This window comes from Rhinoderma darwinii, chromosome 5, assembly GCF_050947455.1.
Source record: "Rhinoderma darwinii isolate aRhiDar2 chromosome 5, aRhiDar2.hap1, whole genome shotgun sequence".
Taxonomy (NCBI): domain Eukaryota; kingdom Metazoa; phylum Chordata; class Amphibia; order Anura; family Rhinodermatidae; genus Rhinoderma; species Rhinoderma darwinii.
Genome location: NC_134691.1, coordinates 129,416,431 through 129,488,519, shown reverse-complemented (window position 1 = coordinate 129,488,519; position 72,089 = coordinate 129,416,431). Strand labels below are relative to the sequence as shown.

At 41.0% G+C, this 72,089-nt stretch overlaps 1 pseudogene; it reads left to right on the top strand.

The window, feature by feature from the left end:
- The first annotated feature begins 58,418 nt into the window (after positions 1 to 58,418).
- Positions 58,419 to 67,866, top strand: LOC142652501 (uncharacterized; annotated as a pseudogene).
- The last annotated feature ends 4,223 nt before the right edge of the window (positions 67,867 to 72,089 follow it).

Below are 72,089 nucleotides of genomic sequence, written 5' to 3'. Positions count from 1 at the left end.
TGGAATACTTAAACGGGTGGATATTAGTAATGAATGCCAGACATCACTAGAGTGTACCATGACACTTTCCTATTGCACCAATAAAAACAGCTAGGAAGCATTTACATGCCAATGCATCTCTCTAAATGTGTATCGAAAATGTATTTATACAGAGATTTGTGCCTTCTTTGGGAAATAGATATTTAGAGTTAAAGGGTTATTCCCATCTTATAAAGTGGTGGTCATCACTTTATAATTAAGAGGGGTCTGACCTCTGGGGCCCTCACTGATCCTGAGAATGAAGAGGCCGCAGCACATTCTATGTTTTCCCTGCAGAGCGTTGTTCCCAGCTACATGGCTGTGAACAGAACTGCAGTTGGCCCAAATTAGTTGAATAGGGCCGTGCTGCAGTTTCCTTAATCAGCCCTGTGGCCCCTTCATACTCAAGATCAGTGGGGGTCCCAGATGTCGGACCCCACCAATCATAAAGTAATGGTTGATCTTAGCCATATTCCATCATTTTATAAAATGGGAATACAATTTTAAGGTATGGATAAGGTATAGAAAAGGATTATATTTGTGGAAAATGTGGACTCTTCTTTGTAACTTTTGCTCTCAGTTTAAACAATGCACATCCATTCTACAGTAATATTGTTTTTTTTTTTGTTTTTTTTATAATTAAGGTTAGGCTATTCTAATGGTAATATTCCTTTTAGACTGGAATCACACATATAGTTTTGGTGACAGTTTTTGTGGCAGTTTGTTGAGCCAATGCCAGGAGTGGTTTTAAAAAGAAGAAAAAGTATAAAGGAAAGACTGATATGTCTATTCTCTTTCGTATCAACTCCGGGTGTGATTCCAGCCTTGAAGCGGTTGTCTACTTTAGACAGCCCATTGTCCCAAAAGATTGTGGCTCGTGGTTCTAAAAACCCTCAAACCTCTACTGATTTCAATGGACAGACTTTTATTTGGCAAAACAACCAAATCCAAATAATCCCCAGACACAAAACACGTCAAACAGATTTTTACATAATTTCCAAATGTCTTAACCTAGACTTGCAGCTGCAACAAGAGGTACCCTCCAATAGTTTAATAATACATATACAACAGACAACATTGGAGTGTAGAAGCCCAAGTCAGTTTTATTAACACATTTACTAAACAATATTGAAAATGGATTTTAAAAAATCTGCAAGAGAGCACCAATTATAAAAACTCCGGATTCCAGTTTTGGCTTTCAAAATCCATAGACAGTTTTTTGTATTTGCCTCCCCACATTCTGACAGTCATAGCTTTTATTTCCAGGACATTCTCACAACAGCACAGTCATATACAGAAATATTCCCCTGCTAGGTGCTTGAACCAGGGACAGAGGGTTAACTAAATTAAAACCAGACTTTATATATATATATATATATATATATATATATAGGCCATCAGTTCCTCCCCCTTGTGTTCTCCTAATTGTCCTACCTGCAGTATGTGTTTGGACAGGTGCTATGCTCTTTCACTCGTCTCTTTTAGATTGGTGCTACTGTGAGAGGGGGGTGGCCCTGCTACTTTTTGGAGCAGCATGTTTTTGTTCTGTGGGGGTCCAAACAGGATCTCCAAATTAGTTGGATACTGCTCCACACCTTTCATCCACAACTTCAATATTGGTTGGTGTAAATCTCTATGGAATGTCTTATTGTTGACTACTCCTATTGGGGGATCTATAGAATTTGAAACACCCTTATTGTAGTATGTGATTTTTCGAGATGTAGTAGGGACAGGTTCCTGCATGGGACCGCCACTTTTGGGTCTCAAATAGAGATGAGCGAACCGGGACAACCGAATCCGGTTTCGGTCCGAACTTCCGGAAAAGTTCGGTTCGCAGCGAATCCGAACTTCACCGGGTTCGGCCGAACCCGTTTTGACCGAACCCGATCAAAAACATTATACAAATCGGCAGCCACTTGTCTCTATCAATCACTGATAGAGAAAAGAGGCTGCTGATTAAAAATAAAATAAAAAGCATTTCATACGTACCCGGTCGTTGTCTTGGTGACGAGTCCCTCTTCTTCCTCCAGTCCGACCTTTTCTGACGCGGCAGCCTGTGATTGGCTGCAGAGGCCTCTGCAGCCTGTGATTGGCTGCAGAGGCCGCGGCAGCCTGTGATTGGCTGCAGCTCTCACATGGGCTGCATCGTCATCAAGGAATGTCGGTCCGGATGTCGAGAGGGACGCGTCACCAAGGCAACGGCCAGGAGACCGGACTGGAGGAAGCAGGGAGTTCCCGGTAAGTATGAACGTCTTTTTTTTTTTACAGGTACTGTGATCGGTAGTCACTGTCCAGGGTACTGAAACAGTTACTGCCGATCAGTTAACTCTTTCAGCACCCTGGACAGTGACTATTTAGGGTATGTGCACACACACTAATTACGTCCGTAATTGACGGACGTATTTCGGCCGCAAGTACCGGACCGAACACAGTGCAGGGAGCCGGGCTCCTAGCATCATAGTTATGTACGATGCTAGGAGTCCCTGCCTCTCTGCAGGACAACTGTCCCGTACTGTAATCATGTTTTCAGTACGGGACAGTAGTTCCACGGAGAGGCAGGGACTCCTAGCATCGTACATAAATATGATGCTAGGAGCCCGGCTCCCTGCAGTGTGTTCGGTCCGGTACTTGCGGCCGAAATACGTCCGTCAATTACGGACGTAATTAGTGTGTGTGCACATACCCTTACTGACGTCGCCTAGCAACGCTGCCGTAATGACGGGTGCACACATGTAGCCACCCGTCATTACGGGGCCTCATGCACACGACCATAAAAACACCCGTTATCACGGGTCGTAATTACGACCCGAAATAGCGGGCCCATAGACTTCTGTTAGCCACGGGTACCTTCCCGTTTTCTCACGGGAAGGTGCCCGTGCCGTTAAAAAGATAGAACATGTTCTATTTTTTTATTTTACGGGCCGTGCTCGCAATTACGACTCGTAACTACGAGCACGGCCGGCCGGCCACGGGCAGCCGGCCGCTTTTGCGAACCGTGCTGTCATTATAATTATAGCAGCACGGCCCGTAAAATAGAAAAATAGAACATGTTCTATTTTTTTAACGGCACAGGCACCTTCCCGTGAGAAAACGGAAAGGTACGCGTGGGTAACAGAAGTCTATGAGCCCGTTATTGCGGGTCGTAATTACGACCCGCAATAACGGGTGTTTTTACGGTCGTGTGCATAATGGGAGCACGGCTCGGAAAAACGAACGGCTGCCCGTGCTCATCTCCTGAAATACTCTGTGCTGCCTTAAACTCTGTGGACAGGTCAGGATCCTGTTTCTTTTAAATGCTGCTAGGGAACCCGCTCGATCCACTATATAAGGCTACGCTACAGTGCAGCATTTAAAAGAAACAGGATCCTGACCTGTCCACAGAGTGTAAGGCAGCACAGAGTATTTCAGGAGATGAGCGTGCAGATTCAGTGCTGCTGTGAACTCTGCTCTTACCATTACGTAGCTCTCAGTCTGTTACCTCTCCTCCACTCCTGTCCTCAAGAACACCTTCACATGATTGGCAAGTCACCACGTAATGGTAAGAGCAGAGTTCACAGCAGCACAGAGTATTTCAGGAGATGAGCGTGCGGATCTTGTGCGTGGTGGTGAGTTGCCAATCATGTGAACGTGTTATAGAGGACAGGAGTGGAGGAGATGTAACAGACTGAGCTACGTAATGGTAAGAACAGAGTTCACAGCAGCACAGAGTATTTCAGGAGAGGAGCGTGCAGATTCAGTGCTGCTGTGAACTCTGCTCTTACCATTACGTAGCTCAGTCTGTTACCTCTCCTCCACTCCTGTCCTCAATAACACCTTCACATGATTGGCAAGTCACCACCCCGCACAAGATCTGCACGCTCATCTCCTGAAATACTCTGTGCTGCTGTGAACTCTGCTCTTACCATTACGTGGTGACTTGCCAATCATGTGAAGGTGTTCTGGAGGACAGGAGTGGAGGAGAGGTAACAGACTGAGAGCTACGTAATGGTAAGAGCAGAGTTCACAGCAGCACTGAATCTGCACGCTCATCTCCTGAAATACTCTGTGCTGCCTTAAACTCTATGGACAGGTCAGGATCCTGTTTCTTTTAAATGCTGCACTGTAGCGCAGCCTTATATAGTGGATCGAGCGGGTTCCCCAGCAGCATTTAAAAGAAACCGTGTTTGTGTATGTGTGTGTTTGTGTATGTATGTGTGTTTGGGTATGTGACTTTGTCTGTTTTTGTTTTTATATGTGTGTTTGTGTATATGTGTGTGTGTGTGTGTGTGTGTATATGGGTGTGTTTGTGTATATGTGTTTGTGTATATATGGGTGTATTTGTGTAGATGTTTGTGTGTGTTTTTGTATATGTGTGTGTGTGTTTGTGTATATGGGTGTGTGTTTGTGTGTATATATGGGTGTGTTTGTGTATATGTGTTTGTGTATATGTGTGTTTGGGTATGTGTGTTTTTGTTTGTATATGTGTTCATGTATGTGTGTGTATAACTGTGTGTGTGTGTTTGGATATGTGTGTTTTTGTTTGTATATGTGTGAGTTCGTGTATATGTGTTTGTCTGTTTATGTGTGTGTGTGTGTGTGTGTATATCTTGTTGTGTTTGTGTATATATGTGTGTGTCTGTGTATGGTTGTTTGTTTGTGTGTGTGTGTATATATGTGTGTAGGTGAGTAGAAGTATTGGTATTGTTCACATTGATAACTGTTTTTTTATGTTGTTGCAGATTTTGATGTACCGATTGGACTACATCTTCGATTCGTTGGACTACTGCGTAGATCTACGTTTTTTCAAATTTTAATAAAATGGTTAACGAGGGTTTTGTTGGGGATTTCTTATTTCAATAAAAAAGAATTGTCTTTGTGGTTTTTTTTAAACTTTATTAGTGCCTAGATAATGGCAGTTGGCTGATTGACAGCGTCCATTATTAAGGCGGTACTTAGTGTTAGCCGGTGCAGAGGCTAGCACTAACCACCCATTATTACCCCGGTACCCACCACCACCAGGGGTGCCGGGAAGAGCTTGGTACGATCCAGTACCCGACCATCTGTTGTGATGGTCGGGTACTGGGGCGGCCGTAGGCTGGTATTATGAGGCTGGGAAGGGCCAAAATCAGTGGACCTTCCCACCCTTGTAATGCTAGGCTGCTGCTGCTGTGTTGTATCGGGCTGGTTATAAAAATGGGGGGACCCCCACGTCGTTTTTTTTTTTTAATTTAACAAATTTAGCAATAGACGGGTCCCCCACATTTTTAATAACCAGCCATATACAAGGCCGCAGCAGTCTGGCATTACATTGGTGGGAAGGGCCACTGGTTTTGTCCATTCCCAGGCTAATAACACTGTGTTGTATGTGGCTGGTTATGATAAATTGGGTGGAACCCCATGTCTTTTTAAAAAAAAAAATATAAATAAATAATTTAAAAAAATGACGTGGGGTCCCCCCCACTTTTATAACCAGCCAGATACAACACAGCAGCAGCAGCCTAGCATTACAAGGGTGGTAAGGTCCACTGTTTTTGGCCCTTCCCAGCCTCATAATACCAGCCTGCGGCCACCCCAGAGCCCGACCATCACAACAGATGGTCGGGTACTGGATCGTACCTGGCTCTTCCCGGCACCCCTGGTGGTGGTGGGTACCGGGGTAATAATGGTGGTTAGTGTTAGCCTCTGCACCGGCTAACACTAAGCCTCGCCTTAGTAATGGATGTTGTCACTCAGACAGCGGCCATTACTAAAGTGGTAGTAATAAAATTTGAAAATAAAAAGACAAAGATATAGATAAAATATTTTATTGAAATAAAGCACCCCCAACACAACCCTCATTAACCATTTTATTGTAGAAAAAAAAACGTCATCTAAGTAGTCCTCGAAACCGATGTAGTCCAAACACCAAACCTGTAAAAAAAAAAAAAATGAAATAAAACATGTCGTAGGCTTAGATTCAGTTTAATGTGTGATACTGACTGTTATACCATGTATAGAAGCCTGCCGTGAAGTTGACTTAGATACAGGGTGCCAGCAGACAGTATCATACATGGCCATACATACATATATACAAACAAACATACATACAAGCATGCACATATATACATACATGCAAACATACACACATATATACATGCAAACTATCATACATACATGCATACACACACACACACATGAAAACATACATACATACAAACAAACATGCAAAGATACATACATACATATATACAAGCATGCACAAATATACATGCAAACATAAATACATGTAAACATAATTACATACATGCACATATATATAAACATACATGCAAACATACATGCAAAAATAAAAACATGCAAACATACATACATGCACATATATACATACATACATGACAACATACATACAAACATACATGACAACATACATACATGCAAACATACATACATACATGCAAACATACATACACACATGCAAACATATATACATGCAAATATACATACAAACATGCACATGTATACATACATGCCAACATACATGCAATCATACATGCACATATATACATACATACATACATGACAACATACATACATGCAAATATATACATGCAAATATACATACATACACACATGCACATATATACATACATGCCAACATACATGCACATATATACATACATGACAACATACATACATACATACATGACAACATACATACATACATACATATATATATATATATATATATATATATATATATATATATACACACATGCAAATATACATACAAACATGCATACATACATACATGCAAACATACATTCATGCAAACACACATACATGCAAACATACATACATTCATGCAAACATACATACATACATACATACATACATACACACATGCACATATATACATACATACATACATGACAACATACATACATACATACATACATACATGACAACATACATGCAAAAATACATACATGCAAACATACACACATGCAAACATACATACATACATGCAAATATATACATGCAAATATACATACAAACATGCACATATATACATACATGCCAACATACATGCACAGATATACATATACATACATGACAACATACATACATGCCAACATACATACATACATACATACATACATACATACATACCAACATACATACATGCCAAAAAAAAATAATAATACGTTCATACTTACTTTCCTCCTGTCCGGCCTCCAGCGATGACGTTTCATCCATGTCGCCGCTGCAGACTGTGATTGGCTGCAGAGGCGGTCACGTGGGATGAAGCGTCATCCTGACGTGCGTGACCGCCACTACAGCCTGTGATTGGCTGCAGCGGCGAAAGGGATGAAACGTCATCGCTGGAGGCCGGACAGGAGGAAAGTAAGTACGAACGTATAATTTTTATTTTTTATTACATTTAAATTGTATTTTCCGCGCGCCGAGCATGTACTGTGAAGGTTGCTGAAAGAGTTAGTGCAGCCCATTAACTCTATCAGCACCCCGGACAGTAGCATGCTCGGCGCACGGACGTGACAGGTTCGGTCAGAACTAGTTCGGTCCGAACCGAACTTTTTTGTGAAATTCGGCGAACTAGCCGAACCGAACTTTTGATAAGTTCGCTCATCTCTAGTCTCAAATATACCGTTACGGTACGGGATAATGATTTAAGAGTGTTCTAGATATAAGAAAACTTTCACTGTGTCTCCCTTATATATCACCAGTCTGACATAGGTAGTTGCTATTAACAACTCCATTTGTGTTTATTCGTTGTGACATTAGATTCTGTGTTGTTTTTGGACTATTTGTAGGTCATCTATTAACCCCTTAGTGACCAGCCCATTTTAGGCCCTAATGACCAAGCTATTTTATTCGTTTTTCTATAGTCGCATTCAAAGAGCTATAACGTTTTTATTTTTTCGTCTACATAGCTGTATGAGGACTTGTTTTTTGCGGGATTAGTTGTGCTTTTTAATAGCACCATTTTTGGGTACATATAATTTTTATATTAACTTTTATTAACCTTTTTGGGGGGGATTATAAAAAAAAACTGAAATTCCGCCATTGTTCTATGCGTTTTTAAATTGACGCCGTTCACTGTGCGGCGTAAATAACATGTTACCTTTATTCTATGGGTCGGTACGATTACGGCGATACCACATATGTAGAGGTTTTTTTATGTTTTACGACTTTTGCACAATAAAAACACTTTTGAACTAAAATTATTTGCTTTTGCATCGTCGCTTTCCAAGAGCCGTAATTTTTTTATTTTTCCATCAATGTAGTGATTTTTTGGGCTTGTTTTCTGCGGGACAAGACGTAGTTTTGGATGGTACTGTTTTGGGGTGCATGGGACTTATTGATTCATTTTTATTATGACTTTTTTGGGGGGCAATGGAAAAAAATTGCAATTTCGCCATGCTTTTTTGCGTTTTTTTTTACGGTGTTCACTTTGCGGTTTAAATTACATATTAACTTTATTAATGGAGTCATTACGGTCGCTGCGATACCCCATATGTGTACTTTTTTTTTTTTTGACACTTACTAAATAAAACCACTTTTTATGGAAAAATATGGTTTTATTTATTTTTTTACTGTACTTTTTATTAATAATATTTATTTCACTTTGATGACTTATTTTATTAGTCCCACTAGGGGACTTTACTGTGCGATATTCCGATCGCTGCTATAATGCTCTGGTATACTTCGTATACCAGAGCATTATTGCCTGACAGTGTAAATCTGACAGGCAATCTGTTAGGACGTGCCTCCGGCGCGTCCTAACAGGAATATGTCCAGGGCAGACCTGGGGGCTTTTATCAAGCCCCCGGCTGCCATGACACCCCATCGGAGACCCGCGATTTCATTCGCGGGCCGCCGATGGGTGACAGAGGGAGCGCACTCCCTCTGTAAACAAAGTTAAATGCCGCGGTCGCTATTGACGGCGGCATTTAACGGGTTAAACGGCCGCGATCGAAGTAAACTTCGATCGCGGGCGTTGGAGCAGGAGCTCAGCTGTCATCAGACAGCAGAGCCCCGGCTCCTGCCTGCACGGGAGACCCGTGCAGGACTTAGACTAGGCTGACGTGAAAAGGCGTCAGCCTAGCCTAAAGCCCATTAGTGACTGACGTAAAAAGGCGTATTAGTGGTCACTAAGGGGTGAGTGTAGAAGAATTAGAATACTTTCCCAGCGCTGTCTCTTTGCATAGAAGGTACATGCAGAGTGTATATAGCAATCAGCCCATAGGAGTCAGGAGATAAATTGCTAGATGTTTTATTCAGAATAAGCTACGTGTTACGAGGTCGGACCGACTTCTTCATCAGGCTAAAAAAACATACTGAGAAACAGCAGTCATACACGATTTATCATATGAAAGTAGAAAAATATCAACTTTATTGTAGTAATTTAAACAATGAGGTGATATAAAATAACTGTATAGGGGCCACATTGGTCAAGGGATTAATACCACAGCAGTTACAAAGTATTTAATGCACACATACAGAGTGAAAAATGCATGATATTAACCCCTTCCCGACATTTGACGTATCCATACGCCAAAGTCGGGTAGAGGAATTATGGAACGGGCTCACAGAGTGGACCCGCCCCATACGATGTTGGTGTCGGCTGTATGTTACAGCCGACACTTCAGAGTAATGAGCGGAATCACGCTCGAGCGCGATCCCACTCATTTAACTGGTTAAATGCCACGGTCAATAGCGACTGCAGCATTTAAATCATTAGAAAGAGGGGGGCGACCCCCTCTAACAGCTCATCGCGTCCCCCACAATACAATCGCGGGGTGGCGATGGTTGCTATGGCTGCCGAAGGCCCCCAGGTCCGCCATCTTATACTGCAATACATTAATATTGCAATATATAGTGCAAGCAATCTAATGATCGCTGGTTGAAGTCCCCTATGTGGACTAATAAAAAAAAGTAAAAATGTGTAAAATAAAGGGTTTTTTTTTAATGTAAAAAAATAAATAAAAATTACAAGTTAAAAAAAAACAACCTTTTTCCCATTTTCCCAATAGACCATAGTAAAAAAATAAAAATAAACATAATTGGTATCGCCGCGTCCGTAAAAGTCTGAACTATTACAATATATCATTATTTAACCTGCATGGTGAACGCCGTAAAAAAAAATTGTACACGCCAGAATCTCTATTTTTTGGTCACCTCATCTCCCACAAAAAATGAAATAAAAAGTGATTAAAACGTTGCATGTACCCCAAAATGGTATCATTAAAAACTGCAGCTTATCCCGCAAAACTTAAGCCCTCATACCACTTAATCGACAGAAAAATAAAAAAGTTATGGCTCTTGGAATTTGGCAACACAAAATAAATTTTATTTTTTACACTTAGGTTTTTAGTTGTAAAAGTAGTAAAATATAGAAAACACTATATATATTTGGTATCACCGTAAGCGTATTGACCCAGAGAATAAAGTTAACATGTTGTTTTAATTGCACCGTGAATTTCGTAAAAACGACGCGCAAAAAACAATGGAGGTATCACAGTTTTTTTCATTTTCTACCCCACAAATAATTTTTGTACCATTTCCTAGCACATTATATGGCACAATAAATGGTGCTACAAAAAACTACAACTTGTCCTGCAAAAATCATAGGACTATATCGACGGAAAAACAAAAAAGTTATGGCTGTTGGAAGGTGGGGAGGAAAAAACTAAAATTAAAATCTGAAAAAGGGCTGTGGCGGGAAGGGGTTAATAATAAGCATTGTTATGCAGCATGCAATGTTTTTCCGTGTGCACACATAGACAGGGCATTTCCTTTCAGGATATTATTAATATCGTGCATTAAATACTTTGTAACTGCTGCGGTATTAATCCCTTGACCAATGTGGCCCCTATACAGTTAAATCCTGTTTTGGATCCTCTGTATATTTTATATCCCCTCTTTGTTTGAATTATTACAATAAAGTTGATATTTTTCTACGTTCATATGATAAATAGTGTCTGACTCCTGTTTCTCTGTTTCAATATATGATGTTGGTGTTTCTATTTTGTTACTCTTTTTTTCAAAATTTGGAGGTGTCTAACCCAATGTAGGAATCACCTAGCCAATAACTTGTCCCTGCCTACTTGCACGGCCCGTCCTAGGCGACGGCGTACAACTGGGCGATGGTCCCTACGCTCAATGAGTGCACGACAGACCAACAGACAAGGGTACACAGAAGCTAAGGGAAATGGGGCAGTTGCCCACGGCAACACCGTGAGCAAAAATAGTAGTGAACGAGCCGAGTCAAACCAGGAGTGTACGAGGTACCAAACGCAGAGCAGGAGAGTAGTCAGTAAGGCCTGGGTCAATTTGAAGAGTGGCGCCACTTCCTGGAGGGGGCTAGGCACCAGGTAACGGTCCTTACCGACCACAAGAATCTGGTTTTCATAGAATCTGCCCGGAGGCTAAACCCGAGACAAGCTCGATGGGCGTTGTTTTTTTACCAGATTAAACTTTGTGGTCACCTATAGGGCTGGGTCTAAAAATATTAAAGCTGATGCACTGTCGCGTAGCTTCATGGCCAGCCCTCCTCCTGAGGAGGATCCTGCTTGTGTTTTGCCCCCAGGTATAATCATATCCTCTGTTGATTCTGACTTAGCCTCCGAAATTGCGGCTGATCAAGGTTCTGCTCCCGAGAACCTTCCTGAGAACAAGCTGTTTGTTCCCCTGCAATTCCGGCTAAGGGTACTCAGGGAGAATCATGACTCTGCACTATCTGGCCATCCAGGCATCCTGGGTACAAAACACCTCATTTCTAGAATCTATTGGTGGCCTGGGTTGCTTATAGACGTTAAGGCCTACATTGCCGATTGTGAAACTTGTGCTAGGTCCAAGACTCCAAGGTCCCGACCAGCGGGCTTACTATGTTCGCTGCCCATTCCCCAGAGACTTTGGACCCATATCTCCATGGATTTTATCACCGATCTGCCTCCATCCCAAGGCAAGTCGGTGGTGTGGGTTGTAGTAGACCGCTTCAGCAAGATGTCCCACTTTGTACCCCTCAAGAAACTACCCAATGCCAAGACGTTAGCTACCTTGTTTGTCAAACACATCCTGCGTCTCCATGGGGTTCCTGTCAATATTGTTTCTGACAGAGGGGTACAATTTGTTTCATTGTCTTGGGGAGCCTTCTGTAAGAAGTTGGAGATTGATCTGTCCTTCTCCTCGGCCTTCCATCCTGAAACTAATGGCCAAAATGAGAGGACTAATCAGTCTCTTGAACAATATTTAAGGTGTTTTATCTCTGACTGTCAAGATGATTGGGTCTCCTTCATTCCCCTCGCCGAATTTTCCCTTAATAACCGGGTCAGTAACTCGTCCGGGGTCTCCCCCTTTTTCTGTAATTTTGGGTTTAATCCACAGTTCTCCTCCGTTTCACCTGGTGGTTTCAACAATCCCGAGGTAGATGTCGTTCATCGGGAACTGTGCACAGTCTGGACCCAGGTTCAGAAGAACCTTGAGGCGTCCCAAAGCATCCAAAAGACTCAGGCAGATAAGAGACGTTCTACTAACCCCTTGTTTGTGGTCGGGATCTGGTGTGGCTGTCCTCAAAAAAATTGTGCCTTAAAGTCACGTCCCAAAAATTTGCTTCCCGGTATATAGGGCCGTACAAGATCATTGAGGTCCTTAACCCTGTCTCCTTCCAGCTGGATCACGCTATAGGGAAAAAGGAAACAAAGCGCACATAGTGCATGAGCCTGTATTAGGTGAGAACAAAAGGAAAAAAGTGGTCAATTGTGCTGACCTGATGTTGTTATGCTCGGAGCATAACATCCCAAGGTGCGTGTCCAAGTTAGACTTAGGTAGAGACAGTTGCAGCCCAAATTCCGGTTTGAAGATTGGTAAAAATCCACTATGTAGATCCAGGAGATAGGGAGATAAAAAATGGAGTTACCCCCGTCCTTTCAGATACACAACATGTTCCATGCCTTCCTCCTGAAAAGATGCTCCTCGTCCTTGGCTACCTTGAGGAAACCTCCGGTCCCTGTTCTCACTCCTGAAGGGGTAGAATTCGAGGTGGCCAAGATTGTGGACAGCAGGATGGTCCAGGACTCCCTCCAGTACCTGGTTCATTGGAGAGGTTACGGGCCTGAGGAGAGGACTTGGGTACCCGCCCGGGATGTTCATGCCGGGTTATTGCTCAGGAATTTCCATCTTTGGTTCCCCAACAAGCCAGGTCCACCTAGGAAGGGTCCAGTGGCCCCTCATAAAAGGGGGGGTACTGTAATGGATTTGCCTGACATAGCTTCTTTGTCGATGCCCGTGATTAATCAGCCTGCTTCTGTGCCTAGGTCTGTTAGAGTGACTCGATCTGCTACCACTCAGGCTGTGAGGCTGAGGAGTGGGAGAACCTATCACAGCCTGGCCAGATGAAGCTAGCTCCCGCCCTTTGTATATTTATACCTTCATTTCCTGCTCCTCCTTTGCCTGTAAATCTGTCCTGTTTCCTGGCTCTGCTGCTCCTGCTTGTTCTATTGTCCTCTGCTTCAAATTGACCCTGGCTTTACTGACTACTGTCCTGCTCTGTGTTTGGTACCTCGTACACTCCTGGTTTGACTCGGCTCGTTCACTATTCTTGTTGCTCACGGTGTTGCCGTGGGCAACTGCTCCATTTCCCTTAGCTTCTGTGTACCCTTGTCTGTTGGTCTGTCGTGCACTCATTGAGCGTAGGGACCGTCGCCCAGTTGTACGCCGTCGCCTAGGACGGGCCGTGCAAGTAGGCAGGGACTGAGTGGCGGGGTAGATTAGGGCACACCTGTCTGTCTCCCTACCCCGTCATTACACAAACGTATACATTTTGTCTGCTTCTCAGGAGATGATGTCATGTGTAAAGGATTTTGTTCACTCTTCCATGATGGAGGATCTTCAGGAACGATGCTCATCCAGAAGCCGTAGATAGGGAGGAGGCATATCTTATTGGACCTCAGAGATTTGTGGATCCTTGATAAGAACGGTTCATCTTTAGAGGAAGACAAGGACACTTCCAAGTTTATTTTCCTGTGGATAAGGTCTCCAGGCTGATTTGTGCAGTTCGTTCCGAGTACTGTGAAGTGGTTACGATCATTCTAGGAAACCAAAGACTTTTTGCATAGGAGAGACCATTAGAAAGGATATGGTCACAAAGTAGAAAATGCCAGAGAAGCAGCCTATGATCACTCATAAATTTAAATCTCTAAATCTGATAGAGGAATACCAATTGGAGGAATGATAAACATGACCATCGCAAAGATGTGTAAGTGGACTGTAAATAGGGATGTCACGATACCAGAATTTGGACTTCGATTTCGATACTTCGTGTAGTATTGCGATTTCGATACCAAAACGTTACTTTGCCAACATTAATAAGAAAAAAGTACTTCCATTTTGTGATGTGAGGCGCGAGGTGTGATAATGAATTGTGCCTCACATTAATAGTAATTAACCCCATTATGTTTCTCAGTCATAATGGGTTAATGTGTAAGGTACATGATGGGGTTAATTACTATTAATGTGAGGCACATGGAGGTTTAATTCATCACACCTCATGCCTTACATTAATAAGTGAAAGAAGTTTTTATTTTCTTTTTTTACAGCGTACACATCATAAATGACGCAAAAAAAATTGTTGTGCAGGTTATTACGGCCGCCCCAATACCGAATATGCGTATGTTTTTTGCATTGAGACTTATGTTAATGTTTATTGTAAAAAAAGGTGTTTGTGTAATTTTTTTAAATTTAATATTACTTTGTTTTTACTTTATTTTTAAACTTTAATGTACTGGCATATATCAGATATATGCCAGTACATTAGCCTGTGTACGTATAGTACACAGGCAGTTGTTAGGACATACCCAGTGCCGTAACTAACACGGTAGCAGCCATAGCGGCTGCTACGGGGCCCGGGGCTTGAGGGGGCCTGTGCCGCCAGCCGAGACGCCCCTCCTCCATATACCCGGTGGCGCCGCTAGCAGCCGTTAGGGCTGCTACAGCGGTAGCGCCGGTACTATGGGGCCCGTGCCGCCGAGCCTCCAAAAAGTATGGGCCAGGCGACACAGGCCCTCTCATGCCTGTAGGTGTCGCTAGCACCGGAGGGGGCCCCGGTGCTAGCGACAGCCAAATACATGCATTAGCACTGAATGGCCGGGCATTTTCCGTGCCTGACCATCCAGTGGCTTACAAAGACGCTGATTGGCTAGTGGCACGATGACATCATCGCGCCGCTTCCATGCTTGAAAGGCGCTAATTGACGGGGCATTCTGCCCCGCCAATCAGCATCATTGGACGACGCTCGTTCAGCTCCAGCAGACATGCTCAGAAGAGAGCATGTCTGCATCGTCAGTGAACAGCGTGGGAACGGGATCGTGTGAGTATGTCAAGCTTATTTATTTTTTCTCATAAAACTGTGAGTGGCATTATCTATAGTGGGGGCTCTATCTACAGGGAGGGTCGTCTTTATGTGGGCCACTATATACAGGGGGGTCTATATGTGGGCCACTATATACAGGGGGGGTCTATATGTGGGCACTAGCTACAGGGGCGGTCTGTATGTGGGGATGTGGGGCACAATCTACAGGGGGGTCTATATGTAGTGATGTGGGCCACTATATACAGGGGGCTCTATATGTGGGCCACTATATACAGGGGGCTCTATATGTGGGCTACTATATACAGGGGGCTCTATATGTGGGCCACTATCTACAGGGGGTCTATATGTGGGGCACTATCTACAGGGGGTCTATATGTGGGGCACTATATGTGAGACACTATACAGGGGTGGGCTATATGTAGAGCACTATCTATAGGGGAGATATTTTTTAGGGTACTTTTTATAGGGGTGGGCTATATGTGGGACACTATATACAGGGGTGGGTTACCTGTGGGGCACTAGCAACAGGGTGGCTATATGTAGTGCACAGTCTACAGGGGTGGGCTATATGTGGGACACTATATACAGAAGGAGCTATATGTGAGACACTATCTACAGAAGTGGGCTATACGTGGAGCACTATCTATAGGGGAAGCTATATGTAGGGCAGCACGGTGGCTCAGTGGTTAACACTATTGCCTTGCAGCTCTGGAGTCCATATGTGGGAACTATCTACAGGAGCTTCTATGTAGGTCACTATCTACAGAGGCTCTATGGGGGTCACTATCTACAGGGGGCTATGGGGGGCACTATCTACAGTTGGCACTATCTACAGTTGGCACGGTGTGTGTGTGTGTGTGTGTGTGTGTGTGTGTGACAGTGTATGGTGCTATTATAATCCGGGACACAGTGTATGGCGCTGTTATAGTTAGAGGTGCAGTGTATGGTGCTTTATTATATTTAGAGGTGTTGAGAATTTTAACTTTGTTTATAGGTGCAGAAATGTTTTAAAAGTGAGAAGCTGAAGAGATCTGAGCGGAAAACTGCAGAAATGGGTCATGGCCGGTTGAAATCCATCATAGATGTCTGGACCGGAGGGAGAAGAAAAGAACTAGAATCTGAGACGTCACCGGTGAGTCACTTAATGTAAATGTTTATTCTGCCTCTAATCATTATTGTAGTCACTGTGTGATCTGCAGCGAGATGATGGTGGTATGATTTTTTTTTTTTGTGAAACAGCATCTCCCAGCATATCCTTACCATTGTTAGGGCCATGCTGGGAGCTGTAGTTTTACGCCGTACAAACCTATACGGCAGGGGTTGCACTAAATTGAGCTGTATTTAATCTGGTGTTGTATATATGTTCTGATCATGGTTCTGATGCTGTATGTAAGTACTGAGCTTTGTTCTGGTGCTGTATATACGTATGAGATTGGTTTTGGTGCTGTGTATATATGTAATGAGTTTTGTTCTGGTGCTGTATATATGTACTGAGCTTGGTTGTAGTGCTGTTTTGTATTTACTGAGGTTTGTTCTGGTGCTGTATATATGTACTGAGGTTGGTTCTGGTGCTGTATATATGTATGGGCTTGGTTCTAGTGCTGTATATATGTACTGAGCTTTGTTCTGATGCTGTATATATGTCAGAGCTTGGTTCTAGTACTGTATTTATGTACTGAGCTTGGTTCTAGCGTAGTATTTATGTACTGAGCTTGGTTCTGGTACTGTTTATATGTCAGAGTTTTGTTCTGGTGCTGTATATATGTACTGAGCTTTGTTCTGGTGCTGTATATATGTACTGAGCTTTGTTCTGGTACTGTATACATGTCAGAGCTTGGTCCTGCTGCTGTAATTATATAGGATATATTTATAATAACAAAATTGCAGTGCAGATGGAATTGTTCTTAATTCATTTTATATTTAATGGGAATCTGTCAGATAGCTTTAAACCCTTGAACCGCCACCATGCAGTAATACATGACCTGACAATATTTCCAAACATTCCCTTGTATATTTTTTCAGATGCAGCAAATCCTTAAAATCGACTTTTAAAACGGCGCACTCTATATGCTAATTACTCATTAGATGGTGAATGGGGCGGTGCCGCTTTCCTGAAGAGTCACATAGTCCTGCCTCCAAACCCACCTTTCTATGTTTGAGTGATATCTCCCTGGCTGATACAACTTTCTCGGATGCGCCATTGCCTTGTGGCACTATACACAAGGGGGGGCTGTGTGGCACTATACACAAAGGGGGGCTGTGTGGCACTATACACAAGGGGGAGCTGTGTGGCACTATAGACATGGGGGAGCTGCGTGGCACTATAAACAAGGGGGAGCTGTGTGGCACTATACACATGAGGGAACTGTATGGCACTATTTACAAGTGGGAGGCTGTGGCGCAATCTACAGGGGTCTGTGTGCTGCACTTTCTACTAAGGGGGGGTTGTGAGCACTGTATACAAGGGAGTGGGGCTGTGTGGCACTATATACAGTGGGAGCTGTACAGCGCTATATACAGTGGGGGCTTTATGGCGATATCTACAGGGGGGGCTGTATGGCACTATCTACAAGGGGGAGGTGGGGGCGCTATCTACAAATGGGGTGTTACACTGTCTATAGGCGGGGCTATATAGCATTGTCTACAGGGGGCTGTATGGCACATTCTACAGGAGGCACTATTTATAAGGGGGGCTGCTTATGGCACCCGCAGGGGGGGGGGGGCGTTCAAGAGTTTGCTATGGTGCCCAGTGTTTCCTAGTTACGCCCCTGAATACATACTTACTGATACAAGGGTAGGTTAAAAAACAGTTCCCAGCAGCATGCAAACAAGTGACAGTGTTATGTAGAGGGAGATTTCACTGATGCAAAATACTGAAGAAGAGCCATTCACTCACCTATAATCCATGAGGGAGGTGGCATCACACACAGACAAGGCCTCTAAAGGGAGGCAGTCATACGGTTACTTGTAGTGCAGCATACTGGCGTGCAACCTATTACTTATGCCCATACTATTAGATCAGACGGCCTTCCCAGCACCTTCTAAGTGTCACACATAATACTGACACCTCATGAATTACTGCATCATTGCGGCGTGGCATGGAGGCGATCAGCCTGTGGCATTGCTGAGGTGTTATGGAAGCCCAGGTGTCTTTGATAGCGGCCTTCACCTCGTCTGCATTGTTGGTCTGGTGTCTCTCATCTTCCTTTTGACAATACCCCATAGATTCTCATAGACTTCCCAAAGTACCAATACCTGGTTTAATAACCACAGTATCACTGCGTATGTTTGGTCAGGCGAGTTTCCTGACCAAACATACGCAGTGATACTGTGGTTATTAAACCAGGTATTGGTACTTTGGGAAGTCTGGGTAGGTGCCAAGTCATGTGGAAAATGAAATCAGCATCTCCATAAAGTTTGTCAGCAGAGAGAAGCATGAAGTGCTCTAAAATTTCCTGGTAGACGGCTACGCTGACTCTGGACTTGATATAACACAGTGGATCAATACTGTTGCTCACTGGTCCAAAGTCCTGTTTTCAGATGAAAGTAAATTTTGTATTTCATTGGGAAATCAAGGCCCCAGAGTCTGGAGGAGGAGTGGAGAGGCATGAATCCAAGTTGCTTGCGGTCCAGTCTGAAGTTTCCACAGTCAGTGATGGTTTGGGGTGCCATGTCATCTGCTGGTGTTGGTCCACTGTGTTATATCAAGTCCAGAGTTAACGCAGCCGTCTACCTGGAAATTTTAGAGCACTTCATTCTTACCCCTGCTGACAAGATCATGGAGATGATGATTTCATTTTCCAGGAGGACTTGGCACCTGCCTACACTGCCAAAAGTACCAATACCTGGTTAAATAACCACAGTATCACTGTGCTTGATTGGCCAGCAAACTCGCCTGACCTAAACTCCTTACAGAATCTATGAGGTATTGTCAAGAGGAAGATGAGAGACACCAGACCCAACAATGCCGACGAGCTGAATGCCGCTATCAAAGCAACCTGGGCTTCCATAACACCTCAGCAATGCCACAGGCTGATCGCATACATGCCACGCCGCATTGATGCAGTAATTCATGCAAAAGGAGCCCCGACCAAGTATTGAGTGCATATACTGTACATACTTTTCAGTAGGACAACATTTCGATATTAAAAATCATTTTTGAAATTGGGTTTATATAATATTCTAATCTTCTGAGATACTAAATTTTGGGTTTTCATTAACTGTTAGCCATAATCGTCAACATTAAAAGAAAAAATGCTGGAAACAGATCACTCTGTGTGTAATGAATCTATATAATATATGAGTTTCACTTTTTGAATTGAATTACTGAAATAAATTTACTTTTTGATGATATTCTAATTAATTGAGAAGGACCAGTATATGCTAATTTATTACTCTGCAGAGGTGGGCTATACGTGGAGCACACGATATCGACCATTACGGCTGAAATTACAGATCTGTTTTCAGGAGAAAACATCTCCGTAATTACAGACGTAGTTGCTCGTCCTCGCATTTTGCGAGGCGTCATTGACGGCCGTAATTTAGAGCTGTTCTTCATTGAATTCAATGAAAAACTGCTCAAATTACGTCCAAAGAAGTGTCCTGCACTTCTTTGACAAGGCAGTCATTTTACAAACCAGAAAAAGAAACAAGACACGACCAGATAATTGAAAAATTACGAACAATCTTTATTAAAGTCAATTAGACACAAAGACTCACATAAAAACAACTATACACAATAAAATAACATGAACCCTCGTAAAAAGATGGAATCAGAACATAACAGCAGCGTGGCCCCCCAGATGGTAGATTAGTCGCACGATCAAACAGAAAGCTAAAGTGCATAGATCAATAATTTTGGGCAGGTGCTAGGCATGGTAGGTTTGCACAGATAGATACCTATACATAGAACAGGTGCAAGTGCAATCTTAGGCAAATATAACATACAAAAGGCAGTATACCTACACCTACGCAGTACAAGAGTAGCCAGGAGATCAGGACCGGGAGGGGAGACCGCTGCTGGACCTAACGCGCGTTTCGCTGATACTTCGTCTTGTTTCTTTTTCTGGTTTGTTATATCAGTCACTAGGACCATTGGTATAATTTGGGGCATTGTTCGGTTTGCTAAGGCAGTCATTTTACGCATCGTCGTTTGACAGCTGTCAAACGACGACGCGTAAATTACAGGTCGTCGGCACAGTACGTCGGCAAACCCATTCAAATGAATAGGCAGATGTTTGCCGACGTATTGGAGCCGTATTTTCAGGCGTAAATCGAGGCATAATACGCCTCGTTTACGCCTGAAAATAGGTTGTGTGAACCCAGCCTAATTGTTAAGGCATGTCCTGAAAACTGGTAATACTAAAAGTCAGTCCTGAAATCCTTCAATGACTCTAAACTGTATGCCTATCCAAAGTATTGGCAGCAATTGCATCATAGGGCATACCTGTGACATTTAGGGTGCAGCTTTCTTTTGTATTCCTCAATATTTCTGGGATTAATATTGATTGCGGCCTACATGGCGTTTAACAGCAGGATCAGACATTTCTCTGATTTCTATTCTTTCATTGGTAGTGCTGGTATAATTGGCAGCCACACTCCCAATCACAAAAGTTGTGCCCATGTGATCTCAGTGCTGTAGTAGTATGTATCTATGTTGGAATGCTCACAAACTGGTGACTTTTAATTATGGTAAAGCATGGAAAAAGGTTTATTTAGTAGTTAAAATAATTAATTGTATTCTTAATACAACATAGACATATTCTACCTAGCATTTATTAAACTAACATCATAGTAACATTGTCAGTAATGTTGAAAAAATACAAGTCCAACTAATTCAACCTATTTTGCAGCGTTAATGCAGAGGATGATAGGAAATAACTTGTACGAGGTCGAGGTAGTTGCCAACTGACTTCATGCAGTGGGGAATAACTTCTTTAAAACTACTACTCCTGCAATCGCAATCCATTTTTTAATACATTATTAATTTCAAGCAATATAGTACATATCCCAACGGTAGGATAATCGCTAATGGAACTATTACTAATGAAAAAAGGCCACCAAATGTACTGCCTCAATAAATTGACCCAGTGATGATTATAATATCACTCCCCCCCCCCCCCCCCCGTGTTTCATCAAACTGTTGCCACAGCTTAGGCGCTTTCCTCTACAGAAGCAGGTATGTCTTTATGATGGTGAGATATACATTTTTCTCTAGTGTTTGTTACCACTCTGTGCCTTGTACATAACTAGATAGTTAAAACTAGATAAATAGAAACCATAATTCATGGTGCTGTAAGTACTGAAAGGACAACAAAAAATTGTATCTGTAGGTACAGGTTAGAAAGATGATCCAAGCATATGAGTGCAAACCAAAAGAATATACTCTCCAAGTTCCATACATTGGCTATGCAGCATTGCAGACATCTAACTGGACTGATGCTAAAGTTCAGGGACAAAATAACATTTGACTTATGTAACAGATACAACATGCCATGTCACATTTTCCTGTGTGATGAACCTTATTCTCCAAATTGTTTGCCTGTCTTCATCTGTCAAATGACATCACTTCCTGTGTCAGTGACAACAGTCTCCTAACACACCTAACATTTGTGGTCACAGACAATAAATCAATGAGGCCTGGTAGAGAAGAGGGCTGTGAGGTTCCACCCATGATGGCAGAAGTAGTTATAGAAAATAGCTCCCGATCCTGGGCTAAATTGGGAGGATGCGTGATAGATCTAGGAGATGGATTGCAGATAAGTAGAAATGTGGTATGCCAGTATTAGTAAATCTACCCCCTAAGCGCTGTTCCTTTTGTAAAGCCGACTGTCTAGATTTGTATATAATGGATCCTAGTTCTTCTTTTCCTTTATGAAAAAAAAAACCTTTGATGAACCTTTCTAAACTGGAAAAATAAAACTTAAAAGAGCTTCAGAAGAGCAAACATTAACTTTACAAGATATAACCCTAGTCTGTTTCCCATTTCAAGTTCTCAGAATATTTCTGTAAATGTCAGGTTTTATTACTAAATGATAGTCTGTATATCATTATTTATTTTAACAATAGTGAGATTTAAGTATTTCAGCGGTTTCACATTTCTCTTTGGGATACTTAGATTTTGGAAACTATTTTATTACAGTTAAAAAATAAAAGTCATAAAGCAATGATTTATTTTGGGTGGACAATCTGATATGAATGTTGTTGACAATTAATCTTAAAAAATTAAACAAATAGTAAATATTTTTTTTAATCCACAATTACGGAATTCAATGTAAATGTTCTAATCTGGGGCTCTCATTTTAACATCGCCTCCCACATTTGGAATTGTATGTTTTTACCTTATTTTGTGATATTGTATTACTTTAAAAAGTAAACTGGTTTTTGCAAGCAAGATGGTGGAGATGTGGGAATCCGGAATGAAAAGAATGACAAGAGTGTAAATTTTTTGGGGGTGGTATTGCAGATTTTCTCTGAAGGACCTGATTAGCCCCCTCCCCAAATGTACAGATGTAGCAACCTTTATCTTGACTCTTAACTATCATTAAATTTACAGAGGCAAGAAACATTAAATTTACGTTATCAATGGCGTTTGTTGTGTGAAATCACGCTCCAGCAAGTTATCACAGTCTAGATAAACTTGTCTACATCTGTATCTGAACATATACCATGCTAACATATATGCCATATTAATGTGAATGAATAATTATGCATTTTATTGTTGTAACATTTTATATTTATACACAAACCAGTAATGCACCCAAATGGAAATAAAGCTATAGTAGGTTTCACAAATATCATTTAAAATGTAATAACTACCGTATTTTCCGGATTATAAGGCGCACCGGATTATAAGGCGCACTTTCTATGAGCGCCTTATAAGCAATCTTGTTTCATATATAAGGCGCACTGGATTATAAGGCGCAGCACATTACCGTTAAATAAACCATTGCTCAGACTGCAAGTCAAAATTTATTACACTTTTTAACAATAACTTGCAACTGGTTCAGCTGTAATTGCAAATCAAAACGTTTACCGTACTTTTTCAGTTCATTCCTCCACCAGAAATCCATCAAATCCGTCATCTTCAGTGTCGGAGTTGAACAGTTGGGCGATTTCGGCATCAAGCATGGGGTCCTCCTCTTCATTATCCGAGTCGGTCTCGTTGCTGCTGCTAGGCTCTTCAAGTGAAGAATAAATTCATAGGCGCACGGGGGGGGAGGAGCATGGTGTGTGCTGTGGTATGCCGCCGCCGACCCCTGCCGCCCACGATAGAGGTAAAGGATCCTGTATGAACCCCTCTCTTTACTGTCGGGTTCATATATAAGGCGCACCGGATTATAAGGCGCACTTTCTATTTCTGAGAAATTCTCAGCATTTTATGTGCGCCTTATAGTCCGGAAAATACGGTAGTATATAGATATGTGGAGCAATAGTCAGTATGACTAACTAGTAGCCTTTTTTTTTATTGCTACTGTAGATCTATAATGCGGTTTATACAGCACTGTTGACAATAGGTTTTCTTGGGCCTGACATAAAGGAAGGTCTGAATTAGAGAATAATTGCACTATGCAAATTAATGTGATTATCCTCTGTCATTTAATGGATTGCCTAGTTTGGCAATTCATCAGTCATGATGAAGTTCACTTTAGGAAGAAGAAACATTCTGTGTTCTGATTTATTCTATTATGCATGCCCTTAGGATTTTTTTTAACCATGACCTGGCTCACATTATATATACCGTATATGTATATATATATATATATATATATATATATATATAAAAGACAATTCATATCCTATTCAGTCTACACAGCAGCTGTGGCGCTGTTTCGGTTAATGGGACCCTATAGAAGCCTTTTCTATGTGCAATTGTAATGCTAAGCAGCGCTCATAGATGATAGGTATGTAAGTGGCTGCTCATCAGTATTTTGCACCTCTCCCTTATAGCACTGTGACTTATTTGCATTCTGCGGGGAATTGTTTTTTAATCTTCCCTTGTATCAGTAAATATTGCCTTTTTCTGTGATTATAAGTAAATGTGATCCCATTTTCTGTGAAAAAAAATCAGACCCTTTTTGTTAAATCTAATAAACCGTTTTATTGGTTTTATAACAACTGTTTCAAATGCCATAAGCCAAAGTTGTGTCCAAAGAAGTTCTCTATATTGATATCAAAGCCATCCACTGTAATGGATTGCATAGGCATCCAATGACTGCAGTCAGCTTATTTTTATACTTTGTTTTCCTTCCAGCTGAGTAAACTTTGACCCATAGCTATCAGCTGATTTGGGGGATCTGGGCTCCCAATACTAAAGGTTACACCCAGTATGTGATGCAGTTGTCTGCAGTACTACTTGAAGTATAATTCTGTGTGTGCAATATGAATGATTGGGCAGGTACAGAAGACTTATTGCAAAGTAAAGTAAAACACGTTAAATAAGATGGCACATTGGTAAATTTGATAAACATAAGAACATGAAAGATTGCATTGTAAATATGGCCATGATCCGAAAAATTAAATTCTCAATCAAGGATATTATATTAAAATTAAAATAAAAAAATTTCTCTTTTGAAAGCTAGCTTAGTTTGTTCTCACAGTAACTCAGTCATTGCAAGATCAAAACTTCTCACAACATATGTCATTTTTAAATATATGAAGGAGACCTGTAAAGTGTCGATGAAGGAGACCTGCAAGCGAGTTTTTACTTGATACAAAAGGTACCCTGATTCTCCCAGCTTTTATGGTAGAAGACACAACATTTGGTATCCCAACAGCTACTGCCATCTTGACACACTAAGGGTATGTGCACACGATAGCAGGCATTTACGTCTGAAAAGACAGACTGTTTTCAGGAGAAAACAGCTGCCTCGTTTCAGTCGTAAATGCTGCTTTTCATTGACTTCAATGAAGAACGGCTCAAATTACGTCTGAAAGAAGTGTCCTGCACTTCTTTTGTAGAGGCTGTATTTTTACGCATCGTCGTTTGACAGCTGTCAAACGACGACGCGTAAATGACAGGTTGTCTGCACAGTACATCGGCAAACCTATTCAAATGAATGGGCAGATGTTTGTCGACGTATTGTAGCCCTATTTTCAGACGTAAAACGTGGCATAATACGCCTCGTTTACGTCTGAAAATAGGTTGTGTGAACCCAGCCTTAGCCATAGTAGAACATGCAAGGTGCCATAGAGACACAAAAGTAACAATAACGTAAATTCACAAACTTGCATCTGGCTGCACAAATAAGCATGGTCATACATCATCATTGATTTATGATCATTTATTTTGTCAAAATGCTGTAGTATTACGTTTATGGTTGTTCAATATTGCATTAAATGTCCTCGTTTCTATGCTTAATCAGGTAAGTTAGGCTTTTGCATTATGTTTTGTGACTGTTCCATATAAATATGGAACATTTACAAATAAGTTAGATGAAACTGAAATTAGCTGTTAAAAATAAGCATTAGTTCTAAGTGAAATAATGCCAAAGGATTTACTTAGTACAACAATTTTCTTTGGCTTACAGTTCCCAGACATACATTTAAATGGGGTATTTGTGCATCCAGGGATTTTACATAAACATATGTAGAAATGAGATATGTACAAATCTCAAAATACTTTTATTTAATTGATTTCATGAATAATGAAAAAACTTAACAAAGTAATTTAAAAATCACCTTTTATCATGCCCGTACCAGAAAAATAAACTAATTTCAAATATGCCTGCATTAATAATTGGGCTAGCTCAACTGCAGCGGCCCAATTGCTTCCCACTGCCAGTCATTGATGGCACACAGCCGTAACATTGCGTCTACTATGGCATTCCATGATTTGCTGGCATGTCATGTTACCGCAACATGACTGTCAGGTCATTCCACTCTAATGAAACCAGAAGATAGAAAAGCGGGAAGGGGGCAAGGAGATTGCTCAATCTTAGAAAATACATTAAAAATAGGGATGGTTTTCCCTGAGATTTCCACAAGAAAAAATTTCAGTCAGAAGAATGTAGCATGGTTGACTATTCGACAAAAAAAAAATAGGAGGTTCTGCTATTTTTCTTTTTACTCTTTAAGTCAATCGAGCAACAGATTTTAATGAAATGTATCTATACCCATACGTTTGGCTAGAATCATGTTATACAACTTTTTATGTTCTCTTATTATAATTTTTTTTTGGCCAAAGCCGAGAAAGAATACACAAAAGGAGGAGACATACATATATGTATATATATATTTATTTATTTTTTCTTTATATTTTTCCTTTTCTTATGATCAATTTATGACTTTGGCTAAACAAAATGGGATAAAAATAAAATGCACCAAACCTGCATGTATGTCCAGTCTTAGGATTTGTTTCTAGCCATTAAAAAGATATCTGTTTAAGGCAGAAGCGAGATACCATTTTTATTTATAAGGGCCATGTTTCTTCTTTCCTGGTAGTTTCATTTGTGACACCAATGCTTTGCACTGTTTTATTGTATTTATTATATTATTACATTTATTCCATTAAATTGTTAAATTGCTCCCTATGTTTTAACATCTGTGTGGTTAATCTTTGCATGCATGATAGGCTTCTGAAATTAAAACTGCACTTTAAGATCCAATACAATGATTAACCCAACTATATGACAACCACTAGTAGAATGGTAATGTCATGCATTAGTTTTATTGAAACTTCCAGGATGCTTGCATGAATATTCACTGTGAACTTCTACATATTCTACTTACCATTTTCCTCTGGATGGCGGCATCTTTACTTAACAGCCAGCCAATACAGGAGACCTTTACAGGTGAACTAGGATGGAACTACCACCATAGCAGCGAGTGTATACATAACTGTATACAGTTATACATAATATGCCTTGTGGATCATAAGGCTGGGTTCACACGACCTATTTTCAGACATAAACGAGGCGTATTATGTCTCGTTTTACGTCTGAAAATAAGGCTACAATACATCGGCAAACATCTGCCCATTCATATGAATGGGTTTGCCGACGTACTGTGCAGACAACCTGTCGTAAAAATACAGCCTCGTCAAAAGAAGTGCAGGGCACTTCTTTCAGACGTAATTTGAGCCGTTCTTCATTGAACTCAATGAAGCACAGCTCAAAATTTACGGCTGTCGTAGAAGCCTCGCAAAATGCGAGGAGGAGCAATTACGGCTGAAACGAGGCAGCTGTTTTCTCCTGAAAACAGTCTGTCTTTTCAGACGTAAAAGCCTGCTACCGTGTGCACATACCCTTAAAAGTTACTGCTAAAACTAAAAGCAACTGCAATAGATTTTTATAAAGTTGCATGATTACATATATGTCCTTCAACTTTCACCAAGCTGTGATCCCGCATTTGCCCTTTTGACTGTAAAGTATAATTTTGTTATGAGGAAAAGGAGGAGAAATTTAGGCAAACCAACCTGGATACAGTAATAACTTAAAGGAGTGCCTGGCCTCTGACAACTGAATGCATCATGGAGCCTGTACAGCACCCTCCTGCACAATGCTGGCCTCCACATATGTACCTGAAGACACAGGGCTACCAACAGGGAAGAGTCCTTTGTCCAGATCCTGCTGTTTTTCATTTAAAGGAGCTGTTGATTGTAACATCCGCTCACCACCTTAGTCAGATCTGACTCCGCATCTTGTGCATATAGTTTCTTTACATTTTCTATTGATATGCCATAAATAGTAATTATTGAACTAGAGGATACATAGAACAGATTGTCAACACGCACATAAATAATTGAGTCATTGTGCCACTACTTTCTATAACTTGATAGATGCTCAAATTAAATTTAATTTTATTCTTTGTATTTATGTGAATACTGCAGTTCTATCCACTCTCATGTCAGCAATGCAAGAGAGACCTAAACCTTTAGGAACTCAAGTTAACTTTCCTAGACATGTAAAGTCCAAATTATAGCTTTAGCAAGTGAAATTTTTAAATTAATATTGAATGTATTTATTTTTTTAGAAGAACATGCATCATTATTTAAGAGAATGGAGTCATACTAAATTTTAGTACAATGTACTGTTGTGCCATTCATCCTTTATTTATCAGTCCCTAGTGCCTGTTCTATTATTCTGCATTTTATTCTTTCTTTCTTTCTGCTGTATTTGTTAAGCTAATAGTTGCTATGATAAGAATAGACACTGGTAATTGCTAGTCTTAAGAAATTTGAGGCACAAGACCATGGAAATAGAATGGAAGTTTCTGGCCCAAATTAGACCTCCATACAATGCTCAATAATACTGCTCAAACAATACTGCCATATAATGCCTAAATAATGTAGCCATGCAATGTGGTAACAATCTAGCCATACAGTGTTATTTAAAAACCATGCTGATTTTTAGGGCTGACAAATACCATGTTATAGTGCCCAAATAATACATATATACCATGCCCAAATGATCCCTATAGTGTTGAATAATGTTCTAAAGAGCTCTAATCATACCACTATAAAGAGAACAAATAAAAATGCTATATAGACCTAAAATAATTCTGCTATATAGTGACCAAATAATACTGCTGTACCGTGCTAAATACTATACTGTGTCCAAATAATAGTGTCATACAGTACCAAAATATTACAGCTTTACAGCGTTAAATACTGACATGCACTGCCCATATACTATCGCTATTCTTTGACCAAATGATACTGCCATACTGTACCAAATTAATAAGGCATTAGCATTTTACAGTACCAAAATTATACTGCTATACTTGTACTAAAATTCTGCATTACTGAATTTTAATGTGTGTCTATGTGAATATGACAAACAAAAAAAAAAATCTAAATTTCATATGCAATATTCTAGTGTATATTGTATATACTGTGAATAATAACATAACAGTTATAACATGATCGACCTGTGCGAAGTATGTTTCTGGATTATCCAGGCACATCCTAAAACTACATGCCGCAATAGCTGGCATAACGTAGAGGTAGTTCATTTACAACCCAGTGAGGGTCGGCTGGCTGTACTGGGGCCATGAAGGGAGTAAACTTGTCTTTCTCCTTTGATGTTCAGAGACTGTGCTTAGTGTTCAAAAGAAGTTCGCTTTTTGCACGCAGTTTACCTTACCTACAATAAAGATTCACCCTTAAAGAAAGTGATCAAATCATTTCCTATTAAATATACTTTGCATACCTATAATTGAGGTTTTAAATAAGACAAGAAATAACATATAACGTTTATACCCACTTAAATATAAGGTCTCCTATACCTATAACTTTAAGTGGATGGTGTTACAGGAAAATGAAAAATGCTATATTTGTCACCATTTCCCATAACAAGCCTGGTAATTAAAGTCTAACTGATTCATTGACTGACACCCAACAAATCCCAACCCAGATTTTATGACACACATACTTCCTGGGGCTAAATTTGCTCAAAACAGCAGTTACTGTGAAAGTTAGAGGCATAGGGAAAAAAAGTAAGACAAAAAAACCAAAACACAAATATACACTGAGGCGGTTTATTACAACTGAGAATAAAAGGAGGAAAAAAAGTCACAGTACATATTTTTCCAGTACAACCTAAAAAAAAGAAACTGAACTAGTAAACATCATTACTTCTGCTTTAAGATTCATCTGAAAAGCTTCACATAGAGAAAGGCTGAAAAGAGGGGGAGACAAGACGTGCTTGCAGCTAATATTACAGTCAAGTCCCAATTTTACCTAAGGGAAAGCAGCTTTATTAAAACTCATGACTGAAATTGCGTGACAGGTGCCAATATCCTCCACCCTGACAGATGTGTCAGTTTGCAAATGCCATTTTCTTGTCAGCAGTCCCTAGATGGAGTTTCTCCCATCACCATTTGTCTCTCTTCCAGCTAGATCACACATGCCCGTCGTTTGCCTCCAAGCTGCGCTACGTTGTTTGATGTGTGGGATCTTCACAATGAGACTTATTAAAAGACAGTCCATTATTTTTATTTAGAGCATTTCCAAAACAAGCAGAGCGCGTACAGAGATAATTTTGAGGCAAAAAAAAAAATAAAGTAGCAGGTCATCTTCAGGCCAATGCGGTTGAGTTTCAAATGCAAATGAAAGCTTATTCTCCCGTCATTTTCATGTTCATAATAAGCATGATTTGAGTGGCATTTAACCCAGGTATAATGGTTTTTACAGTTTATTGTCTGTACAGTCTCTTATGAGGTGTAATTCATTTCACACTGTTCAGCACATAATTTCTGCCAGATTTCTCGGACTCGATACTGATAGATGTGCTCACTCTTCAGCAAAGTACTGTATGCAGCATCCTGCATTCCTACATCAGATACATTATGAAAACATTTTCCTGCTGCAGGTCCTGAATTACACCCCAGTGAAAAGGCTGCAGTATCAATTGTCTATTGTATAGACAACAAGGAAGGCTGCAGCGATGGGACTTTGAATTAATTTTTTTCTTATAAAGCATAGAAGAAACATTGCTGGCTTTCCAAAAAGACAATGCTACAGTTTGGAGTTTGAGATCTTACTGAAGTCGTATATTAACGTCCACATGACGTGTAATGATGTTTAAAATGCGTGTGTACTCATGATCTTTTATTCATTTCATTTCTGACATCGGATTGAATGATTGGAGGGAGATTTGAATGTGTGGGTGTGAAAATATCTCCCCTCAATTTAAAGGGAACCTTTCGCCTCCCCAAACATGTGCAGCTGAGTGCAGCATGTTATAGGAAAGGCTTCACAAACCCTGTCCCATGTAAAATTATTTTTCTAATTCCCTCCGTTATTTACATATCGGTGCCGTTATATTTGGCACCCAATATGTAAATAAGCCCCTGAACAGTCAATGGGGGGTTTCTAACTAACTAAAAGGCAAGGGGGTGTGATGTCTCCGCTCTGATACTGTCCAATCAGCTGCGGACAGTGTCAGGGCGGCTTGCGCTGTGTTCCCTCCCGCGAGAACAAACACAGACTTGGTGGTTGTGCTGCAGATAGCGTGGGCGCGCACGGCCGTTCGCGCGCACATGGACGGAAAGTAAGTAGATCTCCTCCTCGTCTCTTCTCGTTCCGTGGCGGCGGGAGTGGTGATGTCGATGTGCGAGCGAACGGCCGTGCGCGTATGCGTGAGGGAACGCTATCTGCAGCACAAACACCAAGTCTGTGTGTGTTCTCAAATGACAGTCAGTCATCAAGCCATCAACCGTTGGAGTATAATGCGAATTTTATTGAACAACTCTCCTAATAATAACAGATTTTTTTTTAGAAGTAAAAAACTCAAAATGCACTGTTTCAAATTATTATGCACAACAGAGATCAAAACATTTTAAAGGTTGTAAAGAGAACTAAAATGGTAATTTGTTGAATTTGCAGCATCAGGAGGTCATATTTACAGAAATCAAAAGCTCTTTCAATAAAAAAAAACTTAACAGGCCAAGTTACATGTTAGCATAGGACCCCTTCTTTGATATCACCTTCACAATTCTTGCATCCATTGAATTTGTGAGTATTTGGACAGTTTCTGCTTGAATATCTTTGCAGGATGTCAGAATAGCCTCCCAGAGCTTCTGGTTTGATGTGAACTGCCTCTCACCCTCATAGATATTTTGCTTGAGGATGCTACAAAGGTTCTCAATAGGGTTGAGGTCAGGGGAACATGGGGGCCACACCATGAGTTTCTCTCCTTTTATGCCCATACCAGCCAATGACACAGAGGTATTCTTTGCAGCATGAGATGGTGCATTGTCATGCATGAAGATAATTTTGCTACGGAAGGCATGGTTCTTCTTTTTGTACCACGGAAGAAAGTGGTCATTCATAAACTCTACGTACTTCGCAGAGGTCATTTTCACTCCGTCAGGGACCCTAAAGGGGCCTACCAGCTCTCTCCCCATGATTCCTGCCCAAAATATGACTCCGCCACCTCCTTGCTGACGTCGCAGCCTTGTTGGGACATGGTGGCCATTCACCAACCATCTACTACTCCATCCATCTGGACCATCCAGGGTTGCACGGCACTCATCAGTAAACAGCACAGTTTGAAAATTAGTCTTCATGTATTTCTGAGCTCACTGCAACCGTTCCTGCTTTTGAGCATTGTTTAGGGGTGGCCGAATAATAGCTTTATGCACACTTGAAAACCTCTGGAGGATCCTACACCTTGAGGTTCGCGAGACTCCAGAGGCACCCAGTGGCTTCAAATACCTGTTTGCTGCTTTGCAATGGCATTTTATCAGCTGCTCTCCTAATCCTATTAATTTGTCTGGCAGAAACCTTCCTCATTATGCCTTTATCTGAACGAACCCGTGTGTGGACTGAATCAGCCACAAATCTTTTCACAGTACGATGATCATGCTTAAGTTTTCTTGTAATATCCAATGTTTTCATACCTTGTCCAAGGTGTTGCACTATTTCACGGCAGCAGAGAGACACTTTTTCTTTCTCATATTGCTTGAAACCTGTGGCCTGCTTAATAATGTGGAACGTCCTTCTTAAGTAGTTTTCCTTTGATTGGGCACACCTGGCAAACTAATTATCACAGGTGTCTGTGATTGATTACAATGATCCAAAGAGCCCTAAGACACAATACCATCCATGAGTTTAATTGAAAAACTAATAATGAAATGTTTATGACACTTAAATCCAATGTGCATAATAATTTGGAACACAGTGTAGACATTCATGTAAGGCCCAGTTCACATGGAATTTATTTGGCGATGATTTTGACACGAAAACCACATCGGAATCAGCGCCAAAAAATGTCCGAAACCATCTCCCATTGATCTCAATGGGAGGCGAAGGCGTTTTTTCGTCCCAGGCAGCTTTTAGCCGTTCGTGGGAAAAAAAAGCAGCATGTCCTTTCTTGCCGTGTTTCCACCTCTGACCTCCCATTGAAATCAATAGACGGTAGAAAAAGTGTTTTGCACTGCATTCAATGGCCACGGGCAAAAGACGCCACGAAAAACGTCACAAAAACTGCGGCAAAAAAGTGCAGGCTGGTCAAAATCTGCTTCAAAGTTCCAGAAGGAACAGGCCATCTATTGGGGACTTTTGTGGGGACAGCGACCTGAGAATCCCACCAGCAAAGTCCATACCTCCTTGCAGATGTTAAGGGTGAAGAACGGAGAATTCCTTAGACTCAGCACACCAGGTTAGGCTCTGTTCACATCTGCATTGAGGTTCCGTTCTGACATTCTGTTGGAGTTTTCCGTCAGAACAGGACCCTGAACAGACACAAACTGACATGAACGGAAACCAGAGGTTTCCGTTTCCATCACCATTGATTTCAATGGTGACGGATCCGGTGCCCGTGGTTTCCGTTTGTCTCTGTTGTGAACCAGAGACAGACGTTTTGCCGGAAGCAATAGCGTAGTCGACTATGCTATTGCTTCTGGCAAAAAGACGGGTCCGGTGCACAACAGGGACAAACGGAAACCACGGGCACCGGATCTGACACATTTCAATGGTGATGGAATCGGAAATCTCTGGTTTCCGTTCGTGTCAGTTTGTGTCTGTTCAGGGTCCCGTTCTGACGGGAAGCTCCGACAGAACGTCAGAACGGGACCACAACCCAGATGTGAACAGAGCCTTAGCTTGCGTCAACTCAAAAACGGTTTCTATTATTTATTATTTTTGCCTGATGTCAAACTTTTCCTCTGCTACATTCAACTCCACTTTTGACAAGTTCGTATAGTGCTACTGAAGTATTTTCCTGTTCAACTTTGTTACTCTCCATCACCACTCCTGAACCATCATCCAAGTTCCAACCGACACTAGCCAGGGATCGGCATCCACGTACACTTTTGGGCATTTTGTCTGTAAGGAGTGTTACACTGATGAGTTAAAAAAGGTTTCACTAAGTTTTAAGCTGCAATTTCCATTCCTTCATTCATTTAGGGACCCCCTTATATTCAGTTTTCAACCTGCTCCTAGTTTCAGACTTTTCTTATGCGGTCATGTCCCTTCCAGGAGAACATTCTGGATGTAAGGTCTGTGAATTCAGAATGCTGCAGCCCGCATTATTTTTCATGTATTAGCACAACTTTATTCCTATACTGCTATTCCTTCCACAACCCATGAGCGATCTCTTCTACCTTGTGCCGACAGACACTGATGCTGAGGAGTGTCTGAATGCCCTCTTCCTGCACCGTCTGCCGTGGGTGCTCTTCTCTCTTTTTACATAAATACACAACCTATGTGATTCACCCCTTCATCCTGTGTGCTTTCATCTGTCTCTACACTCACTCAGTACATCTTGTGTGACTTGCACTCCCTGAACACTTGGATAATTTCCAGCCTCTCCCCAATCTGATCTGTCTTGTACACCCCCCCTCCCTGCTGGAGAGCAGAGAGACCCGACACAACCAGCAACAGTGTGCTCTCAGATCTATGTCAGAAACAGCAGGACAACCAGCTAGTTGAAGAAGTTACACAGACTTTAAAGCCGCGAAATGGTAGGAAAATGTTTAATGAAGACTATTTAGGGAGTAGCTTAATTTTGCATTTAGGAAGCAAATGAACAATAAAAACATTTTAAGTGCAAAGGTGTCTATAGCCTTTAACAGTGATTATATTTTATATCTGTCCCTGTCACCCAAGGGGCTCACAGTCTAAGGCTGTGTTCACATCTTTGTCGGAGGCATAAGTCAATGGGGTCCGTTCGGCGACCTTCAGTGTCCGTCATGTGAATGAACCGGCACAGCACTGTGGCTTTTGCCACAAAGTTGATATGAACAGTGCATAATATTTGTGTCTCAGATACACCCTGACACTTTGTTTTCTAAGTACAAAGAAACATAGTCTCCCCTAGGATATTTCTGAAAATCTCTGTATGCCTTATTGCCACTAATGAGTTTTAGGGGGCTAGCAGTGGAAGAAAAGAAGACTATAGAACATCACAAAGTCAACTCCATATTTTACTGTCTGTAATATATAGAGATATTTCTGGCATATGAGATTAGAATGACTTTATTTTACTTTATATTATTACCTAATTAATTTATTACTGCTTAATTATTTTAGCTCCCATCAATCCCAATTCACTTGAAAACTGCTGAAGGAGCATCTGCCCCTTTGTTTTAGGGATCGAAGAAGGTCACACCTTTGCGCTAAAACAGCTTCCGCTCTTCTGGGAAGGCTTTCTACAAGATTTTTGAGTCTATCTGTGGGAATTTTTGCCCATTCATTCAGAAGAGCATTTGTGAGGTCAGACACTGATGTTGGATGTTAGGGCCTGGCTTGCAATCTCTATTCTAGTTCATTCCAAAGATCTTCCATGGGGTTAAGGTCAGGGCTCTGTGTGGACCAGTCAAGGTCTTCAACACCAAACTCACCCCACCATGCAATTATGGATCTTCCCCAAATTGTTCCCACAAAGCATAGAATTGTCCAAAATGTCTTTGTGTGCTGAAGCATTAATATTTTCCTTCACTGGAACTAAGGGGCCTAGGCCAATCACTGAAAAACAAACTCACAGCATTATCCACCAAACTTTACAGTTGGCACAATGTCATTCCACAAAACACCTTTCCACTGCTCCAGAGTCCAGTGGCGGCATGCTTTACACCATGCCATGAAGCTCCCGGCGCACAGTTTTTGTGCCAATGTTAATGCCAGGGGAGGTTTGGAACTCTGCAGTTATTGATTCAGCAGAGCACTGGCAACATTTTTGCACTATTCGCCTCAGTGCTCGGCAACCCCACTCTGTAACATAACGAGGCCTACCACTTCGTGGCTGAGTCGCTGTGGTTCCTAAACGCTTCCACTTTTTACAATAATACCACTCACAGTTGATCGTGGAATATCTAGGAGAGAAGAAATTTCACAAACTGACTTGTTGCATAGGTGGCATCCTATTATAGTACCACGCTGAAATTCAGAACGACTCATTGTTTCACAAATGTTCAACACAGAATTTTGGACCTAAAAACTAAATTATGTTTATAGTTGGAAGCACACTTTAACTGATATTTGGAAGAGGAGATATCTGCAATACTTTATCCCTGGCATCTTTTAGAGAATAATTTTACATGTCTTGATATCTTGGGGTGGTAGGCTCATAGATGCAGAAGCGTAGCTAGGTTCTCCAGCACCCGGGGCAAAGATTCAGTTTGGCGCCCCCCCCCACCTCTTTCCCGACATCTCCTTCCCACTCGCCGTGTTTGTTTTCTCTACCAATCGACGTGTCATTTCTTTTTATGTAACGCGAGCATAAAATTATTTGTACATTTCACAAGCAATATGGTTCTATACACAACACCAGAACCAAGCTCAGTACATATATACAGCCCCAGAACCAAGCTCAGTACATATATACAGCACCAGAACCAAGCTCAGTACATATATACAGCACCAGAACCAAGCTCAGTACATATATACAGCCCCAGCACAAATACAGCTCAATTTAGTGCAACCCCTGCTGTATAGGTATGTACGGTGTAAAACTACAGCTCCCAGCATGGCCTGAACAATGGTAAGGAGATGCCGTTTCACAAAAAATAAATCCTATCATACTCATACCACCCATCATCTCGCTGCAGATCATACAGTAACTACAGTGCTCATTAGAGGCAGAGTGAACATTTACATTAAGTGACTCACCAGTGACGTCTCAGATTCTAGTTATTTTTCTCCATTTGGTCCAGACCTCTATGATGACTTCTCCCGGTCACAGACCATTTCTGCAGTTTGCCGCTCACATGTCTTCAGCTTCTCACTTTTCCAACATTTCTGCACCTATAAATAAATATAAAGTTATCATTATACCAAACACTACGCCCCTAAATATAATAGCGCCATACACTGCACCTCTAATTATAATAGCACCATACACCGTGTCCCACACACACACACACACACACACACACTGTGCCCCCTGTAGATAGTGCCTGCCATAGAGCCCCCTGTAGATAGTGCCTGCCATAGAGCCCCTGTACATAGTGCCCCCATATAGACCACCCCTGTATATAGTGTCCCACAAATAACTCCCCCTATAGTGCTCTACAGATAGCCCACCCCTGTATATAGCCCCCTGTAGATATAGCCCACCCCTGTATATAGAGCTCTACAGATAGCCCAACCATGTATGTAGCCCCCCTGTAGATATAGCCCACCCCTGTATATAGTGCTCCACATATAGCGTTTCACAGATAGCCCACCCCTGTATATAGCTCCCCCTTGTACATATAGTCCACCCCTGTATATAGTGCTCCACTAGATAGTCCACCCCTGTATATAGTGCTCCACAGATAGCCCACCCCTGTATATACTATATACAAGGGTGGGCTATCTGTGGAGCACTATATACAGGGGTGGACTATATGTACAAGGGGGGGCACTATAGGGGGAGCTATTTGTGGGATACTATATACAGGGGTGGGCTATATCTACGGGGTGGGCTATATCTACAGGGGGACCATATCTACAGGGGGACCATATCTACAGGGCTGGGCTATACACAGGGGGCTATATCTACAGGGGTGGGCTATACACAGGGGGGCTATATCTACAGGGGTGGGCTATACATAGGGGGGCTATATACAGGGGGAATATATCTACAGGGGGCTATGTCTACAGGGCGACTATATACTGGGGTGGGCTATCTATGGAGCACCATATACAGGGGTGGGCTATATACTATATAGCCCACCCCTGTATATGGTGCTCTATAGACAGCCCACTCCAGTATATAGCCCCCCTGTAGATATAGTCCCCCATTAGATATAGTCCCCCTGTATATAGCCCCCCTGTAGATATAGTCCCCCTGTATATAGCCCCCCTGTAGATATAGTCCCCCTGTATATAGCCCCCTGTAGATATAGTCCCCCTGTATATAGCCCAGCAGATATAGTCCCCCTGTATATAGCCTCCCTGTAGATATAGTCCCCCTGTATATAGCCCAGCAGATAATAGTCCCCCTGTATATAGCCCAGCCCTGTAGATATAGTCCCCCTGTATATAGCCCAGCCCTGTAGATATAGTCCCCCTGTAGATAAACCCCCCCCCCCCCGTAGACAAAGTCCCCCCCACAGATACAGACACACACGTCTATTACAATTAAAAAAAACCATAACATTTCAAACTCACCTTATTCCCGCTCCCACGCCGTCCGGCAGCCATGGAGACCTGCTCTCTTCTGCGCAGGTCTCCAGAGAGTTGAACGCGGCGTCTATGAAAGGCGCTGATTGGCTGGGCAGGATGACTTTCCCTGCCAGTCAGTCAGCGCCTTTCATCGACGGAAGCGTCACTGGTACAAAAGGTACCAGTCGCTTCATTCGTGGAGAGGCGCTGAATGGCCGGGCACGGAACGTGCCCGGTCATTCATTGCTTCTAATTGTACCTGTGTCCTTGCGACACAGGTACAATTATAGTGTAGGAGGAGGGGGCGCTAGCGGCCCCCTCTGAACTGCACCCGGAGCACATGCCCCACTTGCCCCCCCCTAGCTACGCCCCTGCATAGATGTATGCATAAATTTCTAGTGTTTATTAAGAAGGGCAGACAGGAAGTCGAGTGGATACTTTATTCCGCAGTGTCTAGCATGAGGAGGGCACAAGTGCATTATTTTCAAGTGTTTTGTGGGGAGAGGAACACTACTAGGCTTTTTCCTTTAGTACTAATGGGGGGGGGGGGGGGACTGTTATCCCAGCAGATCAGCTGTCCAGTTGTGAGTGTTAGCAGGGTGGACTGTACACTGTTAGTTTTAGTCAGGAAAGGGGATGCTGGGCTCTTAGGTCACAGTTACAATTGGCCTCTTCATGTGACACTTGTGGCAAGGAGTCTGCTGAGTTACCTGTGCAGCTTCATCAGTGCATATGGTATGTTAGTCTTGATCCACAGGACATTTAAATAATTTGTTCTAATATTCTATGGTCAGGTTGAGGAGCAAAGGAGAAAACATAGCATGTATTGGTATGAAACAAATGGATATAGAATGGTGAAGACAGAAGTTGGATTACTTGGGAGGAAAAGTTTACATACAACATTTTAAGAAAAATATGCATCTACTTTCAGGTATTAGTCAACATTAGTTATTTCTAGATTATTTTATATGTGTCCCATTGATGCATAAAAAAATGAAGCTCCACATTTAATAATATTTGCAATATATATTGAGCAAATGTTAAATCTAATATCTTTTTTTAGTTTTAACTAATTTTCAATTTTTTTGTTACTAACAGCAAAGGAGAAGGAGGCCATCAGACCATGCAGAAAGGAGAATTTAAGTGGAAACTGAACATCAGAAAATTATATGTTTATTATGTTTTGTTTTTTAAATGGATTTAGGCATTGAAGTTCAAAACTAAAGGTTGAACAATTTTCTGCTTGTCTACACAGAGCAGTAATGGTGCAGCAGATATCCACACCATGAAATACATGCGTGTTTTGTCAAACACACCATTACCTATCTGTGTGAAGATATTCTAAGGCTCTGTTCACATCACGTTTAAGCCCTACGATTGATGCACATTCCGGAAAGATCTTGCGGCGTATATACCAAACATATTCATAGGGCTCCATTCACCCGACGGAGGCCAAAAAATGGTCCTTTTGGCCTTTCTCGGGGTGGTATACATCGGTAAACTTTTTTTTTTTTGCTGCATCGAAAAGTATAGTCTACTACTTTATTTTTATGCAGAAGCATCCCTAAAGGAAAACATATATACCGTGCGGTATACTTTTTTTAAACATGGGAGCCTATATGTCAGAGCCTGTCAAAAGTACGCGTTGGGTAATACTGCCAATGTATAGGTCTGACGGAAGGCTCAAGCGTGATGTGAACAGAGCTTAAAAAAAAATCTAAGAAATAAAACCTTTCCACATTGTACTAAAATTGATTGCATTTTCCGTAAATCACTGATAACTATTCTAGAACTGCTAAAAAAAACAAGTGCCATAAAACCCTCTCCCTGTCCCTTTGCTGTTTGCTATGTGTCCTCTTCTGTTAACTTATTATCCCACACTTCAGGTGGCCTTTCTGAGAACCCACTTGTAAAGGATCATTAAATCTGTTTATAAGATGGAACATATTATATCTAAATTTCTGTGTATTGAAATATGGCCTGAAATTCTATAACACAGTGTTTAAGGTTACTATATTATTTCACTTAGCTCAAAACATGTTTTAAATTTTTTTTGTACTAATCCATCGTTCTTTGAATTATTATTAGTTTAAATTCTATTTACATCCTATTAACTAAGCCAGGATTAAATGACCCAAGTCTATATTAGAATATTCTGATAGTCCGGTAGTACTATATGAAATATATGTTTCAGTATCTTCAGGAAACTCTCCTTAACCTACTACCTGCTACGTGCACTTTTTGAACTTTCCAGTTTGTAATTTGGAAAACATTTGTGTGTAAAAATGCGAGCAGCAGGAAAGTGAAGCTTCAGTTATCACCTAAATCAGGCAAATGCCGACAGGTAGATGGTTATACAGATTCCCCGTTGACTTATTTCCTTGGACACAGATTATTTACAGCTTCTTATATTATGATACATATATATAATGTACAACGTAACCAACTCCATCCCTATTCTTTGGGGGATCTCGTTTGGGGAAGTTGTCAGGTGCCTTATTACAATGTTAGATAGATGCAGACCTGCTATGCATCATGCTGCCATTTCTTATAGTTTTTACATAAAGCACAGGAACAAAAAAATATATACACTGGCATTTTTTGAGGGATAGAAGCTTAACAATCTTTGGCATAGACTACACACACAGTAAACAATTTGTAATCTGATCATTCTTTATATGTTTCATACAGTTATTAAGAGGTGTTTGCGTGATATTAGGTAGAGAGTTGCAGAGAATATGTTTTTCTAGCTATTGCTCACGTTCAAGGCTTTATCCACTTAAGAATTTAATTTTTATTGTTGAAGAAGTGATGGACATAGCAATATGGTATATTACATTTATAATAATCTGTTTTATTTTAAGAAGAAATAAAAAAAAAAATAATACATATATAAAGCATATACAAAATGCAGCAAAGCAATGTTTATGGCCTTTAAACAAAATTAAGACAAGGATAATCTAAGTAAACACTTAGTACAGTTTTTCAATAGTAATTAAAAATATTTTTTTAAAAAAAAAGGTTAACACCAACTGGCCCTGTGTGAAAAAGTATTTGCCCCCTTAACTTTAGGAGCAAAAGCTGCAACCAAATGCTCCCAACATGGAGATCAGTCTTTCACTCAGTGGGGGAATTTTGTCTACTTCGCAGAACTGCTTTCAGCCACATTGGAGGGCTTTTAAACTTGAAGTGCCCATTTAAGAACCTGCGAGAGCATCCCTAACTTTGACAAGGCCACACCAAAACCTTAATTTTGTTTCTTTTGAGCCATTCACAGGTGGCCTTTCTCTTGTGCTTAGGACCATTGTCTTGGTACATAATCCAGCGTAAAATACGCAAATATAAACATTTTATGGAAGGGGCAAATACTTTTTTATCGCACTGTACAAATGATCTTTAAATGGTGGATAAATCATAGATCCTTGAACAATTACACTTTTAAAAAATGTTTGTTAAGATGTAAGTCCATGATATATGGGAACATGGACAACCTAGAAAGTACTGATGATAAAAAGACTATATGGTCTTGATATGGTTTCAGAAGGTGAACTAACTCTGTACATATTCCTGTATGGTCAAAGTTGTACTAAGGCTCTGTTTGTTGTAGATCAAATGAGTGAGATTGATCATTGAATTTCTGAGTACTTCTCAGTATGGGCAGAAAATTACCTATTGTTTAAAACAGATTTTTACATTAAACATATTTTTTTATTGTTGCCATTTGTTTCTTAATTTACCATGCAGGGCTCCAGACTAAACAAAATTACTTGGGCACCTTTGGCTCCAAAGTCTAAAAATCTTGGAGCTAAATAATATTTTTTTAGTCACCAAATAAAAAAAATCTGCATTATTAAATGTAAAATCAAGAAAGCATTTACACTAGAGTGTGGATTGACTATTAGCAGCATTTACACTAAACTGTGGACTGACCAGCAGCAGCGTTTACACTAGACTGTGGATTGTCCAGCAACAGCATTTACATTAAACTGTGGACTGACCGACTTCAGCATTTACACTAGACTGTGGACTGACCGACTTCAGCATTTACACTAGACTGTGGACTGACCAGCGCCAGCATTTACACTAGACCGTGGACTGATCAATGGCAGCGTTTACACTAGACTGTGAACTGACCAGCGGCAGTGATTACACTAGACTGTGGACTTATCAACGGCAGCATTTACACTATACTGTGGACTGACCGACTGCAGTATTTACACTAGATTGCGTACTGACCAGCTGCAGCATTTATAGTACACTTGGACTGACCAATGGCAGCATTTACGCTAAACTGCAGATTGACCGGCAGCAGCATTTACAATAGATTGTGAACTGACCGGGGGCAGCGTTTACACTAGACTGTGAACTGACCGAGTGCAGCATCTACGCTAAGCTGTGGAATGAATGACTAGAGCGTTTACACTAGACTGTGAACTGACCGAGTGCAGCGTCTACGCTAGACTGTGGACTGAATGACTAGAGTGTTTCACTAGACTATGGACTGAACAACGACAGCATTTACACTAGACTGTGGACTGACCAACGGCAGTGTTTACACTAGACTGTGGACTGACCAATGCCAGCATTTACACTAGACAGTGGACTGACCAGCGGCAGCATTTACACTAGACTGTGGACTGACTAACGACAGAATTTACACTAGGCTGTGGACTGACCAGCGGCAGCATTTACACTAGACTGTGGACTGACCTGCTGCAGCGTTTACACTACACCGTGGACTGACTTCTGGCAGCATTTACACTAGATTGTGGACTGACCAGCGGCAGTGTTTACATTAGACTGTGGACTGACAAATGGCAGCCTTTACACTAGACTGTGGATTGACCAGCAACAGCGTTTACACTAGACTGTGGACAGATTGACAGCAGCGTTTACACTAGACTGTTGACTGACCAATGACAGCATTTACACTAGACTTTTGACTGGCCGACTGCAGCATTTACACTAGACCAGGGGTCTCAAGCACGCGGCCCGGGACTCCAGCTCTGGGGTTGCCCGTGACATCTCTGTCCATATATGGACAGTGATGTCAGGAGCAGAGCTGGAATCCCAGGCAGGGTGCTAGAAGCGGCTCTGCTCCGGGACTCCAGCTCTGGGCAAGCCCATGACATCACTGTCCATATATGGACACTGATGTCAGTTGCTTCCCCAGAGTTCCAGAGCAGAGCCTATACTAGTGCTCTGCTCTGGGACACCGGCTCTGGGGTTGTCCCTGACATCACATTCCGGTCCAGGAGGATCCCCTGACGTCACTGTGTATGAACAGTGACATCAGGGGCTCCTCCAGCAGAGGAATCCCTGGCCAAAGCGTCGGCAACGGTCTGGCTGGGGATTCCACTCCTAGAGGGAGCCCCAATGTAGCTATCTACTGGGGGTGTCTGTGGTATTATCTACAAGGGGTGTGTGTGGCATTATCTACAGAGGGCACTGTTGCAGCATCTACAAAGGGCACTGTGGCAGCATCTACAGAGGGCAATGTGGCAGCATCTACAGAGGGCACTGTGGCAGCATCTACAGGGGGCACTGTGGCATTATCTACAGAGGGCACTGTGGCATTATCTACAAAGGGCACAGTGGCATTATCTACAGAGGGCACGGTGGCATTATCTACAGAGGGCACTGTGGCATTATCTACAGAGTGCACTGTGGCAGTATCTACAGAGGGCACTGTGGCAGTATCTACAGAGGGCACTGTGGCAGAATCTACAGAGGGCACTGTGACACTATCTACAGAGGGCACTGTGGCAGTATCTACAGAGGGCACTGTGATAGTATCTACAGAGGGCACTGTGGCAGTATCTACAGAGGGCACTGTGGCAGTATCTATAGAGGGCTCTGTGGCACTATCTAAAAAGGGGCTGTCTAATTTTGACATTTGTGTGTCTACCAAATGCTGCCAACTGAGCTGCCGGATTGCATTTAGAGACACTTAAACTGGAAAAGTGGATTTTTGAAAAAAGCACGTGGAGAAATCTCGCAAATTTCCGGTAACTTTAAACCTAGCGCTATTATTATAGTAATGTGGTATTATAGTAATATAGTATTATAGTAACATAGTGTTATAGTAGTTCAAATAACTAAATAATTAACAATAATTTTGTAATGTATCAAATTTAAAAGTAATGCGACCCGTCAACTTCGCATTTTTCGATATGTGGCCCACTTACCCGGCCGAGTTTGAGACCCCTGCACTAGATGGTGGACTGACCAATAACAGCATTTACACTGACTTTTGGACTGATTAACGACAGCATTTACACTACACTAGACTGTGGACTGACCAACGGAAGCATTTACACTAGACTGTGAACTGACCAGTGGCAGCGTTTACACTAGACTGTGGGCTGACCAGCAGCAGCATTTACACTAGACTGTGGACTGACTAGCGACAGCATTTACATTAGACTGTGGACTGACTAGCGACAGCATTTACACTAGACTGTCGACTAACCGACTGCAGCCTTTACACTAGACTGTGGACTGACCAACGGCAGTGTTTACACTAGACTGTGGACTGACCGGCAGCAGCGTTTACACTAAACTGTGGATTGACCAGCAACAGCGTCTGCACTAGGCTGTGGACTGACCATCCGCAGCATTTACATTAAACTGTGGATTGACGAGCAACAGCTGTTACACAAGATTGTGGACTGACCAACAGCAGCATTTACGCTAGATTGCATACTGACCAGCGGCAGCGTTTACAGTACGCTTGGGACTGACAAATGGCAGAATTTACGATAGATTGTGGATTGACTGTCAGCAGCATTTACAATCAACTGTGAACTGACTGGCAGCAGTGTTTACACTATACTGTGGACTGACCACCGGCAGCAATTACACTAGACTGTGGATTGACAGGCAACAGCGTTTACACTAGACTGTGGACTGACCAATGACAGCATTTAAACTAGACTGTGGACTGACCAATGACAGCATTTACACTCGACTGTGGACTGACCAGCGGCAGTGATTACACTAGACTGTGGATTGACCAGCAACAGCATTTACATTAGACTGTGGACTGACCGACTGCAGCATTTACACTAGACTGTGGACTGACCAATGACAACATTTACACTAGACTGTGGACTGACGAACGGCAGCATTTACACTAGACTGTGGACTGACCGGCAGCAGTGCTTACACTAGACTGAACTGACCAATGGCAGAATTTACACTAGATTGCGTACGGATCGGCGGAACTGTTTACATTACACTGTGAACTGGCCAACGGCAGAATTCACATTAGACTGTGGACTGACTGACTGCAGCGTTGACACTAGACTATGGACTGACCAACCGCATCATTTACACTAGACTGTGGACTGACCAGTAGCAGCATTCACACTTGATTGTGGGCAGTGGGCATATACATGTTACACACAGGTAGTATCTGCCTATCAATGCGCTGTCCTGCATTATTAGTCAATTATAGAGCCTTTATTATGATGCAGTGTGTGTATACCTAAGCCAAAGTAAGAGGAAGGCAGAAACCAGAGAGAGTCCTACAGCCTTCAATACAGGTGCAGTGGTTAACCCCTTCATTAATCTGTCTGTCATGGTTTATTAGATTAGTTTGGCTGTTATTTCCTGGGTCATAGTGTACAGTAAAAATTTTCATAATAGGAACGTTTGCTTATAATCCCCTGCCTAAAGTACTATATACATAGTCTAGTCACATTATTATGACCACCTCCTACTTTCGACTTTGGCAGCGCGTAGCCCATTAAGGAAGTGATGTGTCGTGGGCTGGTTTGGTGGGTATATATGGTGTGCGATAGGCTGTCTGAACACATATCACTTGTTATTGCCATGTGTAAAAGTGGCGATTTATCAGTGTTGCAAAAAGGGATGATTATTAGCTTTCGGGCCCAGGGTGGCAGTGTTTCTCAAACAGCGCAGTTTGTGAACTGTTCGTGTGCTGCTGTGTTGAAAGTGTATAGTGAGTGGACAAATGGCACTATAGGGAATAACCGACGTGGAAATTGCGGAGCACCACGTGCCATTGATGTGAGAGGTGAATGTTTGCTACGAAGGTGCTGAACGACACGCTACAGTGGAGCTGCTCACCGTGAAAATCAACCAGGGGGATACCAGACATGTGTCTAGAACAACAGTTCAGCGAACCCTACTACATATGGGGCTCTGAAGCAGACAAATGGTCACTGCTCCTATGCAAACAAAGGTGCATCGGAAAAAAAGGCTTCAATTTGCACGGCAGTATCGGATTTGGACCACCAATGATTGGCAAAGGGTTGCCTTCCCTGATGAGTCATGTTTTCTGCTTCATCTACAGGATGGACGTTGACGTGTCAGGCGAGAAACATTAGAGAACAAACACCCTGCAACCATTCCTGGAAGAACACAAGCTGGTGGCGGCAGAGTTATGGTCTGGGGAATTTTTTCATGGTATTCTCTGGGCCCACTCATCCATGTGGAAGGCACTCTGAAACTATTTGGGTATGAATCCATCATTACAGATCACATCCTCACATACATGCTATTTATCTTCCCTGGGGCAGATGGATTAGAAATGCCCGAAAGTGGTTGGAAGAGCACGACCAAGACTTTTAATACTTCCCTGGCCCCTAATTTGCCAGACATGAACCCAATTGAGCATCTGTGGGACCACCTCGATCGTCTTGTTCACTCTATGGATCCTCCCCCAAGCACCCTCCAGCAAATGTGGGATGCACTGCAGTCAGCATGACTCCAGATACCTGAGACAACCTACCAGCACCTTTTTGAGTTACTCCCAGCCCCTCTACCTGTTGTCCATGCTGCACACGGTTTTTACTCTGGATATTAGCTGGTGGTCATAATAATGTGTATAACCACCACATTCACATGTTAGAAGGTTTGTCTACTTTAGACATACTATTTTAACATTGGTGATTCAGGCATATGCTTGTAATAGAGCGCAATCCCTTGCTCTAGACCCCTCTATTAGCCAAGCTGCTGTAAAAGTGTGGCACTCTTTAGAGGACCCGGCATGTCCCTGCATTACACGGACGGCCCATTGTTTTTAATGGACAGTGTTAATGCTTAATTTCTTATACAGCATTTTTTCATGGTAAATAAAGACTAAACAGCCACTTCTAACTGGTCATTAATAATTTGAAATGTAAGTTTGTGTATCTGCGGGTATGCCAGGGAGAGGGGGGCAATCTCTATTGCAGCACCAAAGAACAAAATAATTTTTTAACTTGTACGCTTTATGTCTCATAGCATTATGCACTAGGTGGTAGTTTCTCCCTGAAGATGGTCCAACTATTTTTGAAATTAAGGGCAAAGGGCACTTATTATTTTATTAAGCCCTAAACAGCTAACAGACAGATACTTGGAAAGGAAATATTTACTTTGTGTTGTTAAAATTATTACATTAATTACATTTACATTTTTATAGCAGATTTCATGATTCGTGTGTATATATACCGTATATATAATTTAAATACAATCAATCTGTAATCACAACTGATATTTGCTTTCCTTTGTTATGTCTTTCTATCTTACCAATACATAAAATTCATTTTTTAATGTTTGCCCATAAAGTGTGAAGCAAAAAGCCTAGTTGGGAGCATCTTCAAAGAGACAAAGAACTGTTATCATCCCTGTATTCTATTTTGGAAAAAAAAAATCTTCTATTAGTGCTTGATAGGTCTAAACTGTTCTCCTGGAGTGTTCTGACATCTCTCTTTCCCCCCTCCCTTCTTTATGCAGTCATTGCTAAGATTCCTAGCTGGGCTTCAATAAGGACAGTATGTGTTGTGTAGCAGCTGCAAAAGGCCTCACAAATGCTGGCTGACGAGAAGTGACAGCTCTGTATATCTCTCACTGGCACTGACAGCTGACAGATGGATACCACTCACACACAGAAGAAAAGCCCCCAGGATGATTCTCTAACATTACTCTCTGTTCATAGGGGCCACATTTGATAGAGTGTTGCTCAGAATAATAAAGCCTTGTCAGTTTGTTGCAGTGCCAGACTGCTGAAAATATCCTTACTCCTTTTGTTAGTGACAAAAAAGCAGACATCCATGTTGTACACAATTAAGATCTTTCTATTCAGATAAGAATATCTGTAAAATATTAAAGAAAAAAACACAAAGGCGCATTTCTATGTGTGCACTAATCAAGTTCTAGCAATCGTTGCTGGTTCATTGGTCCAAGTGATTAACATAAAACGGACAAGAATTCATGTTGAAATAAAGAATGAGAAGAAAATGTAGAAAGTAATAGGCAAAATAGACAACCAGCTGTTGGATGTTTAAAAAACAAATGAGCAAATAAAAAGATTATCTGAAATACTGATGCTAATATTTTCTATGTCTTTAGTTATGTATGTGTTTGATATCTCCAGCAGTTAGTGATTCTTTTATCACACAGACTGTTCAGCTATTTGAGCCCCAAGCTTCTGGATATCATTGCCAATTTTCCCCCTCCCTATGGAGAAAGCTTTGTCTGCGATGAATGCCGACTCCCAAATGTGTAGTTCAGTGGAAAATGAAATCCCTTGTATATTTTGGACCAAGAATATACAAGTAGAAATATAAGAAATTTCAAATGCTGATTCCTGTTACAGAAACACTAAGTAGTCTTCTACAAAATGCTATACTGCATTATTATACACATAAAAGAGCAGCTTTATGTATATCACCTATGATATTCTGTAGGTCAGGAAGTCCTTTAGTTGTCCTGTTGTGCAAATTCTTTTAATATCCTATTTTTTAAATGGGTTGGATTCGGACGAATCGGTTGTTCACAACAACTGGGAAGAAACAAGATGCTGACATCCTGGTTCCTTCCTAGTTGACTTTTTTTTTTTTTTGCATCCTTAAGACGAGGATACAACTGAGTATACTACTACAATAAAGGGGTTATCTGGGTTCTGAATTTGTTTTTTTGCTAATGGCTATAAATGAGATAAATGAACAAAAGAAGAAATACTCACCTATCCTTTTTCACGGTTATTCTGGGCTGACACTCCGGCGGTGCTCCCGGTAATTGTTTACATGCACGTAGCATGTGACCACTGTATTCGATAAGAGGGCTCAGTGCTCAGGTCTTGTATTTCTGGCATAATGCCAGAAATACAAGACCTGAGCACTGAGCCCTCTTATCGAATACAGTGGTCACAGGCTACGTGCATGTAAACAATTACCGGGAGTGCCGCCGGAGTGTCATTTGCAGCCATACATTATAGTAGAGGTTACCTAGAGTTAAAAAAGTTCCACTAAGTTTGAGGCTGCAATGTCCATTCCTTTATTCAAACACCCTGATATGCAGTTTCCGACATGCTCCTAGTTTTAGACTTAGCTAATGTGGACATGTGACTCCCAGTAAGGCATTCGGAATGTTAGTCCTGTGAATCCAGGATGCTGCTGCTTTCACTAGCTGTCATGTACTAGCACAGCTTCATTTCTGTACTTCTTTTTCCCCTCTCCAAACCCTAATATTGCCCCTGTGCAGACACTGATGCTGAGGACTAAATGATTTTCCAGTGAGTAAAACTTCTCTTAGAGTACTCACCAAACCGTGAGATTGTGGTGCACATGGTCTCCAATTCTGTCTCTGAGACGGGACTCAGGATTCACTTCTTTCCTCTCAGCATGATTCCCCACCCTTTTCCTTTGTAAGGATTTACTCCCCTCTGCGGACGCATGCGCTATGAAGCTCTCTTAGTGAGAAAGCAGGGATCAAGTAAGGAAGCTGACTTAGAAAAGGAGCAATCACAGTGCCAGGCTCTTTGCTTAATAACCCGTCAACACAAACGGGAAGGGGAGGCAGTCCTCCGTCATGTGGTGCTGTGTCTGCACATCATCATATGGGAGAAAACTACAGTAGTTCCGGCACCACGTGACCGGGTTCTGGCTGAACGATTCACGACACATTTAAAAATCAAAGTATTTTGGTGAGTGATTTGTTTTTTTAGAATCAGATAAATGGTAAATAATTCTAGATCTCCGGATAACTTGTTTAATTTTGAAGGAAGGAAATGAGCAAGAAAATAAATTTCACTTCAAATATGTACAAGGCCTTTAAGCAGTCATGGATAATAGAGGTGGCATTATAATAAGGCTATACAAATATGCTGACTTTAGTGAATCTGTCAGGCTTATGATACCCGATCTGAGAGCAGCATGATATAGAGAAAGAAAACTGTGGGGAAATTACCAACTTTCCTACACCAGTATTCTGGTGTAGAAATGTCGCAAATGACTCAAAAATCACAGTTTGCGTGAACAATTTTAACGTTTACGCCGCTCTTGTCCCTTTACTAAAAAGTGGGTAGAGCTTCGTAAGGAGGGGCGTTGTCACCCATGGCCCAACAAATTTATTATAGTTTACAGCAGAAACTGGCGTAAATTATACCGAAAATCTACAGCAGCTATCACAGACTCCATTTAACATATATGTCTGGAACTTTTCCCAGTATATATGTTACGCAAAGGGCAGAAATATATTGTGATCAGGGCCTTAGACATAAAACAATTAAAAATCTGAAACAGAAAATCTGGCCTTGATAAAGGGGCTGGCTTTCTCAAAAAGGATGTCGTTCGGCGAGGGTTTCACTGTATAACAGTCTAAACACATATATATATATATATATATATATATATATATATATATGTATATATATATATGTATATATATATATATATATATATATATATATATATATTGTCGTGGCACGTGGTCAACCACAATTTGATCAAAATGTGCACTAAGAACCTCCCTAGTGTAAGTAGATTTAGCAGTAATGCATATATATTATATATCTTCGAAAGTTTGTTTGAAGCCCGATTTTTCATTGGTTTAAAATGGATGATCACGTCATCTGTAAGCCATAACAACCGATCAGATCGCTGCTTGGATTTGTAATACATGCTTTTTGAAATTATAAAAGCTTACCTGATTGGCTGCTGGTAAGGATGTAACAACCAGAGTGATGTCACACTGCTGCTGCTGACATCATAATCTGCCTCCCGGAACATTATTCAGAGACCAGACACACATCTAATGCACCGCCTGCTGCCACCAGACTCCACAGGAGAGGATGCACAATATTCCTCACAAGACTGTACTTCATCTCCTGCTACAAAGAGAAGCCATCTCTGCTGTGTTTTCCTGGGACATGATCAGAACAACTTCCTACATGTAACATGGGAGATATCACAGTCCTTCTACTATACTGGATAAAGGTTAGTATATATAGGCAGGTTGTGTATTTTGGTATATTTGCCAACAACCCCGTTTTATGGGAGACAGTCCAGCAAGCCGGGTTAGGAAAGGTGGTGTTTATGCAAATTTGTGTTTTCAGGCAGAAAGGGGGCGAGTCATCAATGCTTTGCTACTATGGATTTGGGTTGACTGGTAATGATAAATAGTACGGGGGAGGGGTATGAGTGAGATTATAACCTATTTGTTCATCCACACACTAACGCTCTGTGTAGTAACGGGACGTCTCTGTAATGGAAATGTCTCCAGATTTATTATGGACACATTCCATTATAACGTTCATTTTTATATCCATGTTACAGACAATTCTTTTGGTTATTAATATAAATTAGACTTTCAATGTTAGTGTTTACTGAAAATTACAATGTTATATATGTCTCATAATGAGAGCCACTGCAGTTTATATGAGAAGAATGTGTTGTGCTGGTTACTATGGTGATAGCAGCCATCTTGGGGCTTATGTCAGAAGAATGCATTGTGCTGGTTGCTATGGTGATACCAGCCATCTTGTGCCTTATATGAGAACAATGTGTTGTGCTGGTTGCAATGGCAGACATCTTGGAACTTATGGGAGAAGATTGAACCTCATTTAACTCAACTGTCTAATAGAAATACTGGATTTGTTGACCATAGCAACCAATCACAGTGCAGCTTTCATATTTCCAGCGCAGTGGGAAAAAAAATGAAAGCTGAGCTTTGATTGGTTGCTATCGAAACCAGGATATGTTTTTCTATTAAACAGTTTTAAAAAATGCGGCTCAATGTGCTGTGCTGGTTACTATGGTGACGGCAGCCATCTTGTTACAGTCAAAGGCAGTTGGTGTGAGCAGCCTGATACTGGATAAAACTGTATAAAGTTTGTTTGTTTGAAGCCCGATCAGGGAATAGCTATTTTTGATTGGACATTGAACAAAATGTGCCTCCTTTTGCGATTTTTGATTGGATTAACCCCTTAAGGACGCAGCCTAGTTTTGGCCTTAAGGCTCAGAGCCCATTTTTCAAATCTGACATATTTCACTTTATGTGGTAATAACGTCGGAATGCTTAAACCTACCCAAGCGATTCTGAGATTGTTTTCTCGTGACACATTGGACTTCATGTTCGTGGTAAAATTTGGTCGATATATTCAGTGTTTATTGGTGAAAAATTGCAAAATGTAGAGAAAATTTTGAAAAAATTGCATTTTTCAGAATTTAAATGCATCTGCTTGTAAAACAGACAGTTATACCACCCAAAATAGTTACTAGTTCACATTTCTCATATGTCTACTTTAGATTGGCATCGTTTTTTGAACATTCTTTTATTTTTCTTGGACGTTACAAGGCTTAGAACATAAACAGCAATTTCTCATATTTTTAAGAAAATTTCAAAAGCCTTTTTTTTAAGGTACCTATTGAGTTCTGAAGTGGCTTTGTGGGGCCTATGTATTAGAAACCCTGATAAAACACCCCATTTTAAAAACTAGACCCCTCAAAGTATTCAAAACAGCAGTTAGAAAGTTTTTTAACCCTTCAGGCATTTCACAGGAATTAAAGCAAAGTGGAGGTGAAATTTGCAAATTTCATTTTTCTTGCTGAATTTCAATTTTATTCATTTTTTTTTCTGTAACACAGAAGGTTTTACCAGAGAAACACTACTAAATATGTATTGTCCAGATTCTGCAGTTTTTAGAAATGTCCCACATGTGGCCCTACTGCGCTCGTGGACTAAAACACAAGCCCTAGAAGCAAAGAAGCACCTAGTGCATTTTGAGTCCTCTTTTTTTATTAGAATATATTTTAGGCAGCATGCCAGGTTTGAAGAGGTGTTGAGGTGTCAAAACAGTAGGAATCCCCCAAAAGTGACCCCATTTTGGAAACTACACCCCTCAAGGAATTCATTTAGGGTTGTTGTTACCATTTTGACCGCACAGTTTTTTCACAGCACGTATTTGAATTGGGCTCTGAAATGAAAAAAATGTCATTTTTTCCAATAAAATGTCATTTGTGATCAAAATTTCTTATTTTCACAGGGAACAAAATACCCCATTTTGTTGCCCAATTTGTTCTTAGTGTGGCAATACCCCATTTGTGGTGATAAACTGCCGTTTGGGCCCATGGGAGGGCTCAGAAGGAAAGGAGCGCTGTGTGTTCTTTGGAGTACAGATTTTGCTGGATTGGTTTTCGGGTGCCATGTCGCATTTGCAGAGCCCCAGAGGTATCAAAGCAATAGAAACCCACCACAAATGACCCCATTTTGGAAACTACACCCCTCAAGGAATTCATTTATGGGTGTTGTGACCATTTTGACCCCATAGTTTTTTCACAGAACTTATTTGAATTGGGCTGGGAATGAAAACAAAATTATTTTTTTCAAATAATATGTAGTTTTGGCAGAAAATTTCGTATTTTCACAAGAAACAAAATACCCCATTCTGTTGTGCAATTTGTTCTGAGTGCCGCAATACCCCATTTGTTGTGATAAACTGCCGTTTGGGCCGATGGGAGGGCTCAGAAGGAAAGGACCACCATTTGGCCTACTGGGGATTTTCTAGTGCGAAGTCATGTATGCAGAAGCCCCTGAGGTACCAGTACAGTTGAAACCCGCAAGAAGTGACCCCGTTTTAAAAACTACACCCTTAAGGCATTCATCTAGAGGTGTAATGAGCATTTTGACCGGAGACCTACACCCCATAAACTGTAATGTGGGTTCTCCCGGGTATGGCAATACCCTACATGTGGCTGTTATCAGCTGCCTGGACACACAGCAGGGCCCAGAGGGGAAAGACGAGGGGGGATAAGCTGTGTGGAGTGCATCAGGGTAAGTAAAATTGGGGTAAATTATAAACCAAGGGATGTATGATAAATTTTAAAACACTTTCATACAGAGCTCTGGTTATTCGGGACACGTGTCACATTGATATATTGTGTCATCCATTATCGCCCTCTTATAGCAGACTTTGCACCTCTTTTGACTTTTTCCCTTCTTGCCAGTTTGGGGAACTTCTCCTGGAAAGTGTTGCCCTGGTACGATGCGTGTGGGCTCGCTTCCAGAAGTATTGGGTGCCCCCCCTTCTTGGTCCCTAAAGATTAGGTTCTTGATAATCACCTCTTGAAATTCCAGGAAAGTTCCCGTCTGGCCTGCACATCGACGTAGCATGTACGCATTGTACAATGCCATCTGTATGATGTGCCCGGCCAGCTTCTTATACCACACCGCATGGCGCTGTAGGGCTTCAGGGCTTGATCTTACAAGTCCATCCCTCCCATGTACCTATTGTAGTCCAGGATGCAGTCTGGTTTGGGGGTGGCCTTTCCTTCATATATCCTAAACCTGTAGGTATACCCTGATGCACTCTCACAGCTTATACATCTTCACGCCATACCTTGCCCTCTTACCCGGCAGGTACTCGCGGAATTGAACCCTCCCTTTAAAATGTACCAGGGACTCATCAATAGAAATACACTTCTCGGGGGTGAATGCTGGGAAAACCGGGCACTGGAACGGTCTAATAGGGGTCTCCATTTATACAAACGGTCAAAACTGGGGTCATCTCAGGGTGGGCACGGCTCATTATCAGTATAATGTAAGAAGCGAAGTATTGCCTCATTTATTTATTTTTTTAGGTTCCAGTTCAGTTCTGAAGTTGCTTTGAGGGGCCCATATATTAGAAACCCCTATGAAATACCCCATTTTAGAAACTAGACCCCTCAAAGTATTCACAACAGCATTTAGAAAGTTTATGAACCCTTTAGGTGTTTCACAAAAATTTAGAGCAAAGTAGAGGTGAAATTTACATTTTTTTTTTGTCAGAAAATCCTCTTTATACCATTTTTTTTATAACACAAAAGGATTTATCAGTGAAATGCAACTTAATACGTATTGCCCAGATTCTGCAGTTTTGAGAAATATCCCACATGTGGCCCTAGTGCAGTAATGGACTAAAGCGCCGGCCTCCGAAGCAAAGGAGCACTTAGTGGATTTTGAAGCCTCTTTTTTATTAGGCACCATGTCCGGTTTGAAGAGGTCTTGTGGTGCCAAAACATTGGGAACCCCCCAAAAGTGACCCCAATTTGGAAACTAGACCCCTTGAGGAATCCATTGTAGTTTTCTTGGGGTGCATGCGGCTTTTTGATCAGTTTTTATTCTATTTTTAGGTGGCGTGGTGACTAAAAAACAGCAATTGTACGATTGTTTTTTCTTTCTTTTTTTTTTACAGCGTTCACCGTGCGCTATAAATGACATATTCACTTTATTCTGCGGGGCGATACGATTACGGCGATACCAGATGTTTATAGTTTTTTTTATGTCTTATGGCGTTTGCACAATAAAATACGTTTTGTAAACAATCATTCACTTTTTGTGTTACCTTATTCTAAGAGCCATAACGTTTTTATTTTTCAATCAATAAAGCCGTGCGAGGACTTATTTTTTGCGTAACGAACTGTAGTTTCGATCAGGACCATTTTTCGGTACATGCGACTTTTTGATCTCTTTTTATTCCATTTTTTGGGAGGTGAAGTGACCAAAGAATTGTGATTGTGGTTCGGTTTATTATTATTTTATTTTACGGCGTTCACCGTGCGGGATAAATAATGAAATAATTTTGTAGTTCAGGCCGTTACGGACGCGGCGATACCAATTATGTATAGTTTATTTGTTTGTTTATATATTTTTATTAATAATAAAGGACTGATAAGGGAAAAAGGGGGATTTTTACTTTTAATACTTGTAAATCTTTTATTTTCTTATTTTTACACATCTTTTTTTAACTTTTTTTTTACTTTATTACTTTGTCCCACTAGGGGACATGAGGGCAGGAGGCCCTGATCGCTATTCTAATACACTGCACTACATGCGTAGTGCAGTGTATTAGAACTGTCAGCTACTCACTGACAGCAAGCATAGTGGGTCCTGACGTTGTCAGGACCCACTAGGCTTCCGTCTATGGCATAGCCGGACGCCATTGTTTGGTGTCCGGTTGCCATAGTCACCATCGCCGGCCGCTATCGCGTAGCAGGCCGGCGATGGCAGCTTAACCCCTAAAAAGCCGCGATCTCTATAGAACGCGGCTTTTAAGGGGTTAATCAGCGGGGACACAGCGATCGGTCCCCGCTGTAGGAGCTGTGACAGCTGCTGAACAAGACAGCAGCATCACAGCTCCTGTATGTGTCGGGAGGACGGCCAAAACGGTCATTACTCCCGAGACGTACTATTACGGCATGGAGCGCGAACGATACAGCTGCCATGACGTAATAGTACGTCAAGGAGCCGGAAGGGGTTAAAAATCGCTTTTACTTAAAGTCACTTTTACAGAAATTTACTTTTCACTGCCATTCACTTTTCAATTTGCATTGAAGTACACACTTGCCTGATCGTGATTTTTGATTGGTTGAAAAGCTAACCAATAGCGATTCTTGATTGGTTGAAAAACAAACCAACACGATTTTTGATTGGTTGTAAAACAAACCAGTAGCGATTTTTGATTGAATTGGACATTTCACAAAGTTTGCCTCCTTTTGCAGATTTTGATTGGTTTAAAAGTCACTTTGATTGGATGAAAAACAAACCAATAGCGATTTGTGATTGCATTGGACATCAAACAAAGTTTGCCTCCTTTTGCCACTTTTGATTGGTTTAAAAGTCACTTTTACGGAAATTTACTTTTCACTGACCATGGCTCCCAAAAGAAAAACTCCTGAACAAAGAGAAGGTTGACGCTTGGCTCAAAGAATATGTCGAGCAGCAGAAACGCCAGAAATGACCAATGCTCGGCTTGAAGATCAAACAAAGATTGCAACAAGCGACCGCAAGAGCGGAAGAAACACCTCAAGCGACTGAACGTCGGGTTCGAGCACAAGGCGCAAGAAATATTGTTTCTCAACGAACATCTTGGGATTGCATGAACAAAGCTGCTATGCAATACGACCCAACAATTGAATATGATCTGCACAACTTGGTCAATATTGGAAACATGGACACGACCTGTGAACATTGTAAAGCCCAGAAGTGGAAGTCAGAGCCACCTGGCATGTGCTGCTCTGCTGGCAAGGTTCAACTACCCCCACTTGCTGCACCACCAGAACCACTCAAGTCACTGATGACTTTGAACACTCCCCAAACCAAGCACTTTCTGGGAAATTTGAGGCGCTACAACTCTTGCTTTCAGATGACTTTGTTTGGTGTGAACGAAATTCGAGAGAGAGGCTTCATGCCCACCTTTAAAATACAGGGACAAGTTTGCCATCGACTTGGATCGCTCCTGCCATTGCCCAATGAACCACCAAAGTTTCTGCAGATTTATTTCATGGGCGATGAAAAGCTTCAAGTTCAGCAACGACAGAGCAACGTCCCTGGAACTCGGTCCGACATTTTGCTGGAACTGCAGTAGATGCTTCACGAAAATCACTGTTATGTCGAGATACTCAAGAGCTCTTTGGAAATGATGACTTCGGATAACTACAAAGTGGTCATCAAGGCTGACCGAAGGCCAACAGGAGAGCTTGAGCGGCGATACAACGCACCAACTGTCAATGAAGTTGCTGTCGTCATCGTTGGGAAATTTGAAAATCGGGATATTGTGCTGCAGAAGCGTGATAATAAACTGCAGAGAGTTTCTGAAACCCATCGATCATATGACGCACCTCAGTACCCACTGATATTTTGGCAAGGCAAAGACGGATATGATATTCAAACCTGCCAAACAAATCCAAGTACCGCAAATGTTACCGCCGGGAAAAAGTTTTGTGCATGGCCTTCTACACCTATCAAATTATGATGCGGGCAAGCCATTCAAATCACTTCTTGATGTGCCAAAATCTTTTCCAGCAGTTTTTGGTTGATATGTATGCCAAGATCGAAACGAATCGACTTCGCTTCATCCGTTTCAATCAGAAGATTGAATTCGAGATGCTGTCGTCAACGATGGAAACACGAGCAATGTTGGTCAGATGGTTATCTTGCCTTCCAGCTTCACAGGGAGCCCTCAACATATGCACGAATACACTCAAGACTCCATGACATATGTGCGAAAATACGTAAGGCCTGACCTGGTTATTACTTTTACGTGCAACCCAACATGGAAAGAAATTCACCAAGAGCTCTTGCCAGAACAATCGGCGACTGATAGACACGATCTGGGAATCTTTCGACAAAAGGTTATTAAGTTCATGAATGTCCTCACGAAGGGCAAGGTATTTGGAGAAACGCAATGCTTCATGTGCACAATCGAATGGCAAAAATGAGGTTTGCCTCACGCACATATACTGATCTGGCTGAAGGAGAAGATCCAACCAAATCAGATCGATTCTGTCATTAGTGCAGAGATCCCAAATGCACAAGAATATCAAAAACTATTCGACATCATCATGAAGAACATGGTCCATGGACCATGTGGAAGACTGAATCCATACTCCCCAATCAGGAAAGATGGCTTCTGTACAAAGAGATTCCCAAGACAGCTGATCCATGAAACTCAGTTTGGAGATGATGGTTGTTATCCACTTTATCGCAGAAGAAAAGTGGGAGAAGGCGGGTTCACTGCATTGATGAAGATGAAGATTGGCAATAGTTACCAGGACATCGAGGTCGACGACAGATGGATTGTACCCTACTTGCCATTTTTTTCCAAGACCTTTCAATCTCACATCAATGTTGAATATTGCAACTCAGTTAGGGCAATCAAGTACATCTGCAAATATGTTAACAAAGGATCAGATCAAGCAGCATTTGGCTTGGAAAGACAAGGAAGAACAACTGATGAAATCAATCACCAAGAAAGACAAGAAAGAACAATTGATGAAATCGATAGCTTCCAAACTGGACGTTACATCAGTAGCAACGAGGCTGTATGGCGAATTTTGGACTTTCCAATTCTCGACCGCTATCCAACGGTAGTTAATCTCAACGTCCACTTGGAAAATGGGTAGAGAGTCTACTTCACCGAGGAAACTGCTGCACAACAAGATTTGCAGCCCAAAGACACCACGCTGACAGCATTCTTCAAGCTTTGCCAACAAGATGACTTTGCAACGACACTCCTATACTGCGCTGTTCCAAAGTATTATACACGGAATAAATCTGCAAGAGTTTTCAAGCGAAGAGTCCAAGGAACACCAGTGGAAGGTCATGTTGTAATCAAGTCAAGTGATGCTCTTGGCAGAGTCTACACAGTGCACCCAAACAACCATGAGTGCTTCTTCCTCCGGTTGCTTCTTCACACAGTAGCAGGCCCGACATCATGTTAGCCTCAAGACTGTTGGCGACCATGTTTGTACAACCTATCGGCAAGCATGTCAAGAAAGGAGACTACTTGAGAGTGATTCTCATTGGGACAAGACTTTAGAGGAAGCAGCAACCTGCCAATTACCAACAAGCTTACGAAACCTCTGTCATACTCACGACGTGTGGACCATCCAAGCCACTTGAACTGTGGGAAAGTTACAAAGAACACCTCTCGGAGGATGTTCTTCTGCAAGCACGATGGCAAAACCCGGGACTCTAATTGGACAGCTGTACTCCACAAATTTTCAACATGTCATTGATCCTACTTGAAGAAAAGACCCTCATGATGGTTGGAAAGAGACTTGAGCAACTGGGACTTCCCACGACGTAAAGGAACAACGACGAAAGACTTGGACGGGAATTGCTTCGAGAAACAAGCTATGACATGAGCGCTCTGGAGACTTATCTTGCAACGAATGAACCTCTTTTGGTTGCTGACCAAACGATGGCGTACAATCAGATCTTGGACATGGTTGTGAAAAACACCAGTGGTATTGTCTTCTTGGATGCTCCTGGCGGAACAGGAAAGACATTTGCCATAAACCTGTTGTTGGCAAGGATCTGACAACAATCCAGGATAGCTAAGGCTGTTGCTTCCTCAGGCATTGCGGCAAAATTGCTTGATGGTGGCAGAACTGCCCATTCAGCTTTCAAATTACCGCTCAACTTGACTCCAGATGTGTCTCCTGTTTGTAACATCAGCAAAGGTACTGGTGTGGCAAATGTCCTGCAAGAATGTTTGATGATTGTCTGGGATGAATACACGATGGCACACAAGTTGGCGTTGGAAGCTCTGGATCGAACTCTGCTGGACTTGCGTGGAAACAATACAGTCATGGGAGATGTCGTCTTGGTGTTGGCCGGTGATTTCTGTCAGTCATTGCCTATTGTTCCAAAGGGAACACCAGCAGATGAATTGAAAGCTTGCTTGAAGCAGTTAGTGTTGTGGAGGCATGTGAAGAAGATGAGCCTGACTACCAATATGCGAGTTCATCTGCATGGAGATGCTAAAGCTGGTGAGTTTGCCAGCAGATTACTCAATCTGGGGAATGGAGATGTTCAAGTTGACAATGGGACGGATCTGATCAGCTTCCATGATGATTTCGCAAATTTTCCCAAGTCGGTGGAAGAACTTACAAACAGTGTCTTTCCCAACATCGCCTTCAACTACAGAGATCATGAATGGTTATGTCAACGGGCAATACTGGCTCCAAAGAATGATTCTGTCAACGCCATCAATCAGCAAATTCAAATGACTCTGCCAGGTCAAGAAAAGCTGTACAAGTCCTTCGACACAGTTATTGACCCCGATCAGGCGGTGTACTATCCGACAGAATGTCTCAACTCTCTCGAGCCGCGTGGCTTACCTGCCCATCGATTGATGTTGAAGGTTGGCTCACCTATCATGCTGTTGAGAAACATTGACACTCTGAAACTTTGCAACGGGACGAGGCTGTGTGTCAAGAAATTGATGGATCACGTTATGGAGGCCACCATACTAATCCAAATGATGTTCCTTTCGAGTTCAAGCGGCAACAGTTCCCAGTACGCCTAGCCTTCGCAATGACAATTAACAAGGCTCAAGGTCAATCGCCGAAAGTGGCAGGAGTACACCTTCAAAGTCCCTGTTTTTCCCATGGGCAACTATATGTTGCTTGCTCCAGAGTCGGCACTGGAAAGAAGCTCTACATCTTGGCACCGTATCAAAAGACAAAAAATATTGTTTACAAGAAAGCGTTGGAATAGAAACATGCAGTCCTAAATCAACACTATATAAATCTGTAATGAATATATTACTTCATTTCATTTCTTTTATGCTTCCAATAACATTATTTACACTCTCTAGCAATTAAATTCATATCGAGAGGTAGCAATTAACTTCATACTGAGAGGTATTTAAATAGTGAGCTTTTACTCTATCTATACCGTAAGTCAACCTCCCGAGAAACGGCGGGTATAAAAGCTAGTTTATTTATATTTAGTGGCTTAGGTGGCATTAGTGTTCGCAGAGTGCTTTCACCATTTTTTTGTGTGCTGTATAAATCTGCAGTCACAGGCACTCTTGCACCTGTATACATGTTTTGTTTCATTTTGTTGGAATGTGCTGTTCAAATTTTTGTGTTGTTTATGTGATTTGTATATGTGGGGTTTGTGACTGCCTTCATTTTTTTGATCTTGCACTCCTCCCATTCTGCCCTGGGTGGTTTTAATTAGTTTAATGCTGGTTCCTACCATCCCCAGATATATGTAGGCTTAGTCCCAGTTCTGGGTGTATGTGCAGCATGGGTTCCCACCTATGGAGGATGCCTTGTCGTGGCAGGTGGGCACAATTTGATCAAAATGTGCACTAAGAACCTTCCTATTGTAAGTAGATTTAGCAGTAATGCATATTTATTTATATTTAGTGGTTTAGGTGACATTGGTGTTCGCAGAGTGCTCTCACCACTTTTTTGTGTGCTGTATATATATATAGCACATTGATACCATTCATACACACAATGCTTTGTAATTTTGGCACTTTGCACTTTATTTGTATTTTAATGAGATTAATTATGTAAATGCTCTTTTGCTCTTTATAAACCGTCATCACTCAGTATGTCACCATGCTTGATAAAGGAGGTCCTATTGTAGGACAGAAACGTCGCTGTTTGTTGGCTGAATAAACCACTTATTTTTCACATTTTGGAGTGCTGCAAAATTTCTACTTTTATATATATATATATATATATATATATATATATATATATATATATATATATATATATATATATATACATATAAATATAATTTATCATCATTTTTCTCTTTACCTAAAAAATTTGTTTATGTTATTGAGCCGGATACTATGTAGAATAATTCTGTAGTTCAAGATGATACTCACTCATTCTTGATATTTTTTAATGTTATATTGCTGGTGCATTAAGGAAAGATTGAATCTCAAGTATTGAAAAGCAAGCACTGCTGAATTCATTAGTTTGTGTTCATGCAAAATGCTTATTGCACCAACAGATGCAGTCTGCATTAAGTGTGCATTAGGCCGGAGCGCATTGAGAATACGCCTAATGCTCTATTTTGCGAATTGTAACATGCCAGCAGCACTTAATACATCTGTTCACTTGCTGAAGCTTTCTTTGTATAACTACATACTTTTTTAACACAGGTATAGAAAAATATATAATTTTATGCTGCTTTTACCCTTTTCTGCTTATATTACATCAAGTTCCATTCATGTATTGCATTATATAGAGGAAACAGAGCAGAATTTCAGATTTATATATCCTGTATTTAATTTATTACACTGTGTAGAGTATAAAAATATAATCCACAGGTATTGCTATTTAGATTTAAAACCTGTGACATATTCTATGTACGTATCTATCTTTACATTTTTAGGCCGATTTCAGGCTTTTTTATGCTTTTTCTGTTGTGTTTTTCGTTGCATTTTTGGGGGCAAAAATGTTGTGGCCAGATGTTAGTTTAAAGTCTAAAGTCTAACGTAAAATACAAAAGAGCCTAAAAAACATAGTGATTTGGTTTTGGCCGTTTTGTAGCATTTTTGGGGTTTATCAGAACGCAGCATGCTCCAGGTATAGCCTTTTTTCTGGCATTTTTCTCCATAGGCTTCTCTATACAAAAACATATCGCTGCATCTTAGCGGTTGCTAGCAGATCGCCAGCCCTGACATGCAATCAGGGCTGCCGACTGCTGCTATGGCAACAGGAGACACAATGGCCTCCCGCTCTGCCATCACAGAAGCCGATTAGGCCCCGCCGGGAGGTGAAGCCTAATCGGCTTGCTGTCAGTAAATAACTGACAGATCTAATACATTGCACTACGTAGGTAGTGCAAAGTATTAGAAAAAAAATCTGACAGTTGGACCTTCAAGTCCCCTAGTGTAAAAAAAAGTGTAAAAAAAGTATAGATATATAGTATATATATATATAATAAAAGTTTCAAGTAATAAAATAAAACACAATCGCCCTGTTCCCTTATCAAATCCTTTATTATTGAAAAATAAATAAACCATATGTATTTGGTATCGCCGCGACCGTAACGGCCTAAATATATAAAAAATATTAAATTATTTATTACATGCGGTGAACAGCGTAAAAAACAAACGTAAAAAACTATACCAGAATTTCTGTTTTTTGGTCACTTGGCCCTACAAATATTGGAATAAAAAGTGATCAAAAAGTCGCACGTATCCAAAAATGGTACCTATAAAAACAATAGATTGTCTCCCAAAAAACAAGCCTTCATACAGCTCAGTCGACGATAAAGTTAAAAAGTTATAGTTCTCACAACTTGGAGACAGAAAAGGTACATTCTTTTTACAAAAGTAATTTTATTGTGCAAAACATTGTAAAAAATAAAAAAGTGCTATAAATTAGGTATCGCCGGAATCGGACTGACCCGCAGAATAAAGTTAACATATAATTTATAACGCATGTGAATGCTGTATAAAAAAACTAAAAGAACTATGCCAGAATTGCATTTTTTTTGGTCACCTTGCCTCCCAAAAAATAGGATAAAAAGCCAAATAGCGCTCTTTCCCTTTCCAAACAGCCGTTTATGACCACATGTGGGATATTGTTTTACTCGGGAGAAATTGCTTTACAAAATTTGTTCTGGTTTTTCTCCTTCAGTCCTTGTGGAAATGAGAAAAAAAATTTGCTAATCCTCCATTTTCTTTGAAAAAATTTAGATTTTCATTTTCAGGGCCTACCTCCAATAATTTCTGCAAAAAACCTGTGGAGTCAAAACGCTCACTATACCCCTAGATAATTTCCTCAATGGGTGTAGTTTCCAAAATGGGGTCACTTGTGGGGGTTTCCACTGTTTTGTCCCCTCAGGGGCTTTGTAAATGTGTCATGGCCTCCGCAAACCATTCCTGCTAAATTTGAGCTCCAAAAGCCAAATGGCGCTCTATCCCTTCTAAGCCCTGCCGTGTGTCCAAACAGAAATTTATGACCACATATGGGATATTGTTTTACTCAGGAGAAATTGGTTTACAAATTTTGCGGTGCTTTTTCTCCTTTAGTCCGTGTGTAAATTAGAAAAAAAATCGCTAAACCTACATTTTCTTTGAAAAAATGTAGATTTTAATTTTCACGACCGACTTCCAATAATTTCTGTGAAAAACTTGTGCGGTCAAAATGCTCACTATCCCCCTAGATAATTTCCTTGAGGTGTGTAGTTTCCCAAATGGTGTCACATTTGGGGGATTTCCAGTGTTTTGGCACTGTGAGAGCCCTTCAAACCTGACATGGTGCCTAAAATATATTCTAATAAAAATAAGGCCCCAAAATCCACTAGGTGCTCCTTTGCTTCTGAGGCCAGTGCTTCAGTCCAGTAGCATGCTAGGGCAACATGTGGGATATTTCCTAAAACTGCAGAACCTGGGCAATAAATATTGAGTTGCATTTCTATGGTAAAACTTTCTGTTACAAAAAATTTTTATTTCTGCAAAAAAATATGAAATTTATAAATTTCACCTCTACGTTGCTTTAACTCCTGTGAAACGTCTAAAGGGTTAAGAAACTGTCTAAATGCTGTTTTGAATACTTTGAGGGGTGACATTTTTAAAATGGGGTGACTTTTTGGGGTTTCTAATATATAAGGCCCTCAAAGCCACTTCATAACTGAACTGGCCCCTGTAAAAATAGCCTTTTGACATTTTCTTGAAAATGTGAGAATTTTCTACAAAAATAAAAGGATCTTCAAAAAACGATTCCAATCTAAAGTAGACATATGGGGGATGTTAATTAGAAACAATTTTGTGTGGTATTACTGCCTGTCTTACAAGCAGATACATTTAAATTGAGAAAAATTTTAATTTTTGCAATTTTTTGCTACATTTTTGTGTTCTTCACAATTAAATACTGAACGTATCGAGCAAATTTTGCCAGTGACATAAAGTCCAATGTGCCAAGAGAAAACAAATCGCTTGGATAGGTAAAAGCATTCCGAAGTTATTACCACATAAAGTGAAACATGTCAGATTTTAAAAATGAGGCTCTGTCAGGAAGGTCAAAAGTGGCCAAAGCGGGAAGGGGTTAAGACACAACAATCCCTATAGCTAGTGAAGAATTATGTTCAATTACAAAACACTTGGCATTATTTATCAAAACTGTCTAACAGCCATGTTGCCCTTAACTGCCAATCACAATGCAGCTTTCATTTCTGCAAACAATTTAAGAAATGAAAGCTGTGCTCTGATTGGTTGGTATAGACAGCAAGGCTGTTAAACTGCTTTAATAAATAAGGCCCAGTGTTTTTTGTTTGAACACAATTCTCCGTTAGCACCTCCTAACAAAGTGAAATAAAAGAGGAGGTGCTAATCTGCTGTGTTGCAATGGAAAAGCAAACAAACACAAAGTTGCAGCAGCACCCTATGGGTGTTGAGCTATATAAAAAACATTTAATATTTTTATTATTTAAAATTGCATTACTGCTCTATTTACTATACTTAGAAATGTGGGGTTCTTACATTTTGATCAATTTAAAATAATAAAAATACATCTTGGCGCCGCAGGGTCTTTGTGTTTGTTTGCTTAGTTCTGAAGGAGAAATCACCCTGTTAACAAGATAGGTCAGAGGAAAATGGCCAGACTGGTTGAAGTTCACTTAAAGGCAACAGTAGCTCTACTAACCATGACATACAGTGTTATGCAGAAGAATATCTCTGAACACATATGGGGAAATTTATCAAAACAAGTGCTCAAGAAAGGAGGAACAGATTCCCACAGCAAACAAGTTTTTGCTTCCATTCTCCAAAAAGCCTTTGAAAAATGAGAGCTGGAATTTGGTTCTTATGGGCAACTATTACACTTTTACTTTGCACTAGTTTTGATTGACAGGTACTTTACAAAATCATCATTCTTGGTTCTATTGCCTATTGGGCATTTGCCCCTGGTGCTCAGAATTTGCAGTTTATCCATTAATATATAAAATATAATCAGCTCCTGGATTAAGTACTTGCAGGTCCACTATGTAGAAAACCCAAAAGGTCTTAGACGTATTCAGGTGGCTTAAGGCTGGGGTTCTACAGCAATTTTTGGTTACACTTGAGACTCGGTAAAAACTCGGTAAAATCACCTCATTACTGCCACTACGCTGTCTAAATGTTTTCCTTAGGGGAAACGTTGTGTGATAATCGCTATAATTCCAATCTTGTTGCAAGTCAACCGTTACTTTTTCCAGGAAAAAAAGGGAGAAGAAGTTGCATTAATGTCTGTTGCTTTGGAGTCCGAGCCTAATAGTTTGATATATATTCCTGGAAATTGGACCAAACAAGTCATACCCACTTTTTCGCTGAGGGTGCCCAGAAAAACTCACGAAAATGGGTGACATGTGTTGGTAAATAGTGACATACATTATCTAATTAATATAATTTTGTGCCATTTTTAGATCTCTCACAGCATTATACATTAAACCAATGCATTACAAAATATAAGTGTTAACTATGAGTGAGGTACATAAAATAGCATACTTTAGTATTGTTTTTTTCATCAGGGAAAAATTGATAACCTGCAATATCAATCAAAATAAACTACAATATTAATTTGTTCTCAATCTTCACACTAAGACTAGTTTAATGTAAGTGAGGACCTTATTTACAGAGACCAAAGAGGCAGCGGTTTTTCCGCACATCATTAGCACCAATCATGGAAAAGCCCATCTTGTCTAAGGTCAGTATTTTTTATTTATCTAGCCTTCTTAAAAACGCACAATTTCAAAGTCCAACACAGCACAAACATCCTTGGATCCTTTTTTGACTGATTTTTGCACATCTATGGAAATCAATAATAACAGAAATGCAGAAAATGGTTTGATTTCAAGTGTTCATTTCGCAGCAAGAGTGAATGTAATTTTCAAGTTCAATGGTACACACATAAGAGGCTTAAAAGTGATATTAAGCAAACAGAATAACAAGCAGTAAAAACAGAAAATGTAATGCACAGAGCTCTACATATATAAGCAAATAAAAGACAAACTTTTTTTTATCAGAGTTGTTGCCTTGGGGTAAACTGAATCCTACTAAATGAAATGTTTTCTTTTATCAGAGTCACTTTTTCTGGCACCTGGAATTATTTAGTTCATGCCTGAAAGTACAGAACACAGCAGCATGAGTCCTCCGGGATGAGCAAATGTTGCCATGGTCTCATAACATATTGGCAGCTGATGTGCCATCGTTGTATGCCTGTCATTCAAATATCTCAGCTTGCAGATGCCGCATTAAGCAACCATAAGTCTGTTGTTTGTTTTTTTAGAATAAAATATCTGTGTCTTGCTTGCAGTTTTTGCTTTCAGAGACTGTGGGAATGGTGTACACGTAAAACCAATGTTAAAAATGACTGTCTGTATGTCTGTAAAATATAAAGAAAAAATAATTATATCTAATGCACTGACTGTTTACACAAATGGAGTCTTACAAAAAATATCTATCTATCTATCTATCTATCTATCTATCTATCTATCTATCTATCTATCTATCTATCTATCTATCTATCTATCTATCTATCTATCTATCTATCTCTGTCTGTCTGTCTGTCTATCACTTTAGTTTTTTCCTCCCCACCTTCCAAAAGCCATAACTTTTTTATTTTGCGGTCCATATAGCTGTATAAGGGCTTGTTTTTTGCGGGACGACTTGTAAATTTTCACGGCACCATTTATTGTACCATATAATGCACTGGGGAACTGGAGAAAAAATATTTGTGGGGTAGAATAGGAAAAAAACAGTGATTCCTCAATCTTTTGGGGGGTTTCATTTTTACAGCTTTCACCGTACGGTAAACGGCATGGTAACTTTATTCTGCGGGTCAATACGATTACAGAGATACCAAATTTATATAGTTTTTTTTATGTTTTACTACTATTACAAGAAAAAAAACTGATTGTTAAAAATAAAATTTGTGTTTTGTTGCCACATTCTGAGAGCCATAACTTTTTTTTTTCTATCGAATGGTGTCTTACAAAAAAGATCTATCTATCTATCTATCTATCTATCTATCTATCTATCTATCTATCTATCTATCTATCTATCTATCTATCTATCTATCTATCTATCTATCTATCTATCTATCTATCTATCTGTCTGGTTGTCTGTCTGTCTGTCTGTCTGTCTATCTATCCTCCAGATATGTAATTTGATGCTCCTATTTCTCAATGTCAAACTTTCAGGGCTCCCACCTACCATGTGCCATTTTAAAAGAAATGCATTACACTTAAAGAGGCTCTGTCAATACATTATAATTGCCGTATCTCCTACATAAGGAGATCGGCGCTATAATGTAGGTGACAGCAGTGCTTTTTATTTAATAAAACGATCTATTTTCACCACTTTATTAGCGATTTTAGATTTATGCTAATGAGTTGCTTAATGCCCAAGTGGGCATATTTTTACTTTAGACCAAGTGGGCATTGTACAGAGGAGTGTATGATGCTGACCAATCAGTATCATGCACTTCTCTCCATTCATTTACTCAGCGCATAGGGATCCTGCTAGATCCTTATGTGCTGTCTTATACTAACACATTAACAATACTGAAGTGTTTAGACAGTGAATAGACATTCCACGGGATGTCTATTCACAATCTCTGCACTTTGCTACTCTGTGGTAGTTACAGCAGAGGACGCGTAATCTCGTTGTAACCTGTAATTTACCGTTTAATCTCGCGAGATTACGCTTCCTCTGCTGTAACTACCACAGACAGAGTAACGAAGTGCAGAGATTGTGAATAGACATCCCGTGGAATCGCTATTCACTGTCTAAACACTTCAGTATTGTTAATGTGTTAGTATAAGACAGCACATAGCGATCTAAAAGGATCCCTATGCGCTGCCTAAATGAATGGAGAGGAGTGCATGACGCTGCGTGTTGTACAGACGAGTGTATGACGCTGACCAATCAGCGTCATACACTAAAGTAAAGTAAAAATACGCCCACTTGGGCATTAAGCTACTCATTAGCATAAATCTAAAATCGCTAATAAAGTGGTGAAAATAGATCATTTTTCTAAATAAAAAGCACTGCTGTCATCTACATTACAGCACCGATCTCCTTATGTAGGAGATACGGCACTTATAATGTGGTGACAGAGCCTCTTTAACTTTAAACTAAATACTTTAATAGATCAAAATATTGAAGGATTGAAGACATAAATCAGCATGCAAGATGCAATAGGAAGTGGAGGAGAAACTGGGTAAAACAGCAGCTGAAAAGCTACACGACAATAAGTTCCATGAGAGATGAACTAAAATGAAATTCCAATAACCCACAAAATCAGTTGACCGCTAATCTTCTGGACCTGCAGTTGGCTGTTTACCAGAATCAGAAGTAATGTATGTAATTGTTACTCCCCTCTCCCTAATCTAACGCCATTCTTCTGCTCGTGTCTCCTGGCTCTCTTACACAGCCGTGCGCTGTATTGGGTCTCCATGACGACCGGCCCGTTGATGGCATAACGCAAACTGCCCATCTTCTGATTATGTCCTTGCCTTCTCCTCTATCTTGTTGCAGTCTGGCCACTCTCGCAGTGACATCCCCTGGCTTTACTTTGACTCTGATTCCGAATTGCCTTTACATCGCACGCGCCCTTATTTGGTGACTATTTTGGAGACCGCCACCTGGGAATCTGACCAAGAAAGACTATACCCCCTTATGGGGTTCTAGGGTGAAATACGGGGCGATTTCTCCAGTAACCTTAACAATAATTGAAAATAATTTTGCTTCATTGTTTGTAGTTTGTAATAATTCTGTCCTTACTTATTTCCTAAAAGCGAGTTGTTGCAGGGTAAAGTATGGGGGGAGGGGGTTGCTGAGCAGCAGTTTGGGCCAGTGATTAGTCAGGCTTGAATTTCTGACTGTCAGACTCTAATTAGACAATATAGATAAGCTACAGTCACTAATTATAGCAGTACACTAATGAAGCAGAGCTAAAAGCCATATCATATTTTGAGTTCACATTCGGTCACCCACTCCATTTGATGGGTAGCTGGCAAGGGTAGAGCTATCATAAGTGCATCATGCGCAGCAGCACAGTGGCACTATAGGCAAGGGGACTCATTACTAATGAAACAAAAATTGGAGTTCTTCCTAGAGTCTACTAGATTGCATGTAGGAGATATTGTTAATCATTCTTTCGTGATCTAGCAAAGAAACTTTCTCTAGAGGTACTCTATGACAACCATCTCACTCTTGACAAATTAGTTATTTTACTATAAGGTGGCCACATACTGTTTCTGTACAGGGATCTTCTTTTACCTATGTTTGTCACTGCTCCAAGTTGCATTTCTATTTCTGGTTGGTTTTGCAGAAGGGGGTACAAATGCATATTTATATAAACCACGAGAATGGTGAAACCATTTTGTTAATCCCTAAGGCTATGTTCACACAGAGTTTTTTGCAGGCGGATTTTCTGCCTCAATATTACATTTGGAAGTTTGAGGCAGATTTTCCTCTCCCTGTACGCCGATTTTCGCTGCGTTTTTCACTGCATTTTTCGCCCATGGCCATTGAGCGCTGCAGGCATAAAACACAGCGAAATTTTCTTTCTCTGCCTCCCATTAATGTCAATGGGAGGTCAGAGACGTAAACGCCCGAAGATAGGGCATGTCCCTTCTTTCTCCCGCGAGACGGTTTTACCGATCGCGGGGAAAAAGACGCCTCCGCCTCCCATTGAAATCAATGGGAGGAATTTTCGGGCCGTTTTTGACGAGTTTTGCTGCGCGGTTTCCGCGTAAAAAAACTAGTAAAAAAACTCTGTGTGAACATACCTTAATGCTTAAATTTTTTGTATATTTTATTAGAGTTTTTGGAAAATACTGAATAGAGATTTGTGGAATCACCAAAAAAAGACATTAGGTTGGAGCTTAGGTGTTTCAAATGAATAACAATTTTTTTTTGTATGTTTCTAAATATAATAAATAGCATAGCGCTGAGTGACACTATATAGAAGGGGGAGGTGCTGTGCAGCACTATATACAATGGGGAAGCACTGTGTGGCACTATATACAAGGGGAAAGTGCTGTGTGGCACTATCTATAGGGGGGCTGTGTGTGATGCTACCTTTGGGGGGCTGTGTGTAATGCTATCTATAGGGGGCTGTATGTGATACTATCTATGAGGATGTGTGTGATGTTATATATGGGGGGATCTTT